Raw genomic sequence first — 72,089 nt, forward strand, 5'->3', positions numbered from 1 at the left:
TTGCACCTCCTCACTGGGGCGTCAGCACAGCTCCTCTGCACATATCCAAACCATCTCAGTCTTGCTTCCCTCATCTTGTCTACCACAAAAGCCACTCCCATCTACTCCCGGATAACCTCATTCCTGATATTTTCACTCTTAGTATGCCCACACATCCATCTCAACATTCTCATCTCGACAACATGCATCTTCTGAACATGTAAGTTTTTGATTAGCCAGCACGTCACCCCATACAATACGGATGGTCTAACCATCACTTTGTAGAACTTACCTTTAAGTTTAGATGGTACCTAATACTCCAGAGTCAAGCCTCTATTTCATTCATGCCGCCCCAATGTGATATATGACATCATCACCATGTCCTCACTACCCTGAATGACAGGCCCAAGATATTTAAATTTTATCTCATGATGAATAGACTGTGCGGAAAACCTTACTTCCACTTTCATTTGATTCGACGCAACACTGAATTTGCACTCTAAATATTCTATTTTGGTCCTGTTCAACCTAAGCCTTTTGGATTCTAGAGTGTATCTTCAAACCCCCAACCTATTATAAACTTTTTTCCTGTGTCTTAGCAATCGATATTATATCATCCGCAAATAACATACATCATGAAACCTCTTTCTGAATACACCGCGTCAGTTTATCCATTGCCAAGACAAATAGAAAAGGACTAAGAATTGATCATTGATGTAGCCTCATCTCAACTTGGAAATGCTCTGAGTCACCTCTCATCGTTCTAACCCGATCTTAGCTCCATCAAATATGTCTTTTATTGCCTTAATCTAAACCATCGGACACCTTTAGCCTCCAAAAATCTCCAAAGGACATTCATCGGTCGCTGATACAGAATTCTATTATGCATAGAGAAAGGAAGAGGAACCTATTTCAGTCCTTAATAAGGAATTTTGTTGAATCCATGAGATGAGTTGCGTCTCTTATCCTGGCAAGGTATTGAACGGTTGTGGCAACAACAACAATTTATTGTATTATGACGATGCTCATAGTGATAGTTGTTGGTTAGAGAAACTCCCCAAAGAGTAAAATGTTATTTTATATTGAGTTACATTATTTATCTATATTTTATAAAGCACTGTCTTATTCATATATTGCATGCTTTATTGAGTTGAGTTATTTGAGTATTCATCCCATTGAATTATTTGAGTATTCTAGAGTAAGTTTCTTCTCAGTTATTTTACATACCGTTCATTTTATATAGTAACTTCATTCAACTTTGCATCATTTTATAATGCAGATATAGGTGATAAAGATCTTCAACAGGCGCATCGTTGAAGATCAATTTACCTTTCAACTTTTGATGAGACCTCCTTGACTTCGAAGGGGTTCCTTCAATTTCATTCATTTCATTTCTATATTTATTTATTAGTCTTTTGAGGTAGCCGTGGTCCTGTTTCAATACCTATTCAGAGTCATATTAGAAGCTTCATAGACTAGACACAGACAGAGTTTAGAGTTCATTGAGTTTTATCTTTCAGTGTTATGTTTCAAAGAATATTTTAAATATACATTCAGAGATTTATTTTGAGATGCATGAGTTTACTTTGAAAGAATTTTAATGCCTGCTATTATAACACTATTTTTGTTGAATCGAGTCTATCGCTGAGTAGTTAGCCTGGTCAAAGGCTCGCTTGTGAACTAGTAATGATTTCTGAGTGTCAGCCATGCCTAGGATGTAGACTCGGGGGGTGACACTTGTAATTGAATTTTTAAATCTAAAATGAAGGCTAAAATTACATAATTTAATAACAAACATACTGTTTGTAATAAATTTTAAAGTGATGATAAATAAATTACAATCACAAATTAAATACGAAGAAGCATAATTTTAGTGAAAAATAGTGCGGGTACAAATCTGTTTGTTTCCTTGATTCTTCTCTTTGGATTTCTCCTTGATTCGAGCTCCGTTAGTAGTGTATTTCTCGAATGTAGGATGATTTGAATTTGATCTCCATCGTAATTCGAAAGTCGAAAATGACATATTTCTCGAATGTAGGATGATTTGAATTTGATCTTCATCGTGATTCGAGGACTGTTAGTGGCGTATTTCTCGAACTAATTAAGATGATTTGAATTTGTTCTCTATGAAATGATTTATGGATCTTCTTGAAATATTTGATTATCAAGAAGATTTAGACATATTTTGATCTCTTTATGAATATTCCATGAGTTTGTGAAATTTTTGAGATGAAGGTCGTTAGTGGTGTATTATGGCTTATTTTGATCTTTTTATCAATATTTCATTAATTTGTGAAATTTTTGAGATGTCTTTTTAAAGGAATATAATACCCTATATATAAGACTGAATTAGAGTTTTGGTAGAGTAACTTACAAAAAACTCTAACTAAAATAAGACTCGTTTTGTAGAATCTTACAAAATTTAAATGTCTACACATATATTTCATAAAATATTAAATTAAAAGTTTGGTATAATAAAAATAAAATATTTGAAAAGTAATTTGGTGTTGATGAACAGTGTCAAACTAAATTTGGTGTGACATTATTCACACATTATAATAGTGTAAAAATAGCGTATGGTTAGTGCTCCTAAGAATCAATTTGATGTAATTTTAGTGTTGGGTTGAATGGTCTAAATTGGAGATGCCCTTATAGGTTTTTTGTTTAGCGTGATGAAATTTTGGTGTGAGAACATCTCCAACCCAACACAAAATTCTACACCATTTTGATATGGTGTAACACTACACTACTAAAAAACTGCCAAAAAGCGATGGACTGCGTCGCTTTTTTTGTCAAAATCGATAGAAAAGCGACGCAGTCACTGTCGTCGCTTTTTTGCTCGACACTTTTGAAGGAGCGACGGATAGGGTCGTAAAAAGCGACGGACTGCATCGCTCCTAATTTTTTTAATTAAAAAAATATATAAAAAAATACGACGAACTCCGTCTTTTTATTTTTTTTTAAAAAGAAACTATTTAATCTAAAGCGACGGACATTTAGTCTCCGTCCGCCGCTTTGTTTATCTGAAATTTTTCCAGAAAAGCGACGGACAGGGTCCTTTTGTCCGTCGGTTTTCTGAAAAAAAAATTTTAAAAAAAATAAAAAAGCGACGGGCTAAAGGATCCTGTCCGTCGCTTTTTCTGCAACAATTTTTACAGTAGAAACCTGCAGTTTCTGCTGCCCACCTGCAATCAAAATTCAATTCAATTGTATTCAATTCAGTCCATTCAAATACAAATAACAATAAACAAAATTCGCAAAATACATAATAACAAACATAATTAAACATTTAAAATGAATAAAATCATAATTTAGAACGATTTAAAGTGTTTCAAAGTTAATAAAATATATTCAAAATGTTCATAAACAAACATAGGGAATCCTAAGGACTATTTGCTATATATTCATCACTATCGTCGGAATCATCCGGAGTGGACGCTCTTGAATAACGGGGCGGAGGCTGACAGACGAGGTTGAGCACTTGTTCTTTAATTTGCTCAACTTGTTCATTCATACTTTTTTGATCCTCGATCCTTTTTTTCTGTGATTCTGCCAATGCGCGTGTAAGTTCTGCAATTTGCTAAGACATTACAGCTATCTGAAACCCGTCAATGGCCTCGGCTTGACGCGATGATCCAATACCTTTTAAACCTGATTGGAGTCGTCGTACATTATTCCTAGAGCCCATTCCATATATTCGGCCCTTGTGGCTGCCTCCAACCACTTTTTCTGTCCAAATTTGAGTGGATTGTTCAGGTGTTACCTGAACCGAATCTCCCATCTCACGTACGTGCCGCTCATAATCTTGCTGCATATTAGAAAATAAAAGTTATAATCAAACTATATATATATATATTAAAAATAAAACTTAGAAACAAAAAATATTATAATATATCTTGAATAACTTACATAGGCTCGTTCGGCCCTTTCCTCCACCTACTCATCCGGATCCGACTCATTAGTCTTTTTCTTCACATGAGTCTTTTTAAAGACTTCATAGCGATAAGGAGTGCGTCCCAATTCTTTTTCCTATAAATAAAAATACAATTAATGAAATAATATTTTGTGAAATAATTTATTTCAGAAAATGAATTTAAACTTAAAATTTAGAAATCTTACCATCTCCCTCTAAATCATACCAACACTCTTTGCACCTTCAGTGTGCAACGAGCCACCTTTTAGGCTAGCTCTTGCTTTTTTACCTTGATCGTACAAGGCCTTGAATTCTTCGGTATCCCAATACCTACATAATTCTTCAAATATATGAGGTAGCATCCAACTCGAAGGTGTCCGATCATCCCTAGCTTTCTTTAGCCAGCTAGACAGTCTAGCGCTCGTTTTTCTTTCAAAAGTGGTCGCAATGACCATATTGTACCTTGGCTCCCAGGTACATAAAGTCTGAAAAAAATGAATAACGTGAAATAATTAGTTAAGTAAAGTATAGTAAAAATATTAAACGTAACTTAAAAAACTAGAATTAAACATATATATACCTTGAATTCATTAAACATTGCCTGGCGAATATTGTTTGGAATCTCCCGCCAAGAGTGATAGGGCTTAGTATATAGCCTCCTAACACTCTCCTGAAGAGCCCTAGCAGCATCCTTCGAAGGATGCCACCTGCAAGACACATAATAAACATGTAATTATATCATCACTAAGTTATTAATCTAGTAATAATAAATAAATAAATAAAACATTAAACTTACGAGGATCCATCAGGCTCAATCATGACTCTCCCAAGTCTGTCCCTTTTCCTAGGAGCTAACCCAGACATATCATGTAATGCCTCTGTTCTAGCAGTAGAAGAAGGTGTAGGTGATGCTGTGGGAGTGTCAGTCTCAACAGTACAATCTCTAAGTCTCAGATTAGATATGTGAGGAGACTGAGATCCGGGAGATGGAGTAGAAGAAGATGATACTCTCGGGGTCGAGCAATAACCTCTGTGGGTAGTTGGTAGGTCTGATCATATGAAGTATATCTGACCTGTGAAGAAGAAGAAGCGCCGCGTGGTCGGCGGAACTGACTATGGTAAACTAAAGGATCCATAGTCCCAAAAGGCACAACATGAATATGTGTACTAGGACTAGCTCAGCGGTGCTGCATCTCCGGCGCTGAAGAAATATGTCCTGGGATATCTTCAGGATCAACAGGTCTCCTAGACTTCTTTTTACTTCTACCAGAATGGCTAATACCAAGATGATCCCAGGATCTATCACCCTCACCAGATGACATCTGCATATAAAGTAACAATACAATATATAAAAACCACATAGTTGATTAAAATTAGGGTTAGAGAAATAAATAACTTACATACTAGTGATAATCTACCACTCTATTCCTCCTCACTTGTTTCATTTTCGTCATCTTTCCATTCGTCCTTCTCAGATGTTTCATATTCATTGTCAATCCATTCCTCCCCCTCAAATGATTCATATTGCTCGTTTACTTCTTCCTCAACATTTGGCATTATAAGTTCATCATCGAAAACCTCTTCTATTATGTGTTGAGGATGTTCTAGTGTGGTTTCCAACTCAACATCAACTTGTCATTGAACAAGTGCAACATCATTTTGGTACGCCACATCTAATACATTCTCAATTTTAATTCTTTCCACAGGCTTTGTCTTAATAACAACCCACCAATCAGCCTTATCTCTATGCAATGGATATGGAGCGTAATAGACTTGCTTAGCATTTTGGGCAATGATGAAAGGATCATAACTTCCGTATTGTCTGGTGTGCTTAACTTTAATTATATAGAATCAATGTTTCCATGAATACATGACAATCATGGCTTTTCATACCTATTAACTTTTCTTCATTCAAATCTGCCCGCTTACCCAAATTCGAAGCATATCCCTCTGACATTCTCAAATTTTTAATCCACTCACATATATCACGTTTCTCATTCAATGTGAATGAATAACTAGCTTTAGGCTTGACAGTTTTACCATTTTGTAATTCTTGCAACCACAATTCTTTTCTCCTACAGTATTCCTGTAAGTCCATTCTATCTCTTGTGTTGTCTTTTGTCTTGCCCTTAACATCCATCACTATGTTAAATAAATTGTAAAAATAAATTTTCTCAATATGTATCACATCAAGATTATGTCGTAGGAGATTATCCTTCCAATACGGCAACTCCCAGAATATGCTCTGTTTGATCCAATTATGTTCAACACTATATCCAGGAAGTCTAGATGGTGGAGTTTCTGTAACTTTAGGCAATTGAGAAACTCTCTCCCAAATTTGATGTCCTGTTAGTGATGGAGGTGGAGGGTCATTTCCAACCCTGTTTTTTTTAATGTATGTTTCATCTTTCTAAACTCATGGTTCATTGGCAAGAACTGACGATGACAATCAAACCATGATTTTTTTCTTCCATGCTTTAAGGTGAATGCCTTACTATGTTCCATGCAATGAGGACAAGCAAGCTTTCCAGCAGTCATCCAACCAGACAACATTCCGTATGCAGGAAAATCATTAATAGTCCACATTAAAACAGCACGCATAACAAAATTTTGCTTAGTTGATATATCGTAAGTCACTACTCCTTCAAACCACAATTGTTTAAGTTCATCTATCAATGGTTGTAGATAGACATCAATCAAACTTTTAGGATTGCGAGGACCTGGAATAACACAACTTAGAAAGATGTACGGACTTGTCATGCACATTTCAGGAGGAAGGTTGTACGGGGTAAGAAATACAGGCCAACAAGAATAAGGTGAGGAAACATTAGAGAATGGTGTGAAGCCATCTGCACACAACCCCAATCGTACATTTCTTGGTTCACTAGCAAAATCAGGATATATGTTATCAAAATGTTTCCATGCTTCTCCGTCAGATGGATGTGACAAGACACCCGGCGGCCTTCTATATTCACGGTGCCATCTCATATGTGGGGCAAACCTCATCGATGCATACAACCTCTTTAATCTGGGAATAAGAGGTAAATAATGCATCGCCTTAATTGGGACCATCTTTCCAGCAGGAGTCCTCTTATAACGAGTTTGTCCACAAAACTTACAATTTTCTAATTCACTATCAGTCTTGTAGAACAACATGCAGTCATTAACACAATAATGAATTCTATCATACGACAATCCTAACTTGGAAACCAATCTTTTTGCCTGATAGAAGTTCTTAGGTATGTTAAACTCAGGATTAACCAGTTTGCCCAAAAGATCAACCATTGAGTCCATAGCCGCATGAGGAACACTCCAATCTAATTTAATATTCATTAACCTGACTGCAACTGACAAAGCAGAATGCAGACTCCCTTCACATAGTGGATGACTAGCCTCTTCTAAATGTTGATAGAAATGTCTTGCTTCTTCATTAGGAGTTAAATCAAAATATTGTTCGGGTTCCATCCCACCTTGAACCCTGAACGCATCATTAACCATTTCATGAACTCTATCATGTTGAAATGTATAATGTTGAACTCTATCATGTAGAACCCTATCACGTTCAACACTAATTTGACCATGTGGTGCAAGCATATTATATTCATCCATGGACAGCAGATTATAAAATATATTATTCAATAATCCATCTATTTCTCCATGATCAACCCATACAAAATACCTAGGCTTAAATCCATTACCATACAAATGAATCATAACTATATCTGGATTAAAAAATTTCAAGCACCTACATTCACGACAAGGACATCTAACCAATCCATTTCGCTTAAAAACATCAGGTGTCATGACATGATCGATAAAACTTCTTACACCGTTAATAAATTCAGGTTTCAAACCACCACCAACTTCATAATGCATGTTATACATCCACAAACGATGATCCATCTACAAGATTACATATATTCAAGCGTAATTAGTTCATAAGGACTACAATTCATCGAGACTACAACTGACATTAATTCAAGTTATAATTAATTAATTCATATAATAATTCAGTTCAAGTTATAATTAATTAATTCATGTAATAATTAAGTTCAAGCTCTACTTAATTCAAGTTATAATTAATTCAAGTTATAATTAATTAATTCATATAATAATTAATTCAATTTATAATTAAGTTCAAGTTCTAATTAATTCAAGTTATAATTAAGTTCAAGTCCGAATTAATTCAAGTTATAATTAAGTTCAAGTTATAAATAAGTTCAAAATCAATAATTCAAGCAAGCAAATCCCAGATATAGATTACCATTTAGCAGAATTCCAGTCAAAAATACCTTCAATCCAACAAACCCCATATAAAAAAAACAAGACGCTAAAACATAAAGGGAAATCAAGAATTCCAAAAATTCACAACTAAAGATTCCAATTTTGAGGGATTTCTACCATGAATAACTTCAATCGAGCAAAGCCCGTATCAAAAACTACAAGCTAAAACATCAAGGTAAATCAAGAATCTCAAAAAAACACAGCTAAAGATTTCAAATTTGAGGAATTCCAACCAATAATCAAGCAAAACCCATATCCAAAACTACAAGCCAAACCATAAAAGGAAATCAAAAAACTCAAAAACTTAAAGCTAAAGATTCCAACTTTAAGGAATTCCAACCAATAATATCTTCAATCCAACAAAACCCATATCATTAACAGAAAGCTAAACCATAAAAGTAAATCAAAAATTTCAAAAAATCACAGCAAAAGATTTCAACTTTAAGGAATGCAACTAATTATAACTTCAATCCAACAAAACCAATATAAAAAAACTACAAGCTAAACCATAAAAGAAAATGAACTACAACAAACTAAATGTAATCACCTAATTAACAAATGACAAATAAAAAAAATTAAAATTTAGTTTTAGGTTTAAGCCCTAACCTCTTGAAAATGAATAATAGTCCAAAAATTTCACAAGACGGTGGCGGCGGCGGTTGACTGACGGAGGACTGAGAGACGGTGGTGGGACGATAGTGGGACGGCGGTGGGATGGACGAATTTAGAGAGAAGGCAGAGAGAAATAGAGAGTTTAGAGAGAGAGAGAGAAAACTGAAAAAAATTCGTTCTGTGTTGAACATATTTAACAAAAAGCGACGGACAAAGTCTCTAAGTCCGTCGCTTTTTTAAAAATATTTGACCACTATTTTGACCAAAAAGCGACGGACAAAGCGACACCGTCCGTCGCTATTTTAAATATGTTGACCAAATATTTTGACCAGTAGCGACGGACTTAGCGACCCAGTCCGTCGCTACGTTAAAAAAAAACAAGCGACGGACGGCGTCTTAATATTTAATTTATAAATAATTATTTTTTAATAAAATATATAAAATATTTATATAAAAATAATATTTAATTTTAGCGGAAAAATCTGCCAAAATAAGCGACGGACTAGGCGTCACTGTCCGTCGCTCCTATTAAAAAAAATTAAAAATAAAAAAAAACGACGGACAGCGTCGTTTTATCCATCGCATTTTATTTGCGACGTAGTCCGTCGCTTTGTGTTCTATCATTTTTTGACAGTTTTTTAGTAGTGCTAGTCATCACACCAATTCACTTTATTGGATATTTTAATATTATTTCATTATATAAAATTTTAATTAAACATTATTTAAATTGTATGTTTTAATTAAATCTCTTGAATATTTAATTATTTTTTATGTAATATTCTTATAGTATTAACTTTAGATATAAAAGTTAGTTTTTTAATAATTTTTTTTATATATGACTTTTTTAAAAAAATAAATTTATATTGAAATTTGAATATTTATGTAGAATTTAAAATAATTTTTTCAATTATGTGATGTTTATTTTATTGTATTTCATTAATGATTTTGCTTTTATTTGTATTATCCATTATTATGTATAATATTTACTAGTAATTTATATTATATAAAAAGTTATGATATAAAGTAATTTTATATTAAACGACTATAAAAAAAATAGGTGGAACCCATCGGTGGCCCCTCAAAGTTGGAACCAACTTTCACTTAGATACTTCAACTAAGATTTGTTCATTTTAGACACCTTAAGTAAGATTTCGATGTGTCATTTTGATACTTTTTTTACAATCACTCAAATATCTAAAGTGTGTGTAATACACTTGCAGCTGATGTGTCAAAGTGACCTATTAAATGAAGTTAATGACCACTTTTTTCTAATCAAAAGTCATTATTTTAAAATTATTTTTGATATATCTGTCACGTTTCTTCATTTAATTGGTCACTTTGACACATCAGCGTCAAGTGTATTACACACACTTTAGATATTTGGGTGATTGTAAAAAAAAGTGTCAAAATGACACATCAGAACCTTACTTAAGGTGTCTAAAATGAACAAAGCTTAGTTGAGGTGTCTAAGTGAAAGTTGGTGCCAACTTTGAGGGGCCACCGATGGGTTAGGCCAAAAAAATATGAATTATGTATGATGAATGATTTAGAAAGAATTTATTTTATGAAATAAAAAATATAAATAAAATAAGAAATAATAATATAATAATAAAGAAAGAGAAAAATAATTTTTTTGAATACAAAATTTTGATATAATAAATTTGAGTTGATTTATATTAAAATAATTTTGATATTAAATTTAATATAAAATTTGATGTTTGGATTGAAGATGGATCGAGAAGGGATCTACTTTTTGCATCAAAACGACACGTAACCCGTTGGCAGTAATTATTTGGTGCATCGCTGGTGAATGATGAGGATACACGTGTGTGTGTAGCCAGTTTTTATTTTTAAACCCAAACACTAGAATATTGCTGACCGACGGGCAGGGGCAGGGTAGGGGAAACAATGACCTCGAAAATAGAGCCTAACAGGTCCCAATGATATTGGCTAGTTTCATTATCATGTAATGAGTGGGTCCCAAAATAAATTGTTGTTTAATGCTATGTAGGGACCACATCGACGCAGCTCCGATGTGGGAGGAGAGAGGAAAATAAAATTTACTATCATGGAATGGATGAGAGTGGCAGTGGGCCCCCAAAAATGTTGCTTTTTCGAAAATTGGTCTAATCTTTTCTTAATATTGTGCTTGAGCTATCAAGATTTATCACTATTTCTGTTACAACTACTAGTATTTCATATGTAGTTGTCTATATCAAAGTAACATATGTTTGAATCACAATTTATGGACTCTTTGATTTAGCTAAATCAATGTAAATAAATGCTACCCCCTCCGTTCATATTAATTGTTCATACGTCTGTTGAGAAATTATAAATAAGAAGGATAAATTTACTAATCAATCTATTAAAAATTTTCAAAAAACTTTATAAATTGATTTATGTTTTTTTTAAAAAATAATTATAAGAGTAATATAAAAAAAGCATTAATTCTCTCTTGATTTTGAAGTAATTTGAAATAAATATTTTTAAAAATATAGACATCAAACAGAGGGAGTACGAATTAATAGATGCTTGAGACATGAAAACAGTTTTAGCAGGATTAGTTAGTTTTTTTTTCCTTTAGAAATAAAAAGTTTAACTCTCTAAAAAAAAAAAGAAGGGCAAAAGCCCTTAATTGTAGTAGAACTTAATTGAAGATTCTCTGAAACATAAGGGAGCAAAATGGTAAAGAAGTTTGTGCCCTAAAAATTACTTATGATAGTCAAGTTGGCAATAGATTCACTGTACTGTATATTGCCATTAGATTCCACCCTTGAAACCTGGAGAAACAGCCAGTGGTTTTATTACATAATGCCACCTAATATGCAAATTTATATATAAAAAAATTATTTCTATTATAATAATAAATAATAAATATGAATTATTAATTTTAAAAATATAATAAGTTTAGTATTTTAAAATTTCAAATGTAAAATCCATATAATATAATTCATGGATTCCGATGCCCTTGGTCCCTTAAATCACAATTATTGGTTTTTATCTAATATAGTTTTTTCTAGTGGTCTAAATTAACATTAAACATAGCGTAGTCTCCACTCTCAACCAATCAAATAAAAAAATTATACTTATGATGGACACTCGTAAATTTCTTATTTGTGATCAGTCACTTTACTACTGCACTATAATGAATGATATAAACTTTAATATTACGCTCAACGTACAATATTATCACTTGTAATTATAAGCTATTATCGTTTGTGAAAACTGATTTCCTCTATTTATCAAACTCTTTTTTCTTAGTTATATTTAATAAAAAAAAGTTAAAAATTTATTTTATCATTAATGAGATGTGTTACAATAAAATACCTAGTGTAATCTCATAATTGAAATTTATAGAGGATAAAATATACACAAAACTTATACTACCTATGCGGTGTAAACAGAGTATTTTTGAGAGATCTTCATAGAAGAAATTCAAAGCAAGATACAATTTTTCTTAAAAAAAAATAGAAAGCAAATAAAATAACAAATATTATAATACTTTGAAGAATAAAAACAAATATGGAATTACTAAAATTATTACTAATTATAAGGCTACAAGGAGATGGGACTAGCCCCTTAAATTCTCTCAACTAAAAGGTGACAACATTTAGACCTTTTACTCTAATTATCGATCTCCATATTATTTTATTTGAAATTACATTCTCAATAAACTGAAGTTGTGCCACTTTATGAGATGAGTTATGTCTGAAGTACAATGAAACAAATAAATATATATGATTTATTTTAAATTTATTGAGCATGCTTTGACAGCTCGTGTTGGAGTACTCCTTAACATATCACAAATCATTTACAGGCCGCAAACTTCAATTATTATTTTTTCTTAAATTCTGTATCCATCCAAATACGATCGCTTAAATATAGAGAAAATGAGTATTATTAACTAGCCCTAAAAATAAATAAATGAAATAAGATATCAACTCAACTATATATCATGGGAAATCCATCAATATATAAGAAGCTCCACCACTTCCTTGCAATCCTCCCACACTCTCTATTTCTTTTTCTTCATAAAAATTAAAGAATGAAGTCAGGTGCAGCATATTACAGTGGATGTGAAGAACAGTATCAACCCCATTTTCTTGATGCTTGTTTTCTTTGCCAAAGACCCTTGGCTCACAACACTGACATCTTTATGTACAGGTTAGCTACATAAATACTCATCTTACATAATCTTTTTCTAAGTATTTTTGAAAACCTTTTACTTTAAATTTCTAATATTTACCTTAATGGCATATTCTAATTATATAGTCAATAAATTTCATTGTATGCTTAAGATGACAAGTTAGAAAGATATTGTTTTTGGAAATTTTTATTTAAAACAAGTCATAGTATTTAGGAAAATGTTAGTAGCCCAACTGGTTAGGATTCGATTTTCCGCCTTATAATATCATCTTCCATTTTTCCTGTCATAAATATTATTTGTGATAATAAACAATTTCATGAGGGGTAAAACAAAAAAATTAAAATTAAGTAATTTTTAAATATATCATCTTAAGGAAATAGAGAAAAAGCAAGTATTTAATTAAAAGTGAAAAAAGTAGCTAATAATAGTTAATTTCTTGGGATATGAATGTAATAGTTTATTGTGATTGCAGAGGGAACACTCCATTCTGTAGCCAAGAATGCAGGGATGAGCAAATAGAGATGGATGAAGCTAATGAGAGAAAATGGAAAAAGCTTTCTTCTTCTAAGACAAAAACAGAAACTGACACAAACAAAGCTGTACGGACAGGCACAGTTGCTGTTTCTTGAAATTATCACCAATCAAACATAAGTTGTTACTACATTATGTATCACGAGGTAGTAAAGGTCTGTATGTACCCGATCCTTTTCCGACCTTACCATCGCGTGGAATTATAAGAAAAACTTTCTACCAAAAGAAAACAACTAAGCAACTCCTGCAAGTCATTTGAAAAATAATTTTGACTACAAACAATTTTGATGGTGGAATCAAGAAGAGAAGTGAAAACCCCATCAAACAATTTTGAATTATATTTCTTTAAATTAAATCTTGTGGAATGTCTGTAAAAAGGGACATCCATATTTGGGAGGGTTTAAAATCTCTAATCTCCTATCTGAACTATCTTTGCTTTCGATCAGCTTATGAAGCGGTTTCTGTTTTGTGTAAAGAAAACAAAACACAGTTTATATATATAAGGCATAATAAAAAGTAGTTGGAGTATAGTGTATGTCCATGTCCCTGTCCACAATTGTTGCATCTTCATCTCTACCACCCACTAATAGTTCAGATATTTAAACGTAAAACGGAATAATTTACGTGTGTTTTTAATATTCACTCTTTCCGAAGCTACTAATTCCTATGAGAGGATTCAACCAGGATACAAACTTGATTCTTGATGAATCTCATGAAAGAGTACATTCAACAAAGGTCCGTCTAAGCCCATCTAAGAATGCATCAATCACGTACGTCTAGACATTTCATTGTAATAGTTGTGCTCAGTTATTCGTAAAAATTTCTTTTGAACAATGTTCTATATATATATAGGTCACAAGTTTGAGTTGTGAAAATAATCACATAGACTTTCTATATCGCACTTCTTAGAGTACGGACTTTCCCCGGATCCTGCTAATGCGGGATGTATTGTACACTCAACTGCCCTTTAATGTTCTCAATATATGTGGATGTTTCTATTTGTACCTTTCCAACCCGTCTTCCAGCTGATTAATCTTTGCAAGAATTTATTAGTTATTAGGATAATGCATAAGTACCTTGAACTATAACTTAAATTTCAGCGATACACCTTAATTTAATTAGGGTCCTATTATCTCCTAAACTCATTTTTTTGCATTTTTGTACATCTTTTGTGTTGACGTGGAATCTTCAACCATGTAAGTTGGTTGTTTTTGTACACACGCGCCTGCAACGTCGGCAAAATATATTTTTAACATTTTTTAAAAAAATATTTTTTTATTTTTTTAAAAATATTTTTATTTTCTATATCTTGTATTTAAATTAAATTAATTCACATATTTTTTTATAAAAAAATTCCCTTGTATTTAGATTTTTTAATTTTTTTTTACCTTCAATCATTGTCTTTTCACTTTTATTTTTTTATTAATTTTATTTACTCTTTTTATTTTCTTTGTCTTTCTTTTCGATTTGATTTCAAATTTAATTCCAAATATCTCGTATTTAAAATAAGTTAATTTCGAATGAATATCAAAATAAGTGAAAAAAATCAAATAAAACTTTTAAAAAATAAAATGTTAAAATTAAAAGACACATTTTAATTATTTTTTTTAAAAATCCACATAAGTTTTTAAAAATAATTAAAAGTAAAAAGATAAGAAATTAATGAAAGAAAAAAATTTTAAAGTGAAGAATAAATTTAAATAAATATTTTACATAGAAAGAAATAAAAATAATTAAATATATATACGTTTTAATATTGTACTGACTAATTATAAAGTTACCAATTAAAAAAGGACATGTGTCCAATTTTTCCACTCATAACTTGTCTTCAAGAGAGTGTGCATACTATCTGTGCCACGCCAGTTTTTAGGGTATATTTATTTCATTTTAAAATAATAAGAATAATAAGACCCTAATTGAGTTAAGATGTGTCGTTGAAATTTCGATAAAAAAAAAAATATGTTGAATTGGGACAGGAAACCATCATAAGCCAGCCAACAGTTCAGGATATGTATGCACTATCCCTTAGTTATTACATGGTAGTCCGGTTTGTTGCTAGAAGTATTACATTTTTAAAAAATCCACATAATCCCATCTACATGCTAGACCTCCCAATAATGTCACTAAGTGGATTGGTAGGTGAAATAACAACATTGACTAACTTTGATAATGAATTGACAATAATTGAGTGACTTATGATGTACACATGAGTCAAATTCTTTTTTCACAGTTGGCGTAGACTTTTGATTTCTGTGGTGTGTGCATCTTTTACTTATTTCTTAGCCCTATACTATGAATCAAGCAACACATCGTTTTTCATAGAATAAATGCAGAGAGCTTTGGTTTTTTAGTCTTCTATCATGAGGATCAGTGGTTCAATTTTCATCTGCTAGAATATGTACTGCTTTTGCAGTCATACAATTTTATTTTGTAATGATAGTTGATACTTGATCGATTTGCAATACGTAAGAAAATATAATAAAGAAAAGTTATTGCTGGTTTCTTGTTAATTTACCAATCGAGTCGTCCTTATGTGGTCGATGATAAACTAACAAAGTGCTTACTCGACGATTTAGGAGATTTATCAAAGAGGAGAACAAATACGTGGCTGAAGTAACCAAGGGAAACATTTGAGCAACTAGATGTTAGTATGTCATTTATGACAGTAAATTTCATCCTTTACAAAAGTAGGCGACGCCAACAAAATTTGTGACGATCCGCACATTTAAATCATGATGACATCTACCATAACCCACCAGTAGGTAAGTCAATCCATATACCCAGAACGACAAGTAACAAGCATATTAGGCAGAATCAACAACCAACAAAAATTTATAATGAGTAAATGAAAACACAACGGAAAAGAGAACAATATAAACATATACATACATAAACAAAGTATAAGATCCAATCCCACAACCTGGTGGATGATAGGACAAAGAACCTAAAAGAGTATTAAGTCCCAAAAGTGAACTAAAAAGTACAGACTTGTCTCGAACACAAAAGACAAAACTATATACATGTGGAGATAAGTCGAACTAGGATGCCATCAGCTCGCCCTCTATCTCTGAAGATCTCCGTAACTGAACCGAATCAATGCTGTCTACTAGCACTCGGATCTTCATCAAGAAAACACATACAGAGCATAGTATGAGTACAAAAACAATAAATACCCAGTAGACATTATAGGCTTACTGAGCTTGGAAAGTAAGACAATATGAAAAGTGAGAAAGTAACAACAACTAGAGCTCATAAGAACGAAGCGATAACAGAAGTTTAACTATATAGGTCATGATTCTAGAAAGAACGGAGTACTAAAGTAAAGCACCTATCTACAACCTAACTAGGCCCTTATAAGCCCAAAAGGTACACTCGTGCACAATTGAAAAGTAAATAACCCAAATAGACACCCATAAATCTGATGGGTACACTAAAGAGCTAAAGACAATACTAGCTAAGATTAAAGTATTCCAAAACAGAACCGACTGGCCGCATACTTGAATCGCGTCGAAGGCACCCCAAAGAACCCAATAGAATCACCTTGTTAGGACTCAAACTCGGCTAATAGGAGCATGCCTGGACTCAAACCGTGGCTAATGAAAGTATGCCAGGGCATCAAATTATGGCTAAAAGAGGTACTCCAAGTCCTCAAACCGTAGCTTAAAGATCTAAGTGTCACCAATCACAGGCTCTTCTTCAAGAGGAAATGTACCGCATAGCAAAGCACCTTTAGAGTCACCAGGTACTCGCTCTATCTCGAAAACCCAAAACCCGATCCAAATCACCAACCAAGCCCAAACTAACAAAAGAAACACACCATGGCCAAGTCATAAGAGAAGTTATAGATGAGCAGTCATAACAACTGATTTGTCACCTAGCTAAGGATTCATACTACTATATCCAAGTCTGCTATATTATTCTACAGGGAGCTAAACCATCCATAGCGATGTCGGAGAATTCTAAAGCCTAACAATTCCAAATCGCAAGTCTAAGGCAATCACTAGACTATGACTAGGATAAATCCATGAACAATCTACCAATATAAATCCAAACAACAATAAAGATACACTAGGTTGGATACAATCAACGGAACTAGGGAGGGCATTCTCAATTTCTTAAAAACTACCCAAAAATAGGCTAAGGCATGCGTTTTATCAACTGAACAAGATACAAACTAGAAACCCCTCCCAAAACATGCTTATCAACCTGAATTCACTAACAGAAGCTCAATCTAAAGAGCGGTACACTATAGCTTACCTCAAAGCTGACCACGAGCACTCCAAAACTACTATACCAAAGCTTTCCCCTTTTGAACTACCTTCGATCGCTGCTACACTATCAAATAAATGGTCATAATATTAATACAGATGTTTTGACACCCAAATCGCAATAATTAAAGATGGGCTAAAATTGAGTAAAAATGGCATTAGGGGACCTGCACCAGAAATCCCAAAATTGACTCCGTTAATTGGTCCCATTTAGCTCGAACTTATGTCCTGAAAACTGGCATAGTTCAAGCCTTATAATGAGCTAAAATAGGTCATATAATAAACTCTTCAAGAAATCACTATTAAAGGGGAAAAAGAGGTCTTGAGAACAAAAACATTACCTCCAAAATAAGCCCACCATGCTTTCCTGAAGGTCCCAACACAAAGCCTCAATAATTTCCTGTAATTAGAGCCAAATCAGCTGAATTGGAGTTCCCAAGCTCAAGATATCAAGTTTTGAAAATGGAGGAATGAGTTGATTTTCAGAACTAGCCTTTAATTAAAAGACCAGTTAAATGACCATCGCAAATGTGGGACCCAATCCACAAATGTGAAGAGTGGGTCCACATTACTCTGAACATATGGTGCTGAGCTCACGAACACAATGGGTCATCTACCTTGACCTCCACAAACGCGGCTTAGGGCCTATAAATTCGATGGCCAAAATCTTTGATCTCCATGAACGCGACACCGGGCTCACAAATGCGGAGAGCAAAGTCACTTGCCTCGGCGCATGCGGCACTAGGTGCACTAATGCAAAGCACAGATGGGGCTACACCAGCCCATATTTGGAATTTTATAAAATTCCTCCACGGGGGCTCAAGATATTTTCAAAACCCTGTGCATGCAAACAAACTAAGCTATCCCACCAAATTTGATATTCCAAACTCAATGGAGATGTTAGGAGGGACATCGCAGACTTTTGTCTACTTTTAAGTGTGTCGCACGTCTATTGCAAGTATGTTCTATCTCTGAATCTAGTTCTTTGACATATGCGGTGCAGAGGCCACTACAAGGTGTGTGCCCCACACAACAAACTACCTTCTTCAGTATGACATTATTGCATTCAGTCTGGGACGCCTCTCTTTGAGTCCTAAGCTATTTTTAAAATCAACCTAATCATATATATTAGCTCATCACAATAATTATACATAAAATACATAGATATTCGTATACTAGAAACTTAGCTAAATTATGGATAAAATATGATGCTTGAATGTGTGTACACCATATATTAGCTTTCTACGAAAGGTTGTGGCGCAAAGGAACAACTGAGAATCAAATTACAAGTTTGTCTTGCACCACCGTCTCCATAAAAAATGTTGTGGTCTTGCACCATATTGTTTTGTGCAAGGGTGGCACAAAGTATAATAAATTTTGGTCATTTTCGCGATGCTTATGATATTGATCCTCTTATGATCCTTTTTTTGCTTCTTTCTGATTTTTCCATTATTTAAGCTCCAAATTCCTCCATACACTTCTACATATAATATTATAAAAATTCATAGAATTAACGCTAAAAATATGATAAAAGTACTAAATGTGAGGTAAGAAATAGCTAGTTTATACGCATTTTTGTCTAAATATCAACAACCTTTAGGCAACGGTAGGCTCATTACGAGTGAATTCACTTACGATTACAAGAATTTAGAACTAAACGTGATTATTACTCTGATGTATACAAAGTTACTTTCCAATTAAAATTATGTGAGGAAGATACAAAAGACGAGGATATGGTGAAAAAGACTTTTACTACTTTTTATGCCTCAAATATAATATTACATCAACAATACCGTAAAAAGGAAGTTAAAAATATTGTAATTTGATCTCATGTATTTTTAGGGTTAAGTAACATAATATCCTTTTATTGAAAAGTTATGAAGAGTGTACCATTGAAACTGCAGAAGAAAATGCGGTTGAAGCACATGGTTAGTTGAAAAAAGATAAATAACCATCGAAGCTACAATAATGTGCATTGGCGTGACAATAGTAAGAGACAATATAATAATTGTAATGACCCGTTTGGTCATTTTTAGAATGAGTCATCTCTCTTCTATAAAATACTCTCTCTGCAAATTTAAATTAGAAATTTAGACCTTTCGGTAACTTCGGTTAATTAGTAAAGGGATAATTTTAGAGAATTAGTTTAATTAGTGGGCTAAAGTATCAACTTATTTAATACCCTATACCATTTTTCTTATATTTATTAAAATAGGTTAGTAGAATTTGTCATTGTTAGTAGATAATTATTTTATTCAGAAAGGGAAAGAGATGGGAAAGGAGGATAGACAGAAATATTTTTTTTGTGGCGTCGAACGACACGAGCAGGTACCAAATTATTCTATGTTGTACAATGCATTAAATATTGAAAGGTTGGATGAAGAATTTGGAATTCCTTGTTTACAATTTGAGTTCCATTCTTAATGGTTGCCGCCACTGATTTTGACCGGTGGCTTTAATTTTTGTTATTTTTATTTTATTAAAAAAAAAATAATAATAAATTAATTTTTTATATATTGAGATAGATAATTAAATATTAGGTGTGTTGTATTATATAAACATCATTAGATTTATGTTATTTTGAGGAATTGAGACCTAATCCTAGACTTGATATTTAGGATTTAATTATAGATTTGGGTAAGTGTTTGGGTCTAGGCTAGACATATAGTAATATGAATATTGTTAATTTCAAATCTCATGATGATTATTCATTTGATTAGATTACATTAATTTGGAAACCTAGCGAAAAGGGAAGGCTAAGGTCTCAGAGTAATTGCATGATTATTTGAGACAAGTGAATTTCTAAACCTCAGTTTAAGCTTGTAGATGCTTGTATTTCTGTGTTATGTGTACTGGGGAGTAATGAGAATTGGACTGGATTATTGACTGTATGATTGACCTTAAAAAAATGGAGATGAGGGGTATAAAATGGTAATTTAATGACATGTATTGGTGGAATTGATATGTTGTGATTATGGGTTTATTTTGGACATATAAAATAACTATGTTGATGTGAGATAGGAAAAATTATTGTTGTCATATCATTATCGTGAATTATATGAACATGAATTGATTGCATTGATTCTGACATATTGTGTTGAGATTGAAAACGATGTGAAACAAAAGGGGTCGGACCACACGCTCCGTAGCAGGTATTATGAAATAAAGGGGTCGGGCCACACGCTCCATGGCAGGTATTATAAAATAAAGAAGTTGGGCCACACGCTCCATGGCAGGATATTTATATTGAGGGGACAGGCCACACGCTCCGTGGTAGGTTACATGGACAGAAATGTCTCCCATGGGTTTCGGACTGTAATTTAGCGGATGTGTACCAATAGGATAGACATGCATCATCTCATTGCATTGCATCACTTTTTGTTGATATTTGTGGATTTGTGTTTACCCATTTATTGCTCCGTATATGCTGAACTTGACTTGATATGATTCATTGATGATACTATTGCTGAGTATTTGTGGACTGTATTACTGTTATTATTGTACAAGTGTAGAGTTGGGATGGTTTTATACAGATTTTACTTGTATCTATTGAGCTTTGCTTAGTTTTAGTTATCCACTTACTGAGTACCGTATTGTTTGGTACTCTCTCCTTGCTTCTACACTGGTGTAGGTTGTGAGCACAGACCTGCTTGATCTCCTACGGTTTACTACCACTTCTCTGAGCTTGTGTTGGAGGACATATGATTCATTGCTCTGTATATACTGAACTTGACTTGATATGATTCATTGATGACATTATTGTTGAGTATTCGTGGACTGTATTACTGTTATTATTGTACAAGTATAGAGTTTGGATGGTTTTATGCAGATTTTAGTTAAGGAGGTTCGGTTGAGAGGACATGAGTACTTGTATCTATTGAGCTTTGCTTAGTTTTAGTTATCCACTTGCTGAGTACCGTGTTGTTTGGTACTCACCCCTTGCTTCTACATTTGTGTAGGTTGTGAACACAGACCTGCTTGATCTCCTACGGTTTACTACCACTTCTGAGGCTATTATCTCGAGTGTTGAGGTAGGTGTTACATCCATCTAGAAGACACCTCTTACTTTTTTAATATCTTTTATTCCTATCCTAGAGATAAAAATATTGTGACTGTATTTTCTTTCATATTTCGTTATTGTGTTAGTGGCTTGTACACATTATAACCAATTTTGGGGGAGTTTGAGTTTGTTTTACTTATTTTTGGTTAAGTTAAATTTGGATTTATTTCTTTTTCTTTCGCATCTATTTTTTATTAGATAATAGGCTGACTTGTCTCGGTAGATTGAGATGAGTGCCATCACACCCATATTTGGGTCATGACAATAATCATCGTGGTGATGGTCATCATAGAAGGGACAATAGTATGGGTTCTTAAGGCAATTATTAAAAAGGCAGTTGTCGTCGTTGTTACATAAAATGTCATTGAAAGAGCGCAGATACCTAAATATTTTACTAAATTTTAAAATTCCTTCAAAAGAAAGGCATATAAAGGTGGTTCCGCTTTTACTAATGTCAGGGTAGATTCATTCTTGAATTTTAAAAATGTTGTTGAGGTAGAACCTTTCAGAAATATAATGATAATATTAAGGCAAATTTGTCTTTGAAAAATGATTATTTAATGGCCTCAGTGATATTACTCTTTTGTCAGATGAAGACTTATTTGGAGATTAAAATTGAAGTTTGATCCTTTTAATGGGAAAATCAATTATGTTGTTATTTTATTTATGTGTTTTTGGTAATTTTGTTTTTTCTTATGATACTTCTATATTCAGAAAAAAGGTACTCAAGTTTTCTTGCAATGTTGTTAATTTTCCTATTTTTTATAATATAAAATGTACTTTTATTCTTATGAAGATAAATCAAAATTTCCAATCTCCAATTGGATCCAATTGCAATGATGTGCTCTAAATATTAAGTGCATTGTTTACGTGTGTCACGACCCAAGTTACACCCTAGATATGACACTACGATTAGAATCCTATGGGACTCCAACCAAGACTGTTAGCCAACATAACATGACATACATAACATGAATTTAAAGATAAATCTTAAATACGCAAGGTAGGATTAAAAACAATCTTATCATAGCTACTAAACACGAGAAGAGTCTAAGAATAATATCTGAAATACGAAAGACATCATACTAGTTTGACATTGCCTCTACTACCTAGATGAGGGCATAGGACAAGTCCTAACTCACCCAAATCATAGAAAGTGAAATAGTTGAACATAAAGAAATGACATAGCGGTTATGATCCAAACTAGCCACGAGGATGGGCAGGAGTGTCGTAACCTATATTATGAAATAATATAGGCAAGCATATGCGTTAGTACATGGTATGGAGAATATGCAATGCATGTCGCAAATTATGGTAATGCAATGACCAAGCTAAACATAGTTAAAAATCTTAAAGACATCATGTAAAACAGAATACATGAACAATGCAAACTTATAAAAAATCATAAATCAAATGTAACATAGTGAAAGAATCATAAGTCGTAGTGAGATCCATAAGTCTTTGTGAGAGATACCATTAACCGACATAGACTATGTGAGCTATAACATAGAGTTTAGTATTTTCCTCGCACACCAAAAAGAGAGGGTCCATACTTGCTAAGGTAAGAACCGTAACATCGCCTAAGTGGATCCACTAAGCTACTCAGGAATCAAGACTCAACTAATGAGTGACCCTTTCTAAGGAATCAAGGCTCTACTAACGGGTGATCCTTTCTCCTACGATGGCACATAGTTACGGAATAATATGATTGATTTTAAAGAACTTCACCTCTACTAATAGGTGAACCTTTATCCCAAGGGCCACTCAGTGCTAGGTCAACTCTCAATAGATTATCATACGTAATATATCATAATCTTTAAAGATGGTAAGAATCTAGTAATACCAAATTCATCATAAATACTTAAAAATCATAAGAATAGCTCCTTTAACATACCATGACATCATAATACATTCATAAGGATATTTATCTAAAGCATCAAATTCATGATAAGCTTTTCATAAAATTCATATTGATACTTCATCTAGAAGCACACTTAAGTCATAGTTCATAAAAATCATGGTGCATGCATACTCTCAATATAGACGAAAAGGGCTCCTATGATGGCACATAGTTAATGCAATGTGAGACTTTACTTAAGAACCCATTCGGTCGAGTCCTCATCTACATGCTATATTCGGTTCTAGGTCATATCCTATGGAATAATGTTTGAACATCAATATAGCATAAGCGTTATATAACTTTAACATTAACACACCAATCGATGGAATAACTCATTAAAACCTTTGGTTTGTAATATCATCATGATTTCCATACCCCATTTACCATTCTACTAATGAACCTTGATTTATAAGAAAATTAGGTCTATAATCAATGATGGTATTCCGGGTACCATGCTAATCAGACCTACCTTTTGAAAAAATATTCAAATTCATTGACGACATATAGGGATGTCATATCATAATCTTAAACATTTCATTTGATTCAATGCGAGGATTGTCTTTTCACATTGAAACCTTACTTTTTCTAAGAAGCCCTTTCATCAATCAATCATTTCATAAAGACTCCCCTTCATAAGCATTACTTCATAACATTCTTTTGGAATCAAACTTCAGTTCAACTTTGCTTTATCACAAGAAACTAGGTGGGATAGAACATAAAGAGAGTATAAATATGTGGGACAGAACCATAACCGATAATAAGACCATGCGAGCTATAACATAGAATCCTGATGTCTCCCCATACAATGAAAGAAAGGAGAATCTACTTGCCAAGATAGACTCTTCCCCGCTAGGCGGGTGTCATGAACATGTGCTATATATAGATCCACTAGCTAAGCCATATTGGAAAACCTAAGGTGGCATGTAATTACGAGACTAGATACTTTACATAAGGACCCTATATATCGATCCACATCTCAAGCCTCATTTGGTGCTAAGTCAAATCCCACGAAATGCATAACATTGTAATCATACTTTAACATATATCATGAAACTTGTGTATAGGTTAACATTCATAGAGTAGCTCATTTAGATATCAGAATTGCAATGTGAGTAAAAGACTTTCAATATTACAAATTATACTTGCATAATTCATGCCATTAAGTTTCTAGGTGACCAATTAAGGATCCTAAGTCACTTTTCTTCATAACTTGCATAAAATTCCTATCTTGAACATAATTATAATCCATGATCATAATTCATACTTAAATTTAGAGTAAAACTCATATACATAGTCAATTTCAGTAAAAACCACAGGAATATTTGGAAATCATTGAAATTCATAATCATAATTCATGTAAATTATCATTGAGAATAGATTCATGCACGGCCATTTATAATTTAACTTAAAATCATCCAATTAAAGTAGAATCATGCTTATAAGGATTATTAATAATGATTAAAAAATATAATTGAAATAGTTCAACGCAATTCATCAAAACTAGGGTTTACAAGTAATATAATTTCAAGATATTTAAAGGAAAACTTTGGGATTGCATAAGTGAAAGGAACTCATGGATCAATCCCCACATACCTTGATAAAATTATCTCAGAAATTAAAGAGGAACCTCGTTGAACTTGAAACCCTAGCTTGAATTTATGGAAGAACCTTGAGAGAGATTTTAAAGTCTTACCTTAGAGAAATTTTGGAGAATGGATAGAATAGGAGGGGAATTTGAAGAATTGGATAAATATAGACTTTGAACTTGGCCGTAAAGGTATTGAAGTTTATTGAACTAAATTTAGGAAAAGACGGAAATACCCTTCATTAAATTCTAAATTTTTATCCTATGATTTGACTCTACGAGTAGTGGAAGTGCTGATGAGTCATAGGAATGACTCATCCTACAGGTCTGAGAAAAGACCTAAAAGTTGGGTCTCTAAAGTCGCGTCTATGAGTCTTCTTCAAGACTCGTCAAAAGGATTACAGGTCTAGACCCTTATCGTCCTGCAGGTTTGAAAACCTCCAAATTTTGAGCCTCTGAAGTTTCATTATAAGTCAATGTTATGACTCGTCCTTAGGCCTACATCTCGTCCTATTGAGCCATAGGTCCTCCCTAAAATTTGGTCCTGAACAAGCATACGGGTTCCCTCTACGACTCGTCCCTATGAGTCATAGGAAGTGCTACGAGTTGTAGAGTGATTCATCAACTTGAAGTTAGTTTATAATTTGGGAAATTTCTCCATGGTTCCAATTTTTTGACTTTTGGGGTCTTACAATATCGCTCCCTTTAAAAACATTCATCCTTGAATGATATTCAACTAGCATGGAAATAACACAAAAAGAGGACTAGCAACCCAACAAGAATGCAATAGTACATGGAAAAAACAAACCATGAAAATTTTGAGCTTAACATAAATCATGACCTTTAAAATCAACTTCATGAACATGCATGCATTTGAAAGACATAAGAAACTGAAACGTAGGAGTTTAAGAGATCTAAACATGAACAACTTAGTACCTTAGGCTAGAGTGAAAGGAAAGAGATATGGATAACACTTTATCTTGTCCGCTTCTGCCTCCCATGTTGCACTCTCTACCTGTTGATTTCTCCACAACACTTTAACAGACACAACCTCTTTGTTCCTTAATCTCTTCACTTGCTGGTCTAAGATTTCTATTAGAATCTCCTCATAAGTTAAATTCTCTTCAACATTCTAATTCTCCAATGGTACAATAGCGTTTGGATCACCCACAAACTTTCTCAATATCGACACGTGAAATACCGGATGAACCATAGCCAACTCTAATGGCAAATCTAAATCATATGCCACTTTATCGATGCCTTTCAATATCTTATGGTCCTACATACCTAGGACTCAATTTACCATTCTTACCAAAATGCATTACACCCTTCATGGGTGAAACTTTCTAATACACCCAATCGTCCATATCAAACTCAAGCTCTCTTCTTCTAATGTCCGAATATGACTTTTGATGACTTTGAGACATATTTAATCTCTCTTATGAGCCTTAGATTATCCATTGCATGTACTACCAAATTGGAACCAATCAATGTCATCTCACTTACTTCAAACCATCCCACCGGGGATCTACATCTTCTTCCATACAAGGCTTCAAAAGGAGCCATTTGGATGCTAGAATTATAACTATTATTATAGGCAAACTCATCAATGGTAAATGCTCATCTGAACTTCCTTTAAAATCAATCACACATGCCCTCAACATATCCTCCAAAGTTTGGATCGTTCTTTCAACTTGTCTATTGATTTGAGGATGGAATGCGGTACTTAGCTTAACTTTTGTACCAAGACCTTTTTGAAATGACTTTCAAAAGTGTGAAGTAAATTGAGTACCTCGATCCAATATAATAGACATGGGGACACTATGAAGCTTTACCAATTTATGAATATACAACTTAGCATAGTCTTCGTCACCACAGGAAGCCTTAACTGATAGAAAATATGCCAACTTAGTCATTCGGTCCACAATGGCCCAAATAGAATTATTTTGCCATCTAGTACGGGGTAAACCCATCACAAAGTCCATATTCACATCTTCCCACTTCCAATTAGGAATTTTAGTGTCTTGAGCCAAACCTCCTAATTTTTTATGCTCAATTTTCACTTGTTGACAATTTGGACACTTAGCCACAAACTCCGCTATGTCCTTCTTCATGCCATTCCACTAATACACTTCCCTCAAATCACAATACATCTTGGTGGATCCCGGATGAATTAAATATTGAGAACTATGTGCCTCATTCAATATTAATTCCCTTAGTCCATCCATATTAGGCACACATAAACGACATTGGTACGAGGTACTCCATCTCCCTCTTAGGAAAAAGCCTCAATGGCTTTTTTTGGAAACCGACTTCTTCAATTTAACCAAATTCGGATAATCATCTTATTTGGCCTTAACATTCGCCACAAGAGACGACTTCGAACCATTATGCATAAGAACACCTCCATTGTTATATAAAATCAATCAAACGCACATATAAACATGCCAATATATGAACATCCTTAACCAACTCCTTCTTACGTTCCTCAACATGAGCAACACTATCCATGGACAACTGACTAAGAGCATCGGCTATAATATTTGCTTTACCCGAATGGTACAACACACTCATATCATAGTCCTTTAGAAGTTCAAGCCATCTTTTTTACCTAAGGATTAAGTATCTTTGTCTAAACACATATTGCAAACTTGTGCGGTCGGTAAACACATCAACATGCATCCCATAAAGGTAATGACGCCAAATTTTCAAAGCAAACACAACCGCCACAAGGACAAGATCATGGGTTGGATAGTTCCATTCGTACAACTTGAGTTTGCTAGAGGCATATGTCACAACCTTACCATGTTGCATCAAAACACAACCCAAATTAACACATGAGGCATCACAATAAACCACAAACCCACCGAACCTTCAGGCAATGTCAAAATAGGAGTTGACGTAAGATGATCCTTCAATATTTGGAAACCTTTCTCACATTCATACGAACATTAAAATTTTACCTTCTTTTGGGTCAACTTAGTCAAAGGCAAAGCAATAGATAAAAACCCTTCAACAAACTTTTTATAGTATCCATCCAAGCCAAAAAAACTTCTAATATCTGAAGTAGATAATGGTCTATGCCAATTCTTCACTGCCTTCATTTTCTTTGTATCAATCATAATTCCATCAACGGATACCACATGACCAAGAAATACAACTTCTCTTAGACAAAATTTGCACTTACTAAACTTGGCAAATAGTTTCTTGTCCCGCAATGTTTGCAATACAATCCTTAAGTGACCCATATGATCTTCCTTATTTCGAGAGTAAATCAAGATGTCATCAATAAATACTACCAAAAATATATCCAAGTTTGTCTTGAAAATATGATTCATCAAATCCATGAAGATAGCGGGGGCATTAGTCAATCCAAATGATATGACTAGAAATTCAAAATACCCATACCTTGTTCAAAATATTATCTTGGGAATATCACACTCCCTTACCCTTAGTTTATGATAATCAAAATGGAGATTAATCTTTGAAAAGTAACTTCCCCCTTGTAATTGGTCAAACAAATCATCTATCCTTAGAATTGGATACTTGTTCTTTATGGTGACCTTAATCAATTGCCGGTAATCTATACGCATCCAGAGTGACCCATCTTTTTTCTTAACAAAAAGCACGGAAGAACCCCATGGTGAAATACTAGGCCTTATAAAACTCTTATCCAACAAGTCCTTCAATTGCTCTTTGAACTCCTTAAGTTCCGCCGAGGCCATACGGTAAGGAGGAATAGAAATAGGTTGAATATCAGAAAAGAGATTTATGCCAAAGTCAATTTCCCTTTTGGATGAACCTCGGGAAAGTCATCAGAAAATACATTATGAAACTCATTAACTATAGGGACCGACTCAAGAGCAGGATTTTTAGAATCAACATCCCTAACTCGCACTATATGATAAATGCACCCTTTGGAAATTATTTTTTTGGGCTTTAAAACATGAGATGAATCGACCCTTAACTACTGAATCCCTTTCATTCAATAATAGGCTTATTAGGAAATTGAAACTTGACCCTACGGGTTATACAATCAATAGATGCATAAGAGGCATGTAACCAATCCATACCAAGAATAATGTAAAAATCGATCATGTCTAGTTCAACAAGATCACAAGGAATAACTTTATGCACCATCGATATGAGATAATTTCTATAAACTCTCTTGGCTAACACTAAATCACCAATGAGAGTATAAACCGAAAAGGATTCTAACACGATTTCAGGGCACACATCAAATCTCATAGCAAGGTATGGAGTAATAAAAAACAAGTTAGCACCCGAATCAAGCAATGCATAAATATCAAAGTTAAAGACCTGTAACATACCCATGACCATATTGGGAGACTCCTTAACATCTTTCCTTGCATGAAGAGCATAGAAATGGTTATTGCGTTATCCACCCTTTGGTTGAGCTTGGGTACCTTGTTGCACTTGGACACCTTGAGCAACTTGGCCTTGAGAACAACCTTCCCTTCCTTTGTTAGCAATACTAGGGTACTCAGATTTCTTATGGCCCATATTTCCATATCCATAACAAGCACCCATTCCATCAAGCATCTTTCTCCAGGATTCTTTTCACACTTAGCACACTTGGAAAAAGTGGGACTACTAGCACTCACCCCACCATCTTGAACCTTAGGGTATAGCACTATATCCTTAATAAACTTCTTTCTTGAACCTTAACCTTGTTAAAACGGCCACTACTACCACTGGTCCTAGCATTTGAGAAGCCACCTTCATACCGAGCCCTTTTACAGTCTCTTATCCTCATCTGCTTGAGCTTTTCTCCTTTAATTTGTTCGGCAAAAGTCATGAATCAAGATATATCCATTTTCTTGACAAGCACAATAGTATGGCATTCCTTTTCAATCAAGTTAGAAACCTCCGATATGAATTGGCTCATTCAGGCATGAGGATCGAGAACCAATAAAGGAGCATACTTGAATAACTTGGTAAACTTGAGGGCATAGTCCCTCATACCCATGTTGCCTTGTCTAAGATTGATGAAATACAACACCTTTGCCTCTCTTATCTTAGAGGGAAGAAGCAATCAAGGAAAGCAAGTTTTGCAATATCCTTCAAAGAGCTCAAAAGTGCCTTAAGAATGCCTTGGGAATAGGCCACTCATATAATGCATTATCCTTAATCTTTTTGGAAAATTCAAGTTTAGATTATTGATCAGGGGGTCAAAATCTATAGGAAAATAGTCTCGGTGGATTTTTAGGACCCGTATATCAAAAGATAGATTTTTCAAAGAAACTGCATAAAACAGTAAAGTGCACGTCAAGTCCGCGTCGCGAACCTGGCAATGGTTTTCTGGCTGAATTTAGTTTTTAGCAAGGACACTTTAGACTTTTTCATAATTGTTAGTTAATGAACCTAGACGTTTTTAGGACCTAATTCAGCTCTATAAATTGACCCAAACCTCTAATTCTATTCATTCTTCTACAATTCACCTACTCAAATATTTCTCTCTTTACAAAAGACTCTCAAGGGCTCCATTGAAGACTTCAAGTAAATTCACTCAAGCTCTCCATCAAAACTCTCATGTTCTTCTAAATTATTTGGTTTTCTCACTTAAGGTATGTGGGTATTGATTCATGGATTCTTTCATCCATGAAGCCTAATCAATTTCTCAAGGTTTTCTATCAAATTAAAGTATGGTATTTTATGAGTTTTATGATCTCTATTCCTATTGCATGAATTATGATTCAAAATATGATCATGAGTCTATTTTGATATAAATTGATGGTTATTGCATTAAATTGAAGAGTTTTCTCATGAATTCTCATATTTTGATCTCTAGGATTCATGATGTAAATTACAACCATTTTGAATTATACTTCCAACAGATATTATCTATATGAATTAGGTATGGGTTGATATAAAATTTATGATCATGCATGTTTTTAAGTCAATTATATGATTTTCAATGTCAATTGATTATGCAATTGAGTTCTACTCTAAGTTCAAGGTATGAATTTCATGCAAGTTTTGAAGTAAAGTGACTTAGGGCCTTATGTGGTGACCTAAGGCCTAAAAGGTGACTTAGGGCCCTATGTGGTGCCTAAGGCCTAACAATATGAATTATGCAAATATGATTATAATGATAAAATGACAATTCTCACATTACAAGTATGTTATGAAAATGAGCTACTCTATGATTTCAAACCTATGATCATGACTATAATATATGTAATTATGATTTTTATGCTATGCATATATTCCGTGGGATTTGACTTAGCACCGAGTGGACTTGAGGTGGGGGCCCTAACAAAAGCCTTAGTAGAAGCCTTATGTCCCATAAACTATGTGCCACCGTAGGTTTCCTTCATGACCTAACTATTGGATCCACATATAGCGTATGTATGACCCGCCTAGCAGGGTAGAGTCTACCTTGGTAAATAGATTTTCCTTTTTATTCATTGTATGGGGAGACAACGAGATTCCATGGAATAGCTCGCATGGTCTTATTATCGGTTATGGTTCCTATCCCATATATATATGATCTCTTATGTATGCTATGATTTTAAATTATTCTTTTTAAATGCTTTTTTTGATATGATTTTCTCACGACTTTACTTACCTCATCTTATCATGTGATTTACTTGACCATTGCATTCCATTATTTATGTTTTATGTCACGCCCTAATACTTAGTACATTCCAATGTACTAATGCATAGTTTTTTCCTATATTGTCTCATAATGAAGGGCTTGAGGTTGAAGATCATACTCATCTACGTGGTTAGTTAAACTTTCCTATCCAGTAGCGTTTATGGTGAGTCCTCATTTATCGGAGACTAGTTATCTAGTTAGTTATTATTTTTAAAGACTTTTTCTATATTTCATATTGAGGGTGAGCTAGGGACATGTCTTAGCCTCCGCCCATATTCATGAGTAGAGGCATCTAGTTGGACAAATGTTTCAAGTTTATGTTGTCATGTGACGTTCTTAAATTTCTATTCATAGTTTAAACTCTCTTATGATGTTTCAGCTTTTGGTTTACCTTATGTATGCTTATGATATGTACACCAGGCTTGGTTGGAGCCCTTCGGGGTTTCAATCACCGTGTTACGACTAGGCTCTAGGTCGGGTCATGACAAGTTTGAAGGCTTCCCAATCAATAGGAACTTCATCCACTCTCTCTAACTTCACCCCTATAATGCTCACTGTCTTATAAACCTCATCAATGAACTCTTGGAGATCCTCATCAACTTTCAAACCATGAAACTTAGGAGGGTTCATCCTTGTAAATTCCCTCACTCTAGAGGACGGAGTGGGAACATTAGGAGGAAAACCATCTCCTTGGTTGGCCACTTCTTGGGATAACATGGTAATAGTTGTTCAGAACTCCACTAGTCACTTGGTCGGGTAGGGGACCATTGTCTTGAGGGACCGGAGGAGCTTGGTCCTCATTAGATTTGATCCCTCTTTACATATGTGCTCTTCTTGGAGGCATTTCTGAAAATCTCAATGGAAAATCATTAGGAAAAAAAGTCTTAGATTGTACTTTATCGCACGACATAGATCATGAAAGAAGTGAGGATTTCCTAAAATTTCTTATAGCCTTATATTCATATATGTGGCATACGTCATATCCATGAATAAGACTCTACTTGATGTGGTATGTTAGACTCTCTAGGACATCTTAAACCTTGTGCTTTGATATCAAGTTTGTCAAGACCTGGCCTAGGCCCTAGTCTTAACAAAGTGATCAAAACTCTGAAGGACTCCAACTAAGACTCTTGACATATCGTAAGCATACATAAGGTAAAGTAAAGTGGAAATAACATAAAAAGGAGTCTAAAATATGAAGCATAAAAGAGAGTTCAAACTCGACTATATAAACTCTACATTATTTTGTCCAACAATGCCTTTACTACTTAAGACGGATGGGGGCTAAGAAATATTTCTAGCTCACCCTCAACAAGAATTTAACAAAAGTCTTTAAAATAAAATAACTCATAACGCACTCTCGATAGATAAGGACTCACCAAAAACATCATAAGATGGGAACTCTACTAGCCACGTGTGGAAGGAATGCGATCCTTAACCCCTACATTATGAGATAATGTAGGCAAAAATATGTGTTAGTACATTTGAACGCACTAAGTATGTGGGCATGTCATGCAATAGAAATCATAGGATGTAATGATCAATTAACATACATGATAAAAAGGTCAAGTAAAACCATGAGAAAACCATAATGATCAAAGCATTTAGGAGACATAATTGAAATCGTAAAAGAACATAAAGAGAGTATACACATGTAAGATAGAACTATAACCGACAATAAGACCATGCGAGCTATAACATGGAATCCTGATGTCTCCCCATACAATGGAAGAAAGGGGAATCTACTTATCAAGGTAGACTATACCCATCTAGGCGGGAGTCATGAGCATGTGCTATATGTGGATCCATTAGCTAAGCCATATTGGAAAACCTATGGTGGCACGTAGTTATGAGACTAGATACTTTATATAAGGACCCTATATGTCGATCCCCATCTCAAGCCTCATTCGGTGCTAAGTCAAATTCCATGAAATACATAACATTGTAATCATACTTTAACATATATCATGAAACTTGTGCATAAGTTTAACATTCATAGAGTAGCCTATTTAGATATCAGAATTGCAATGTGAGTAAAAGCCTTTCAATATTACAAATTATACTTACATAATTCATGACATTAAGATCCTAGATCACCAATTAAGGATCCTAAGTCACCTTTCTTCATAACTTGCATGAAATTCCTATTTTGAACATAATTGTAATCTATGATCATAATTCATACTTAAATTTAGAGTAAAACTCGTATACATAGTCAATTTGAGTGAAAACCACGAGAATACTTGGAAATCATTGAAATTCATAATCATAATTCATGTAAATCATCATTGAAAATAGCTTCATGCAAAAGAATTCCTAATTCAACTTAAAATCATGCAATAAATATAGAATCATTCTTATAATGATCATTAATAATGATTAAAAAAATATAATTGAAACAATCCAATGCAATTCATCAAAACTAGGATTTACAAGTAATGGAATTTCAAGAGATTGTTAAGAAAAACCTTAAGTCTCCATGAGTGAAAGGAACCCATGGATCAATCTCCACATACCTAGATGAAGTTATCTCAGAAATTGAAGAGGAACCTTGATGAACTGGAAATCCTAGATAAAATTTGTGGAAGACGCTTGAGAGAGATTTTAAAGTTTTACCTTAGAGAAATTTTGAAGAATGAATAGAATAGGAGGAGAATTTGAAGAATTGTATAAATATAGACTTTGAATTTGGTTATAAAAGTTTCTAGGTTCATTGAACTGAACTTGAAAAAAGACAGAAAAATCCTTCATTAAATTCTTAATTTTTATCCTACTATTTGACTCTACGAGTCGTAGAAGTGCTAACAAGTGATAGAAATGACTAGTCCTATAAGTCTTAGAAAAGCCCAGAAAGTTGGATCTCTGAAGTCGCGTCTACAAGTCGTCTTCACAACTCGTCAAAAGGATTATGGTCATAGACCCTTATCATCCTGCAGGTCTGAAAACCTGCAAATTCTGAGACTTTGAAGTGTCATTACGAGACAATGCTATGACTCCTCCTTAGGCCTACGACTCGCCTGTTTAGTCGTAGGGCCTCCCTAAAATTTGGTCCTAAACAAGCGTAAGGGTTCCCTTTCCCTCTACGACTCATCCCTGTGCGTCGTAGGAAGTGCTACAAGTCATAGAGTGATTCATCAACTTGAAGTCAGTCCACATTTTAAAACATTTCTCATTGGTTTCAGCTTTCTGATTTCTAGGGTCTTACAATACTCATATAATTATTAAAAAAATATTATAATATGAGATAAATAATGACAAAATATATACATATTAGGCTGAATATCATAAATCTTTCGTCCTTCTTTGAAATAATATTGTGAAAATTGTAAAAGATACAAGTTCCCCAAGTAAATTATGGTACATGTATAATCATTTAAAATTTATTAGGTGTAAATTTATAAGATGATTTGTCTTATATTAAATTCATAATATATTATTCTAAATAAATATTATGGATTAATATAATTAGATTAATTATTTAAGTTCAATAAATATAGATTTAATTAAAATTCAATTTTATTGGACTAGGCCATAAATTTGGGCTACAAATGATGAACCCACTTTGTTAAGTCCAATATCGTCTCATCCTAGAGGCCCACTTTGGTGCCACGTGTCAAAATAATGTGGCATGCCAAGTCAAAGAGGAACCAATAGGGTCATGCTATTTCACTTAAATCTGATTGGCCGGAGGCAATCTATTCATCTTACAACTCCTCTGCCATGTCACTTAAATATGATTTGTCGAAAGAAAGAATGTTCTTTTCACAACTCCTCTATTCTAGAATTATAAATAGGGGTCCTCATAATTCAGAAAATACACATGAATTCTAACAAGAAGCCAGAGCGAGCTTGTGGATCAACCACCGCATATTTCTCTACAAGCTACAAGTTCATGAATTCAAGCACTCAAGTTCAAGAAATGGCTCAAGATCAAGACCACAAGATTCAAGAACAAGCTCAAAAGCCCTTAAATTAAAGTACAAGTCAAGATCAAGTCCGTCAAGATTCAAGAATGAGATTGAAAGCCTTTAAATTTAAGTATAAGTAAAGATTAAGTTTATCAATTCAACAACAATTTCATCAAGTTTCAAGATCAAGCTCGAAGGCCCTTGAATCCAAATTCACAAGTCAAGATCATATCCACAAGATTCAACATCAAGCTCACAAGCTCTTGAATTTATATTTGACAGAGTGAATCAGAGAATTCATCGAGATTGCAATACTTATATTTGAAATAAAATACTGCAATAATTGTGATATTTTCTAATCTTGATTATTATTTTTTCGACATGAATTTTATTATCTATAAATTCTGACACATCCAGCAGTACAATCTCTACCTCTCATCTCAAATTTTCAAGCATCAAAGGATATTGAAATGTCTTCCAAGAATATCAACTCTCAATCAATTGTCTCTAAGGGGACTAACTCCAAGTTCTTTACTGAAGTAGAATGGATGCTTGTGTTATCTTTAAAAGTTTCAGAGTTGTTACAAGGACCAAGGACAATATATTGGGACAACAAACACTTTAAGTGTCGTCCACATCAAACTCCCAATTTTGGGTCTTCAATCCCAAAGGAGCAAGGTCCTCTACAAATTATTCAGACAAAGAAAGCAGTATTGCTAAAAACATCAAGAAGACCTTAGCTCTACTTGAGCATTTTGGTTTCAAAAACTCTCCCACAAAGAAGAACGATGATTTAACCAGTGATTCCTCTCTACATGCATTGTGTAATGTGAGCCATCGAAGTTCAACTTGTGTGACACTCCATGCTACTCTCTTATATCCCTAATGTTCATGCATACAATGGTAATTTATGCTTCATCCATGGAGGAACAACTTGCAAACTTGTAAAACATGGTTAACTAAACATATGCAAAATTAAAAGTCTCAGATCGATAAGTTAATGGATAGGATGGATGGCTTAATAGATGAAGAATCTAGCCATGTGTCTGGAAAGGATATAGAAGTTCAAGAGATTGAAAATCGTATGAAGAAAGCACCACTTGTCAACAAGATGCCAATTTCTTCTGAAGGAATAATTCCACTCGATCGATAGAAGGAGTTCATCGAAGGGATAATCAAAGATAAGTATAAAGTCTCTACCAAGTCTTCTCATATGTATGTCAAGCCAAACACTACAAGGATTGATAGCTTTCAAAATGCATATTGGTTATCAACCTCCTAAATTTCAATAGTTTGAGAGAAAAGAAAATCTAAAGCAACATGTTGCACACTTTGTGGAGACATGTAATAAATGAAAGATGAAAAATAAATCATGGATCAACTAGGCCCTCTTGGGGACTTTCTTAAAGAGGAACCTCATGTAAATACGATGGAAATAATATTGGGACCTATGGAGACTATCTTTTCAAGTCATTCGTCTGCTCTCTAAAAGGAAAAGCCTTTGACTGGTACATAGGTCTTGAGCCTAATTATATTGAGAGTTGGGAGAAAATAAAGCACGTGTTTCTTAATCATTTATATATCACAAGGCACATAGTGAGCATGGTAGAACTCATGAATACTTGCCAAAGTAAGGATGAACCAATTATAGAATTCAAAAATTGATGGGAAATATGAGCCTAAATTGCAACGATAGACTTAGTAAAGCCTCTACAATAGAAATATGTATCCAAGAAATATACTGAGAGCTTCTCTACATCTTACAAAGAATAAAGCGAAAGTCCTTCGAAGATATAGCTACTTGCACTCATGATATGGAGTTGAGCATATCTTATGCTAGAAATAATGTGATGTTTGTCTATGATCCTCGCAAAGGAAAAAACAAGCAAGAACCCAAGAGAGGGAGAAAGGTTTTGGCTAGGAATGACAACAAAAAATCCATAAATATCAATATGTCACTTATAAAGTTTATTATGAAGGAAAGAAAGAAGCAAAGGGTGAAGACGACTTTTCAAAAGCGTTCAAACCAAAAGTTGACCTTACGGGAGATGCAAGAAAGGGAATACCCCTTCGTAGATTCAGACATTTCCAAAAATTTTGATGAATTGCTTGAGCTAAAGCTCATTGAGTTTCAAGAGATGAAGTGACCTCATGAAGCTAGAAAAACTATTGACCGAAACTATTGCAAGTATCCTATACTTGTGGGTCACCCTCTTGAGAAGTATTTTATCTTCAAGAATAGAGCTATGTAATTGACTAACCAAACAAAATTGTCTTTGATGATAAGAAACCAAGTTCTAACCAAATATCTATAATATTTGGCTTCCTTGATCTAGTCCAAATATGTATCTATGAAGAGTATGAACAAGAGCCGTTGGATCAAGACTAATCCCAAGTTAATGGAGATAGTGATGAAGGTTGAATTCTTATGACTAGGCGGAGATGCAATAAGACTAGCTTACGAAGAAAATCATCTGAGCAACCAATTAGAAGGAGGATAGTGAGCAGACTGAAGAAGTAGAAATTAGTCAAGCATCCAAAAAGGGAAAATATAGAAGTACATCACCACCAGAAACCATGAAGTCCTGTGACTTTAAGAGAATTTCTACCAAGTTGCATCTGTACAAAGACTACTCAATACAACAGAAAGGCTTCATGTTTCAATGCTAACAAGGAAGAAATAATGAATTAAATCTCACCGAAGGTGTCTCCTACTAACAAAGAAGAAGCAATGGGTGAAATTACATCAATGGTGTCTCCTTCATCTTCTGAAAAGCCAGTGGAACCTTCTTTTCAAGAAGTACATGCATGTGATTCAAAAATAACATTTATAGATGATAATCTTGTGTTTGGTGAAACACTACACAATTGTCCTTTGTATATGGTGGATCATGTACTAGAGAAGAAGATACACAAAATCTTGATAAATGAAGGATCTGGAGTTAACATTCTACCTATCCACACATTGAAGGAACTTGGCATCACCAGTGAAGAACTTAGTGAAAGTTGTTTATTAATACATTAATTTAATCGGGGGGACAAAGGTCCATAGGCTCTATCAAATTAAAAATTCATATGTACTTGCGATCAAGCATGTGGATGTATGGGATTGATGCAAAGACTTTATATAACATATTGATTTGCAGGCCTTAGGTACATGAGAATAGAATGGTATCATCTTCTTACTATCAATGTTTGAAGTATCTTGAAGATAAAATTGAAAGGAAATAGTTGTTGATGATAATATTTTCATTGAAGTTGAGTCACACTTCTTTAATGCAAATTCTAACTGAAAAGTAATGTTGTGAAGAAGGCAAAACTTGATGATGTCAAATTAACCAATCCTGATAAGCTTGCAAGCAAAAGAGCTGACGTGGCTGTTGGAAAAGTCAAAGTTGACATTAAGAAACCTTGTTCCATTCTAAATGAAGGGATGATCATGTCCTTAAAAAAGAAGTTAGCTTCTATACTCTGCTACATTCCAAAAGTAAATAAAGTACAAGGTCAATTATCTGACATCCAAGGAAATATACTAAGAGGATTAACTCTTTCTATCAAATAGATTGATGCAATAAACATGTCTTCAAAGCTACCGAGAAAGTTGATTGCTCAAAATCCATTGCTAGATATGGCATTCCATACAAAACACACAAGAAAAGGATTTTATCCAAATTCTTACAAGTTATTTGTAAAGGCTGGATACAACTCTAATGAGCCATCAAAGTTAGGGAAAATCCCATCAGAAGATAGAACAAAGCAAGCACACGATGTCTTAGGTCATAACTGATCGCCACCAGCCGCATCTCCATAAGAAGGGCGAGTAACAACTATATCACCATAGAAGATGAGTATGTTACTTCTGATAAAAGGCCTTCTATCTTTGGTCAACTTGGAAAATCGACTGCAAGAACTTCTCTATTCGAAAGGTTAGGCTCATTGAATAAGAAGGATAACAAGCATCAGAAAAGTTATCAATGAGTGACAACGATTGCTTCACCGATGATCCAGAAGGATTTCAAAAGTTTGATTCCTTTTAAAATAAGGCGATGGGAGTGGAATTTATGGTTTCGTGTAAAGAGGTACTGAAGGTTAGACTCATAATATTGTTGTCAACTCCGTAGGCCGTGAAAGGTGCCCAAACTAGGCACTCGCATATATCCCTGCTATTAGTAAGTAAATTTGTCCCTTGTTTAAGTTATAGCACAGCAACAGGCAGGATAACATATAAGCCGACGAGGCTTATCATAGGCACCACTATACATACATACATATACAACACATATACAACCCATATACATGTCCACAGACCTCTAAGAATAAGAACAGTAACATAAGGTGGGATAGGGCCCCCAGTGTACCCGTGAAAAAATAAATATATACATCGAGGGTTAATACCAAAACTAGGCTCCAGCACTATGGAGCGATTCTGAACTGCTGAGTGGAACTCTTACGCTGACGGATCCCCAAAATATGCATCTATACCTACAGGCATGAACGCAGCCCCCCTGAGAAAAGAGGGGTCAGTATGATATATGTACTGAGTATGTAGAGCATAGAATACCGTAAAGGGAGTATAGTTGATATAGGAATGCAGGGAATAATATAACAACTCATAAAACACTGTACCTGCGTATTATAAAATGAAGTCATGCATCTCAGAGTCGTATTTCATACCCAGCCAGTTGTGGGACTCGGTAAATAATCATACTATCATAATAATCATACCATCATATATTGTACCTGACCCTTTATGGGACTCAGTCATACCCGACCCTTTATTGGACTCGGTGAATAATCATGTCATCATATATTGTACTCGGACCTTTATGGAACTCAGTGAATAATCATATCATCATATATATATACATATCTACCCGGCCTCTAGTGAGGGACTCGATGAGTCATTCATGTCATTGCATTATCATTTCCTCATATAGCGTACCCAGCCCTTTAGTGAGGAAATCGGTGGATAATGTAGTAAACTACGCATAATTACATACCCAGCCCGGGACTCGGTGGTAGAAGGGTTACGGTAGACACGAGTAGAGTAGTGAGTAACCATATACAATTTAAACCATCATTGGAGACTTGTTGAAATAATCAAAATAAACTATCATTCAAAAATTAGGACAATAGCCACAACAAGTACCTTTAGAGTGTCCTTATGGTTTGCATAAAAGTAGCACTTTTGAAATCATCTGCTCGTATCAAGGTGTAATAAAATATCTTTTGGAAGTCAAGAAAATGGCCATCTTAGTGGCTTTGAGAATGGGGACTTTCTTGGGATCACATATACTTCGTCTATTCATTTCATAAAGATCATGCCAAAAAAAAGAAGGGATAGGCTTTACATACTCTCTACTTTCCCTTATGTAGTTGTCATATACATATGTGCCGTGGAATGTATGGCCCGATCCTTAAATAGTAACATATGCCGAGGAATGTTCGACCCGATCCTTAAATAGTACATATATCATATTTGGTCCATCAAGGGGCTCGGTACCATAAACATTTCATCATAACATAATAACTTATGTCAAAGACATATCAAGAGTGAAGAAGGGTTTCACATACTTATACCAAAACATTCTAAGAGAAAGAAGGTAGCTTAACATACCTCTTAGGGACTACTCTTAACCACATTCGCCTCGTCGTCTTTTGAACCTATTTACATGAAAGTAGTACTAAGTCTAATTACCTTTCACTTTCCAATTTCCAACTCTACACCCAAGTACTCATAGGAGTTATTTCCTTATCCATTACCCTCGACTAGTTTGTTACTAGTTCCGAATCTACCAAAAATCGGACAACATCTCCCCTATAACTTCAACATCCCCAAGATTTCAACTCGGCCATAATGTCAAAAACCATAACAACAACAACAACTAGAAGAATATGTACAAGTAAATCACTTCAACCTTACACAATACAAGCTCCAAACAACTAGCTCCAAACTACGATACAAAAATAGAGTTTTTAATCTTTGTTTGGCAAAATCTTTAACCATACCAAACGGAGGGTCGTGTGGCTGCAACCATAAGAACCCAAACTATTTTTAAAACACTTTGAAGCCCTGCAACACTCAACCCAACCAGCTGCACCCGCAGCACCCCAATGACAACCCATTACTCAACTTTGATTTAGCTATAACCACTTCAATTTAGTTTGTTTCCAACGTCAAGCATCCTTATAAACTTTTTCCACTTCCAACCTTATTTAATAAATGTAATATACTTCATACCAACCTCATAAAATCCAGTTTGAAAGAGAAAACTTTAACCCAAAACTCGCCAAAATATGCCGGAACTCGCCTCGAAATTTCATTTAGCGCAGCTGAAACTTCGGGGATGTTTGTTAATGTTTTGGGGATGTTCCAAACCATAAATTTACATTAATAACACCATCATACCCTTGTGGTATACCCTAGATAATTAATTCATGGAACAGAATCGGAGAACTTACCTTTTTCTCCCCAAAACCATAGCGCTCTCTCTCTAGCTTAAGGTTTCTTTTTCTTCTCCTCTTTTCTAGAACTCTCTTGAAGAAGATGACTTATGGGATAAGGATGACGGAAATAAGTCATAAAACATATATATATAGCCCCTCATTGGTGACACGTGTCAAGCCCTCATAGGGCCAATGCACCATCTCTTCCACTTTGGGGCTGCCATATGGCATGTGGGGCCCACCCCCTTGCTGCAGCTACTGCCACATGGAACTCTCTCATGGTCTTCCACATGAAACTCTCTCATGGGCTGCCATGTGGTACTCTCTCCTTCTCCTCGTGGGTTCGTAATCTCGTCTTCTTTTATGAATCTATATAATTCTTGCTACATAAGCTTGGTACGCACTTAAGTAGCTTAAGTATGTCAGATTTCCAAGGTGGTAGCTTACATAAGTAAGTCGAGTCCTACAACTCATTACTTGGCCTCCAACTCCTCTTTTGTTTTCCTTTTTTCTTCTCCTTTCTCAATTTCTCTTGAAGGTTCTAGAGGTTTATGACTAAGTGCCCCCTTTTTATTCATTCATCACATGGATGAATGACTTGGGCTTGGGTCTTTTTTTTGGGCCTCTTTTTTTTTATTCTTCCAAGCCCAATCACTTAGTCCATATGTTTTCATGAAACTAAGTTTTTTTTTGAAATTCCAATTTTGCCCTTGGCCTTTTATAATATTTCCACATCCAAATTTTTCATAACCAACTTATGTATCAAACAAGATTAAAACATAGCATTATCCGTAACTTGTTACAATTATCCCAAAATGTCCAAATGTGCAAAATATGGGTTATAACAATTGTTTACACTAAGAAACATGAGGAATATGAAGAAAGTGTAGGATCCTCATATTGTGTTACAACCTAGAGTGAAAATGAAGAAAGTGTAGGATCCTCATATCATGTTATGACCCAGAGTGAGCATGATATCTCATCTCAAATGAAGATTGATAGAGAGTTGGGAGATATTGCCTGATGCCATTATATATCTATCAATGACAATGATCCACAAGAAAAGGAAGATGCTAGAGATGCTCTGCTAGAACTTGAAGAAGGGATGAAGAACATAATAGACCCCTTAAAGGAAGTTAACCTTGGAACTAATGAAGACCTAAGGACGAATTACATGAGTGCCTTCCTAGAAATTGATGAAAAAATCACTTATATAGATATACTTAGAGAATATAGGGATGTCTTCACTTGGAGTTATAAAGAAATATCTGGCTTGAATCCTAAAGTAGTTGTCTATCAATTGGCAATCATGAATGATCCTCATCCTACTAAGCAAGCCCAAATATATTTTAGGTCATACTTGATTCAATTGATCGAGAATGAAGTTAACAATGGAAACAAGCTTTATTTGTGAAGTCAAATACCCTACATGGATTTCAAGTATTATTTTTATGAGGAAGAAGAATCGCTAATTTATATTTTGTGTTGAGTTTAGAGATCTCAACAACTTATGCCCTAAGGATAAATTTTAGCTCTCCATTCTAGAGCTGATGATTGATGCAACCATTGGTTACGAGGCAACATCTTTAATGGATGGTTAATCGACTACAACTAAATCCATATGGCACCAAAATATAAAAACTTACTTCGTTTCCTATGACTAAAGGTATTTATTACTACAAAGTGATGCCTTTCGATTTGAAGAATGTTGGTGCTACATATTAAAGGGCTATGCAAAATATATTTGGTGAAGTCAGAAAGTGGAGCAACTATTTGAAAGATTTACAAATGGTATTTGAGTTGCTCCGAAGATATCAACTGAGGACGAATCTATCAAAATGTGGTTTTGGAGTTACATATGGCAAATTTCTTGGCTTCATTGTGCAAAATAGAGGAATTAAAGTTGATCAAGCTAAAGTTGATGAAATTTTGAATATGCCCGAGTTCATGAGTTAAAAATTCTTCAAGGAAATCTAGTCTACTTGAGGAGTTCATCTCGAATCTAGTTGGAAGATGCCAATCATTTAGCCATCTCCTGAGAAAAGGTGCTCCTTTCAAGTGGGACCAAACGTGTAGTAATGCCTTTGAAAGAATCAAAGCATATATGGTGAAACCACCAATTCTAGCAGCCATATACTTGGAAAGCCATTAATGCTCTACATTACGGCACAAGAAAGGCATGTAGGAGCCCTATTAGCTCAGGAAAATATTGAAGGCAAAACAAACTCTCTTTGTTACTTGAGCAGAATTCTGACACCAAATAAGTTGAATTATTCATCAATCAAAAAGATGTGCTTGGCGCTAGTCTTCTTAATCCAAGAGATGAAGCATTATTTTCAATCTCGTGTTGTTTTCCTTTTGTCTAGAGCAAATTCCATCATGTTTGTTATATCAAAACTAGTCTTTAATGGCCGATTAGTAAGGTGGTACCTTTAGTTTCAATAGTTTGAGATTGTATACATCCCTCAAAAAGCTATGCAGGGGCTAGCATTAGCAGACTGTTTGGTAGACTACCCGATACCAAATTATTGGGAATTAATTGATGAGCTTACTCCTGAAGATGTGATAGTTATTAATATTCAACCTCCTTGGATGATGTACTTTAATGGAGCTATACATCATGGCGGAGCTGGTGCTGGCGTGGTCTTTGTCACTTCACAAGGAGAAGTTCTACCATTCTCCTTTACTTTGAAACAATGTTGCTCCAATAATGCCGCTAAATACCAAGTGTTAATACTTGGACTCAAAATGGCTGTCGACATGAAACAATTATAATTAAAAGTCTTTGGTGACTCTAAGTTGGTGATGAATCAACTCTTGGGAAGCTATGAGGTCAACAAGCATGAACTACGGCCTTATCATGGTTATGATCAAATGTTGATAGGATGGCTTGGAGATGTAACCCTCCAACACTTACCGAGGAAGGAAAACAAGAGAGTTGATGCCCTAACTGCTCTAACTTTAACTCTAAACCTCCCTGATCAAACACAAGTCACTATATTTCAAAGATGGGTAGTACCACCACCAAATGTGGATGAATATACATAAAATAATCTTGTGCATCTCATCACTATTTCTAAAGTCATGAAGAAAGATTGGCGATAACCCATTATTGACTATTTGTGTTATGGGATACTTGTAGAAAATCCAAAGAGAAGGACTGATCACTCTGTACCTCATTTCCTTTACTACAAGGACACATTATATAGAAGATCATTTGAGGGAGTACTCTTATGATGTTTGGGAGAGGAAAAAATAGTCCAAACTCTACACAAATCTTATTCAGGAGTGTGTGGATTACATCGACCAAAGTTCCACTTCCACATGAAGAGAATATGGTATTATTAGTCAACCATGGTAAAATATTGCTTAGATTCTGGTTGAAGGTGCAAGGATTTCTAATTTTATGTAAATTTCATACATCAGCGCCCAAGGTGTTACACCCAACTATCGCATCTTGGCCATTCAACGTTTGGGGATTGGATGTTGTTGGAAAAACTGCCAAAATCTTTTGGTGGACACTTACATATGTTGGATGCAACATATTTCTTTTCAAAATAGGCCAAAGTTGTCGCTTTTAAAGAAGTAAAGAAGGATAACTTTGCAAACTTCATTCGAGTGAACCTCATCTATCGATTTGGCATTCTTCACTACATAATAAAAGACAATGAAAAGTCATTTGATAACAAGTTGATGAACAAGATTTGTGATCTCTTCGGCTTTAAGCAGCGTAAATATTCTATGTATCATGCTACCGCCAATGGTCTAGCTCAAGAATTTAATAAGACTCTATGGAACCTGCTGAAGAAAGTCATTTACAAGTCTAAATAAGACTGGATGAAAGAACGGAAGAAGCTTTGTGGGCATATAGGATAAAATATCATATACTAACTCAAGAAACCTCATATCACTCAATTTTGGAGTTGAAGAAGTGCTGCCACTTGAGCATCAAGTACCTTTCTTAAGACTTGTTATTCAAGAAGGAATTACTGAAAAAGAAAATGCCCAACTGTATCTTGCCGAATTAGAAGCACTTAATGATAAGAGGCAAGAAGATCTACAAAATCTTGAATGTTATCAATTCCATTTGTCTCGTGCTTTCAATAAGAAGGTTTTTTTGAGTTGTTTCCAAGTTGGACATCAACTCCTTTTAGTAAGAAGGACCATTATCACATTATATAAGTCTGGAGGCAAATTCACCTCGAAGTGAGATGGACCATATGTCATACAAGAAACATATTCAAATGGATCTTACAAGCTTGTCAATGTAGATGACATGAGGATCGGTCTTATTAATTCAAAATTCCTGAAGATGTACTACCCTTGAAGCAAGATGACACTCCTTAAGGTACGAGTATAAACTACATGTCACTCCTAGACCGTAAGAGTATAAACTATGTACAACATCCTAAATAAATGTTCGCTAGGTTGAAATCCTCGAAGAGGTGGCTTACGTAAAAGCTATGACAAAAAAAATTACTCTTCCAAAACTACATTGTCACTTGATTCTCTTAACTGAGGTACATAGGCACTTAGAGTAACATTCTAAGTTTAGTTGCATGAGTGTAAAAAAACACATGTTCCTACTTGATTTTTCACATGAAAGTTAAAGCTACAAGTACTTTTTTTCATCAAACTTCAAACTTCCACCAAGTATTGATGGCTCATTGGGGGAAAACCCATATAAAATATGAGTTTCTTTAATAGTATGCTTGAAGTCTTTAAATTCGGGAAAGTATGCAAATTGAAGTCTTCAAATTCTTCAAGTATACAAATCGAAGTCTTCAAATCCTCAAAGTATGCAAGTTAAAGTCTTCAAATTCTTCAAGTTTAGAAGTTGAAGTCTTCAAATTCTTCAAGTATGCAAGTTAAAGTCTTCAAATCCTCCAAGTATGCAAGTTGAAGTCTTCAAATCCTTCAAACATGCAAGTTGAAGTCTTTAAATTCTTCAATTATGCAAGTTGAAGTCTTTAAATTCTTCCATCAATGAAAGTTGAAGTCTTCAAATCCTCCGAGGATGCAAGTTGAAGTCTTCAAATACTCCAACTATGTAGGTTGAAGTATTCAAATTCTTCAAGTTTGCAAGTTGAAGTTTAAGTTTGCAAGTTGAAGTCTTCAAATCCTCCAAGTATGCAAGTTGAATTCATCAAATTCTCCTTGTCTGCAAGTTAGGGTCTTGAATCAGCCAAGTTTTTAAATTGAAGTCTTTAAATCCTCCAAATTGTGAGTTGAAAGTTTCAAATTTTCGTAGTCTTAAAGTTGAAGTTTCAGATCTACCATGTCTGCAAGTAAACCTCTTTATAGTCGTTGAGTCTGAAAGTTAAAGTCTTCAAGCCTTGACCTCTAAATTTACCTTTCTCGGGGCAAGGATAAATATCCATCTTTTTGTGCTGTAAGAATACCTTCAAATTACCTTTCGTAGGGTGGGGACGAGTATCCATCCCTTTGTGCCATAAGACTATTATCTCTAGATTTCATGACTTAAGTGGACAAAATTATCCTTTGAACCTTAAGTTGGCCTTTTCATGGATTCATCCTTAAAAGAATCTTTAAATTTTGATGCCTTAAGGTGGATAAAATTATTCCTTGCACCCGAAGCTTGTCTTTACACGAATTTATCCTTAAAAGGATTTTTAAATTTTTATGCCTTAAGGTGGACAAAATTTTTCCTTTCACACTTTATGTCAAAGTATTCGGGATCTCATAAAGTTTCAAATTTGTGATCTCAAGGCGGAGACGTTAAAAATATCCCTTTACACTTTATGCTCAAATATTCAGGATCTCATTAAGTCTCAAATTTGTGATCTCAAAGTAGGGACAATAAACACATCCCTTCACACCTCATGCTGAAATAATTAGGATCTCATAAAGCCTAATTTTTGATCTCAAGACGGGGATATTAAACACATCCCTTCATACCTTATGCTTAAGTATTCTGGATCTCATAAAACCACAAATTTGTGATCTCAAGGCGGAGATTTTAAACACATCCTTTCACACCTTATGCTCAAATACTTGAAATCTCATAAAGCCTCAAATTTGTGATCTCAAGGCGAGGATGTTAAACATATCACTTCACACCTAATGCTTAAGTGTAACACCCTAAAAATTTCTAAGCTAATACTTGAATCATTCAACATATGTGTATAGATTCGTACCAGGTGATTCTAAATTTCGCATAGGTGTTAAGGTCAATTATGTAGTATGAAAATAGATTTGAAGATGATTAAGGTCACAAGAATCCTCTATCACAAAGTTGAGTTGAAATTTTAGTTACCGATCGAGTTTCGTTATAAAATTTTACTTGGGTCAATTTTAAACAATTATATCTCCCAGAATATGAAAATTTAGGTGACCTGTAACCTATAAAGTTAAAGGTTTATGAATTCTCTTTCCAATGCCACCAAATTTGCAATAATCTGAATTCATAGGAAAAATTTATCCCCGTTTTAGTGAAGCCCTATCATGTAGCCACAATTTTATGGACGACATTATGGCCTTTCGTGTGTTTCATGGACTGTGGAGCCATCCGTGAGGGGCCTGCAGCAAAAAATTTTAGATACCTCATGTGCATGTTTCAAGGGTTATTTTGGTCCTTTTTAAAGTTGTTTTACCCTATTCTAAGTCATTTTGGGTATTTTAAAGGAGTATATCATACAACTAACTAGTTTTCCTGTTATAATCATCAATCTAAATATCCTAGTCTCAAACAATTTTCTCTAAACTCATCTAAGGTTCCTCTCCATTAATAATCCTAAAGCTTTCAAGTCAAAAATTCAAAAATTCAAAAGGGAAGCCTTCCATCCAAGGTTTTCCCAAATTCTTCCACTCTAAGAACTCCATAAAAGAGTTTCTTTTCTCAAGATCAAGTATCAAGAGTCCAAGATCAACGAAAGCTAGTGTTCTTCCTCAAGCTCAAGAAAAATAAAGTCCCCACCAAAGTTTTCAATTCAATAGCTTCATTATCAGCTATGTAAGGTTATTCATAGTGATGAACTAAGTTCATCCTTATTCCCTACATCTAAATTCATTCAGTAAGAGTTAAAACTAGGATTTCTACCCCAAGTTTCATGAATTTTGAATTGGCCTTTATTCCTTATCATTAAATTTTGATTCCTATCATTGAAATTATAGTTTTGTATTTCTGATTCCCTAATAATAGTTCATATTTATTCTGTCATATGAACCCTATTTATTAAAGAAGTATTGATAGTTTTTGCATAAATATTATCATGCATTGATTTTCAGTTAAGTAAAATTCAAGTATTTCAAGTTATCAATTGAAGAGAAGTTCTGACGGAACTTGAGTTGTTCCAAATGAATTACTTATTTTGAAAAGAGCATGACTACTTTTAGAAAAACATTATCAGTATAAGAAAGCAGTTTCAGTCAATTAAAGTTTTGTTTAGTTCAGTTTTAAAAAAGTATTTTGAGCATAGACTCCAAGTATCAGATTTTTAGTTTTTCCCTAAAGTGAGTCATCTTTAAAGTTATTGAGAATAGTCCATGTTTTGGAAGAAGTATTGAGCACCAATTTGAATACGAGTTCAAATAACTCCAATCTCATAAACTGCGTCGCCAGCGTAGATAGGATAGTGTTGTTGGTTTGGAAGACTCCTTACCCAGCCTTGATAAGGGCTTTCAATTTGATCCATAAGTTCAATTATTGTTGTTCTTTACTCTGGCAAGGTATTGGATGACTCTGGCAATGTGGGCTAAGCGTTATGTGGTATCATCACGAGGCTCATAGTGATGGTTGTTGGTTAGAGAAACTTTCCAAAAAAAGTAAAAGTATATTATTTTAGTATTTGATATTATTGCATAGCTCAGTTGTAAGGATTTACTTGTTTTCATTGCATTTACATGCTTTACTTTCAGTTGAATTACTTCTAGTTCTATTCATCATATGTCTTTCAATTAGTGTATTGCTTCATTCAATCATATTACATACAATACATTCCATATATTGACTTCATTCGATGCTGCATCTTTAAATGATGCAGATACAGGTGTTTAGAATTAGCAAAAGGCGCTCCATCGAGATCTTCTTCTATCAGTATAGTTGGTGAGACCTCCTTGCCTTCAGAGGGCTCCATTTATTTACGGCTTTCAGTACTAATAGACAATTAGTTCTTTGTTTAGGTAGACATGTGTCTTGTCCCAACAACTATCCCGGTTTACTATTACTATTACTATTACTAGCATGAGATATCTTTAAATGATTTTAAATGTTCATTTTATAAAGCTTCCACATGTATGTTTAGTCTTCTGCTCATTAGTCAGCCAGGCCAAGGATTCGCTTAGGATCAACAATGATTTTCGAGTGTCGACTACATCTAGTGTGTAGGTTCGGGCCGTGACATTAAGTATTCAGGATTTCATAAAGCCTCAAAGTTATGATCTCAAGGCGGAAACGTTAAACAAATTCCTTCACACCTTAAGATTAAATTCTTGTGTTATGATAAAACTCTCCATTGTGTAGCCTTTACAAGATACAAATATTCCTTCCATTGACCTACGAAAAAATTACACCAAAGAAGTATAGACAAAAAAGAAATTGTACCTTTGTCAGTGATGCTTGTAAATTGGGTCCCAATTTTGTGTGAAGATGAACTCACAAGCTGATATTGAAAAGAGGGGAAGCGTATCCCTATTTATAGGGGTGGAGAGGCAGCAGTTTAGCCCTTCCTTGTTCAAGAAGGAGTGAATTAAGATCCTAATCAATACGTACAAAGTCACAACAAAAAGGAAATAAAGGAGGTGGTGGAGTCTGGAGACTCCTGTCCAAGTTCGGAAAGAAAGAAAGAATGGGTGCGAAGCAAAATCAAGGAAAAAGAGAGCCAGGTTGTTCATGTGAATTCGAATATCAAAGTGATATTTAATTCAAATTCAGTACTTAATGATGGTCATTTCTACACATAAATATTGTTATAATATTATGATAATAATATTAAGTCAACGTTTCTTTGAACTATTATAATGATAATTATCATAATATTAAGTCAATTCTTCAAGCCTAGTTTTCAAAAGATAAAATACATCGACGAGACTTGAAGCAGGAGACATTTGTAATCATTTAAAATGCATTAGATATAAATTTATAAAATAATTCGGCTTATATTAAATTCAAAATATATTAAACCAAATAAATATTGCGGATTAATATAATTGGATCAATTATTTAAGTCAAATAAATACGAATTTAATTAAAGTCTAATTTTATTAGGTTAGTCCATTGATCAGGGCTACAAATGATAAGCTCACTTTGCTAAGCCCAATGTCATCTAATCCTAGAGGCCTACTTTAGTGCTATGTGTCAAAATGACGTGTCATGACAAGTCAAACGAAGAAGCCAATAGGATCATGCCATATACTTAAATCGGATTGGCCGAATGAAATTTATTCTTATCACTACTCTTCTACCATATCACTTAAACATGATTTGCTGAAAGAAAGCATGTTCTTATAACAACTGCTCTATTCTACAAGTCCTCATAATTGAGAAAACACACCAAAATTCTAACAAGAAACCAGAGAGAGTTCGTGGATCAAACGCCGCAGATTTCTCTACAAGCTAAAGAATTCAAGCACTCAAGCGCTCAAGTTCAAAAAAGACTCAAGATCAAGACCACCAGATTCAAGAACAACATCAAAAGCCCTTGAATTGAAGTATAAGTGAAGATCAAGTTCGTCAAGATTCAAGAACAAGTTCAAAAGCTCTTGAATTCAAGTATAAGTCAAGATCAAGTTTATCAAGTCAACAACAAGTTCATCAAGATTCAAGATCAAGTTTGAAGGCCCCTGAATCCAAATTCACAAGTCAAAATCAAATTCACAAGATTCAAGATCAAGCTCACAATCTCTTGAATTTATATTTGAAAAGGCGAATCAGAGAACTCATAGAGATTGTAACGCTCATAGTTGAAATAAAATACTAGGATTGTTGCGATATTTTCTGATCTTGATTATTATTTTCTCAACGTGAATTTTATTGTCTACGACATGATTCCAAATTTGATAGATATTGGGTTCTCTTGTTTACCATTATTCAATTTTTTAATCCTCAGCATAAGTACCATACTTCTTGTTTCAAAAACAAGGATAGAGCTCGTGATGTGCGCCTAATTCACATATTACTCATTGTACACTAACCTAAATTGGGACAAATAATTCCCATCTCCTCTTACTTGTTTTACTTCTATTTGGCAGGCTAGAGGGAACTAAATAAAATAACAACCTTGAATCAAAGCAAGATATTCTTAACTAGTATGAAAGTAACAAGTAAATTATATCACTAGCTCAAACTAACTTGAGATGGGCTTGTCATTATCTGTTCAAATCCATTGTAAACATTTATAACATGAAGGGAAAATAAGTTGTTGATATAATGAATGAAGCAAACTATAAAATCATTCTTCAATTAACTCATCCCAACATGGATATCAATTTTATTAAGACTACATCATCCATTAACAAAGATTAAAATTGTTGTTAACGTTGTAGCTAAAACTACAATCTCATCTTTAATATCCAAAAGAGAACATAACAAGTCAATTATTGTGTATTATTAATAATGCGCCTGATATTGTCAATTACAATGTCTGCAACAATCTCAAGAGAGAACTTACTCATTTTAGAATCTCTTTCTTGCCTACATCTAGCCTTAGCTTTCTCATAGTAGCATTTGCAGATTTTTAACATAATGCTAAACTCACAAATGTCCATCAATGACTTTCTCATAGTAGCATGCGCAGCTTATTAACATAATGCTCAGCTCATAAATGACTTCACTCATTCTATCCACATGCAATGGATAATTATTCTCTTCACTCAGTTTTCTCTGATCAATTTGTGTCAATCATGAGCAATGTCATTTTCATTGCCTCCACAACAAGCCTACCCTAACCTTCTCCAATGGCAGAACAAGTGAATTAACAGCCTTGTATAACCTAGGCGTATCAATCTGAGCTGTATTCACCAATTACATATATTGAAGTCCAACCATCTTTCGATTCTTTCAAATCCGAATTCTCCACATGATTAACAATCTTATTTTCAAAATCTCTCTTAGAAAGATACAGGTTCATTATCAGACACAAAGCAATATCATCAGCTCCAGAAAAATCCTTCAAGTAAAACCTCAATTAAACATTCTATCATTTCTTATAATCCACTTGAAAATACTCGAGAAAATAAACTTTTCCCCCAAAGTTGACTTCATTACTAAATTCCTGATTGAGCCAAGTTCTAGCAACTCATACTTAAGTGGATCAAGAAACTCAACATCAATAGGCTGGACAATCTTTAACGGATGAATTCTCTTTCAGTTAAAGTTATCACATGAAAATCAGTAGGCATTCCAAATAAAATTCAAAAGATATTATTAGTATGATATTTTAATATTAATATAAATATATCATATGTGACATTATGCATCATGTTATGTTCATCGGTGGGCATTACATTTGTGCCTTATCAATTATTGTAGAATGTGGTCATTAGTTGTTAATAACTTTTGTAACCACCAACTCTTCATTTCACAATTATTCTACCTTTTTATTCTTGCAACTTATGTAACATTTGGATCATTCATTTACCCAATTTACTACTCATAATCTTCCAATTCATTTCAAGGAAGAATTCCTCACCTATAAATAGTGATGGATTTGTGTACAAGAAATGAACAAGAGAAAGAGTGGAAGAAAGATGAGAAGTGTGGATAATATTGTAGTGTGTAGTAGTGAAAGAGAGAGTTGAGACAAGAAAATATTTTAAGTCTTCAACTATATTCACTTTACAAAAGAGAGTAATTATATGTTGAAGGAATGTGTTCTTTATGTGGAGCTTTGGAGTGTTCAATTAATCTGGAGTTGTTTGAGTTGAATAACTTTGTTGGGCTATTGTATCCTAGAGGGGACTAGTCAAGAAATATACTACTGGATCGGTGGAGATTAAACTGCAGTGGACTTGAATCTTCTTAATGAGAGCGAGATATCTGTGCCTCAACCTAAATATTTTTTATTCATTGTTGTTTATTTTATTTTCAACTATAATATATTGTAATTGTGGTATATTACACTAACTAATAGATATATTTCACATTTTCGCATGTTCTTCATTAACCTTGTGAATTTCATGTCCTTCCAATTACACCTTTAAAATGATCATAACTTATTAGTGAACATCAAAGTGTCTCAAAAAGGTGGAGAGTATCAAGCAACAGATTCACTATGGCACTTCATTAATCTCATTCAATCTACATTGTGTTATGTGTAGCTCAATAGCTAAATATCTCACTTCTTTAAGACTTTCAAGATCCCGTGATTTTTATTTTTAAATCTAAAGATTGAAACCTTTTTCATCGAGTATTCATGTAAATCTAAAATGTATGACCAAACTTTTTAACTGTATTGTTTTTACAGATATATATCACAATAAAATGACATTTAGAAAATAACAAATCAGTGGTATAGGCAAATCAAACTGCAATTGCACCTTTTTAACAGGCATGCACCATGTATCACAAATGAAATGGCATTCATGAATTGTATACATACTTGAAACCTCGTATACACCGTTTGATCTATGAGTACACCAAGCACTATTACTTGCAAAAAAAATGTATACACTATATAATTATTTATATATCATATATACATGTTCATACACTATTTATATAATATTCATACATGTTTATACACTATCTACACAACATTGATACATTACATATATTCTATTTAACTGTTAGTTATTAAAGAAAATAAAAGTTGGTTGTTTAGCCACAGTCAAATCGTAGCTAATAAAAAGTAAAAAGAAACGTTATTTACCATGGCTAAATAGAGATAAATCGTGGCTAAATAGTGAATTTGGCTATATTTCATCTTATTATTTCTTGGCTATATTTTTTGCAAACTATTAACTTTTGGTACATATTTGTAACACCCGGCCCGTACTATTCTATTCTAGACCAAGTCCGAGGACCAAAAGAAAACCTGAGCAATAGCAAGAAGAATAGAGTGCCCAATACCCACGAGTGGCACCTACAGTCTGTAGGAGGGTCTACGAGTCGCAGGTGGCCATTTGTAGGTTACCCCAACACTTAGAAATGTTTGAGTTTCTTCAACCTTCCCTAAGAGTGGTATCTACGGTCCGTAGGAGTTCCTATGATCAATAGGAGAGGTTCGTAGGTGATGCTGAGAGACTCAACACCTCTTGGGTTCGAATACCCTACCTACAAGTTAGTAGGGCGGTCCGTAAATACTCCTATGACCCGTAGAAGGGGGTTTGTAGGTCCATCTTCAGAAATTCAGGCGAAGTGCCTGATCTCCTACGACCTGGTCTCTACGACCCGTCAACAGGTCTACGACCCGTAGGAACTCAGTCATAGACCCCCCATGCACTTTTCAGTAAGTCCAAAGTTGGACCCCAGTTCCTACGATCCATAGGAAGGGGCCCATAAATAGTCCATTTTAATGAGGAGTATTTGGTCTTTTATCCATCTTTTTCAAACTTAATTCGAGCCGTTTTGGAATTAAATTTAGTCCCTTATCAGTACCCAATATATATTTTCTCTCATTAACACTTAGAAATTTTGATAGCACGCATTGGAGAGAAGGAGAAGCTAGGGTTCAAGAGTTCAAGCCAAGTCTTTGATTTTCGTTTAGATAATCTTCGTTCCAAGTATGTAAGGCTAATCATAGTGATGTATTGAGTTCATCCTCATGCCCTACATCTATCTACATTTAGTAAAAGAGTAATCTAGGGTCTTGTCCTTAGTTTTGAGAATTCTTGGGATGAGTAGTGTCATTGACTCCCAAATTTCTATCTCTAATTATAGAGTTGCTATATATTGTGCATTTTAGCTTCTTGTGTTGACTGGTCATGTCTATTTTTCAATATGAACTCTGTTATTCGAGTATTCAATGAGTTATTATCGAGAAGTCTTTTTTTAAAGCAAATGTTATCTTTGAATTGATTTATGTGGAGAGAAAAAAATGAGTTTTTAGAAAGAGTTTTTAGATATGAATTGAGAAAGAGTATAAGGGGAAGTAAGTATTCCCAAATGTGTCACTTTTTACATTTATAAATGAGAAACTTCGATATCTAAATAGTTTATGAGTTTAGAGATACTTCAGAGCTATACCTCTTTTAAGAGGATCTTTTGAAGTAATTACCTCATTTGAGGAAGAGAATGTTTTTATACATTGAGCATGAGTATATAATTATTGGGAGTAGTATTGAGAAATGATATAGGAACGAGTTTAGATAACTCATAGTCCTCATAAACCATGTAGCCAACATAGGTAAATGATTCATACATTTTAGATGACTTCCTTACAGTACTTAGTGATCCACTTAGTAGAGAAGTCTTATACCCTAGCAAGGTATAGGACGGCTCTGGCAACGTGGGTGAGACAATGTATCATCACATAGCTCATAGTGATGGTTGTCGGTTAGAGAATCTCCCAAATAGAGTTAAAGAATATTTTTAACATATTATTTTATATTGATGAATAAGTAATTTGTAAAGGTAAATGATTTTATTTCTTTATCTCTTTACATCCAGCTGAGTACATCTTATCCATTGCAGTCTTCCCTTTCAGTTATTTTTGCTTCGACTCTGTTACATACTCATACATTTAATGTACTTACGTCATTCGACCTGCATCATTTTACAATGCATACACAGGTGTTAGAGATCATCAATAGGCGTACCGTTGAGATAATTCCCGTCCAACTTGTGGTGAGATCTCTTTTCATTCAAAGGTGCCCTAGAGTCATTATTTTTGTGCTTTATTTCAGTTTTAACATTATATTTTGAGGTTGTGGGACTGTCCCAATACCTATTTCAGAGTCAGAGTTAGAGGCTTCATGAACTAGTTAGACAGACATTGAGTTATCCGATTTCATCATTGAGTTGTGATTAGACTTTGAATTATATTTCATTAAATATATGATTAAAGTATTGAGACACTATTTTGAGAAGCTGAGTTATTTATACTTGTTGTGTCCATCTGAGATGTATTATTCTGAGTAAGTCTTTTGCTTAGTGAGTCAGCCAGGCGAAGGGTTTGCTAGGGAACCAATAATGGTTTTTGAGTGTCGGTCACGTCAAAGGTGTAGACTCGGGACGTGACAATATTTGAAAGGTGGAATGACCTGGGAGATTCCAGCACTAAGATCTATTTATCAGTTGAACCCTCCTATTCATTACTTTGCCAACCAAACCCTTAAATTCACCAGAACACAATATTTTAAACCCCTCTGACAATTAATCGAGTTTATGTGGCGTAATATTATTGAGTTGGAAATATGTGTGATTACACGTGTTTGAAAGTGAGTTCTAACAATATTTTACTTTTAAAAAATTAATTTAACAAAATTTGAAAAAACAAATAAAGGAAACTTACATAAAAATGCTCTATTAAGAAAATATTTATTATTTATAGCAATAACATTTTTTTTTCGCAGAACACTTGTAATACATTTATAATAAAATTTTAATATATATTATAGAGAATAATGTATAAAACACATATAATAAAGTTTTATTGTTGGATAATATATTTATCACATGCTTTAATTCACTTATAATACATTGTGTCAATTTCTTACCAAACAATCATAGTATATTTAGAACACTTATAATACATTTATATTACATGCATAATTAACTTTTAATACACGTACAAATTTATCATAGTGTTGCTATAAATGATAATAAATAAAAAGTATCGTTAAAATAAGTAATTATTTATTAAAAAGTACTCACCCAAGTAATTTTTCCAAAAAAAAAACATCTTCTTCAACCCTCCCCCACTAACCCACAACTTTCTTCTTCTCCACCAGCCCCCTCTCCTCCGCCCCTCACCTCAGCCCAACTTTCTTCTTTCTCCTGCCCTTTATTTTCTTAATCTGAAGTTACCCATCTCATTTACTCTTCTACTCCTCTTCTTCTTCTTCTCCAATTCATTTTTATTTTTTGATAAAAATCAATCACCCCTAATTCCTTTGTTTTGCGCCCGCCCCCACCCCCAACCCCTCTGAAATATCAAATTTTTAAGTTTAAAAGACAGAGATCATTATTTTGTTAGTTGGTTTTAAAGAGCAGATGTGGATAATGTGAAGGGTGATCGTGAGTAATAACAAGTGGGTCTTGTAAATTTGTAAAATTAATTAAATTTTTTTATTGGGGTTCATTGTGTTTGTGTTGGTGAACTTGTGGTTGAATTTACAAGTTAAATCGGAAAGAATTTTATCTATTGAGTATGAATTTGGTGCTCAATTTGTGATCAAATATGAAGAAGATTGCTATTTGAAAATTTTTCAGAAATTACAAGATTGATCTATTTTATTTTTTATTTTTTTAATACTTAATTTCTTATCTGGTATTAAAAAAATGACGTGGAATTCCACGTGTAATCGCGCTATTACACGCACACTAACCGAAGGTTAAAAAGGGTTTAAAATATTGTGTTATGATTAGGGATGAACATGGTATGATATGGTACGGTATTTAAAAATATGGTATGGTAATTTCGATATTCGATTTGTAAAATTATTATACCATTACCATATCAATTTAATTTGGTATGGTTTAGTATTTTGAAGTTCGCTTTTGATATTTTGCGGTATGGTAAATCGGTAATCATGGTTTGTTAACTTCTACTAATATATACTCATAAAATAGAGTATTATTACTTAGGCGATTCAAAAAATGGTGTCGATTGTACCATAGTAAAACATTACACATGTAGAAACATATATTCAAAAGAAAATACAAACAACTCCTTTAGTTAATCAATCACATTTAGAATACATTTCAATCGAAATAGAGTAGTTAAAGTTTTAACTTCTAAACATTTAGTTTATACTAATACTAGGTTGCATATTTGTTAGTACTTTAATAATATATATATGTTATTTATGTAACTATATAATTCGGTATGATATTCGATATTTCAGTATGTTATTTCTAAATACCAAATATCATATCGAATATCAAAAAATTTAAAATGTAAACCATATACCATACCAAATACCATAATACCAAAACTACGGTATCAAAATTTTTGTTATGGTATGGTAATTCGGTATATACCATACCATGTCCACTCCTAGTTCTAATGGGTTTAAGGATTTAGTTGGCAAAGTGATGAGTAGGGGGATTCAACTGACAAATGAAGTCAAGTATAGGGTTCTCCTAGAAACATCCGGACCAATTAGGCATAATTGATCAATGGGCTTGACTATATAGTGGACTTTAGGTCAGAAACTACGTTATGATCCACTTGAATTTGGGCTGATTTAACTGATCTGTTCGTATCGAATTGTAGGGTTTGTTGCCGTTGCAACCGTGGTCTTCTTCAACTGTCGTCCTTCCCTCCAGTGGCGGAGTCAAGATTTTGACTAAGGGGTTTAAAATATGAAGAAGTAGACAGATGAACTAATCGAAGGTTATTCAACATCTACTATATATACATAAAAAAATATTTTAACCATGTATAAATAGTATAATTTTATGTCGAAGAGGATTTGGATGAACACCTAACCATAAGGTGGCTCCGCCACTGCTTCCATAACTCTTCAAAATAGTAATATCTCTTTCACTCTACAAACAAATTCAGGTTATAAAATTTATAGTTGAAAAAATAATTATCAATTGCGATACACCCAAAGTCGATTGCGTTACTATTATGGTTTTGTTATCAACTTTAGAAGTTTGAGCTGCAGTTATTTTTTCTTTCTAAATGATAATTCAGTGTTGTGATTAGTATCAAAATGTAGTAATCCCGACATAATTCGTCAGTTGCTGACCTACTGCTTGTTCAGTAAATCTCATGTCTTGGTTTGGATTCATTGCGCTCTCATTTCTGCAGTTATTTATTCCCTTGTCATTTTAGCTTGTTAAACAACATTTTCCTCATGTGTAGACCAAGAAGGTCCATATCTACATGTAGATTAGTTATTCTACATTTAATCTATGTCTTTGAATAACGTTGCAGGTACCCGTTATGGGGCTAGTTTGAGGAAACAGATTAAGAAGGTGAAGGTCAGTCAGCACAGCAAGTATTTTTGTGAGTTCAGTGGGAAGGTACAGCTCTACTTTCGTAGGCCATCATTGAATTGGTAATAATTTTTTAATTAGATGTTGGCATTGTAGTATGCCGTGAAGAGGAAGACTCTTGGTATTTTAGGGCAGCAAAGATTGTGGCAAAGTTAAAGCAGGGGGTGCCTATACACTCAAGTAAATTTTCATCTCAACCCTTTGTCTTCTCTATTTCTTGTGTTGAGCATAAGTAGTAATGACTTTGTTCCCTTCTTTGGCAGCACTGCAAGCGCTGTCACTGTTAGGAGCACCATTCGAAGGCTTAGGGAGCAGACAGAGAGCTAGAGACTTCTAATTCTTACTGGAATCTCAATGCTTGATTTTGCTAATAGAGATATCTGTCATGTTTTGACTCAAATTGTTACCTCTGGTTCCTTGTCTTTTGAGCAATTCTAAATCTGGCTATTATGCACAAAGCATTTCTTATTAGTGCAACTAATTCAGACAAAATTATAGAACCTCCAATATAATTTAATTGTTAAAAGCAATTATTACATATTATCTCCTACTGATTGCCAAATCATATGTTAGAAAACAAAAAAAGTACTATTTGAGTATGTTTAAATCCTCGACCCGCACCCAACAAAGAGTCATCCAAATATAAGCAAGTATGATTATTCAGCTCCATAACTTTAGCCAGAGACATAATAAAGATGAGCCTTTCTATTTCCTTTTTTACGACTCCCAGTGATTCTCAACAGTGTTAGTACACATGAGAAGGCTGGTAGGGTTGAGGTTCTCTCTGGACACCAAAACCTCATATTCTACTACTTAGCTGAATTTACAAAACATATGAATGAAAAAGGTAAGCCAGCAGGTAATGTCATCCACTTTCTTAGCAAGGGGGTTGAACCTTAAATAACCATAATGCAGCAGCTTGAGGATTGATCAACTTCGACAAGGCAAAAAACCAGTAGACAATACGACCAGCTTCCACATGGGGCATGATAGGTAAATCACAAGAGTCACCATTGACACAAGTGATTGAAAGGAGAATATTTTAAGGATTAATCTCCCTTTGCAGATGTCTGTGAAAAAGGATGAACACTTTATGGCTTAAATTGAAACAAGTCCATCAGTTGAACATTGGAAGGTCATCACTGTTCCTGCGATGATGATGCATCTGCTTTTGCACAGCTTTCACCGCGGCTACTCTAGCTGCATTGGCTGCTTTGTTGGCTGCTGAAACTGCCCTGTTCACTCTCTCATCAACCTTGGCCACATCATAGGCCCTTTCTGCTGCTCGACGTGCTTCCTGATAGAAATATGAAAAAGCAATAAGTGTTTTCCCCAAACTAAACCTGCATTTTGCTCTTTCCACCTAACTGTCAGATTAAAGAATTAAACTGACTCGGATAAGTAGTGTCATCGCATAGTACATGCCATTGAGAAGTTTGTATTCTGCAGGAAAATCTTGAAGGACTCATAGCCTGTTTGGTGAAGCTTCTAAAATAAGCTTAGTTCAAAAAGTCTTTTTTCCAAAGTGTCTTCAAAAGTACCTTCAGTGATAAGCAATTTGTGTTTGGCTAAGCAAATTAAAAAGTACTTCTGAACAGCAATTAGTGTTTGGCCAAGCTTTTAAAAAGTGCTTCTAAGTGTATTTTCTGAAAAATGTTTTTCAAAAAAATGCTTTTGGGAAAAGCTACTTTTTTTAGCTTTTGAAAAACATTTTCTACCACTCTCGGGACTTTCACCCAGGGAGTACGAGGTCATGGTGCGCAATTTCCTGCAAACAGAGTTTCCTGAAAACGTGGCCAAACCCTAACTTTTTAAAAATAAGCACTTTTGGCCTCCCAAAAGCTTGGCCAAACAAGCTATAATTATGTTAGTATATAATCCTTTATAAGCCAACTCAAGTACTACATAAGAGAACGAGCCTATGACACTGTGCATCATGGGCTGGAGAAGATCTATGTGAGTAACCTAGAAAATAAATATCCTTTTTCTATTTCTAACCAGTCCGCATGCATAACCACATGAAGGGCTATGAAAGTTGGAAAATATGACAAAACAGGCTATAATTATGTCAGTATATAATCCTTTATAAGCTAACTCAAGTACTACTCAAGGGAATGAGCCTATGACACCCTGCATTATGGGCTGGAAAAGAAGATCCATCTGAGGGGACTGGAAAATAAATATCCTTTTTCTATATCTCACCACTCCACATGCATAATTGACATGATGGGCTATGAAAGTTGGAAAATACGACACGTCAATAACTTCAGATGTAATAACTAGTTTTTAAAAGATAATCCAATAATTTACCTGCACAGCATTTAGCACTTTGGAGTGGTAAACAGCAACAGGTGATACAGGATAGGAGTTATTCTGTGTGCTTGGAATATCAAGGACCCCATTTTGCCAATGACCGGACTGGGTTTCCCCGTTTCTAAAAGTATACATCCCAAGCCCTTGTCTCCTTCCCTCGTGCCAGGCTCCTTCATACCGATGCCCATTTGCAAAAACATATACTCCGAAACCATGCATCTTATCAGCAAAATATTCCCCAGCATAATTATCTCCATTCCTATATTGAAAAGTGAAAACCAAGTCAATGGCAGGAAAGACGAATAAAACAGGTAGCTCTGCCAATAGCTTAATTGTCATTTCATCATCACATCGTTAACATACTTGTACTGCAAAATGAAGGACCGGTTAGGTAAAAACTATGCTCAAGTCTCAGTTATTCTTGTTTTTAACTTTTTGGTGATATATATATCTGAGTCACAGTCCTAAGTGTCATCGCCATTACAAACAATATCTTTCAGCAATGAAATGCTATTTTTAGAGCACCCTGCACCAACTCAGATTTTAAGAGCATACAGTCACCGTCCATGACAAAAAAATTTAAAGCACGCAATCACTAAAATGGGAAAGAAGATCATTGTAATAATTATGATGTTCAACTGACCACTTCATCCTTTCTATTTGATCTAAATAAGCTACCTGGTACATGGATCTCTTAACTCACAGAATGGAAATAATTGAAAAAAATGAGAATATGGATGTTTCTCTGGTATTAACTTTCAAATGATACATATCTATTTCTTTTTTCGGTGCTTTTCAGATTTCAGGTGCTATCAGTGATTATAAATTCGCTTAAATTATATGAAGTATGGCAATGTGCCTTCATAGAACACCCCCAACCCCTCAACACACACACACACCAAAAAAAAGAAGTGGGATTTAGCAATGTGTTTTTCATTTAAGGTCACACAATTTACCTCCTAGGCTGATAATTTATTTAGCGACCAATCTAACATATAAATGAAGTAACTGGGGTAGCAAACTCAGAAAGGAACTTCACGAATCTTTTATAATAAAGCTATGCCAACGAGCAACACTCTGAGATGATCCATCAGCAATTAGTTTCTCTAAAGTTTGTAAAATCTAATTATTAACCAATCATACAAAACCGTCAATATCAGTGATCTTATTGGTTGTTATGCAACAACAACAACATACCCCGAGAAATCCCACAAGTTAGGTCGGGGAGGGTAGAGTGTACTATGAGATGATCCATCAGCAATTAGTTTCTCTAAAGTCTGTAAAATCTACTTATTAACCAATCATACAAAACCGTCAATATCAGTGATCTTATTGGTTGTTATGCAACAACAACAACATAACCCGTGGAATCCCACAAGTTGGGTTGGGGGAGGGTAAAGTGTACGCAGACCTTACCACTACCTCGTGGAGATAGAGAGGCTGTTTCCGAGAAACCCTCGAATCTTATTGCTTGTTATGCCCATAGCATAAATCTCCACGGAATGTAATCAGTATATCTATCTTCCCATCAGTCTCCAGATTACACTCTTAACATAATCCGAAAGATTGCACTAGAGAGCAAAATCATTCAAACTATCTACACAGCCAATCAGCCCATGATTCGGGACCTATTTCTGCCACTTTAGCAAATTTTACGTGGAGAGTCTGCAGGTTCTGAAACATAGGCTTATATGTTCTCTTCGGAATGCCCATAAAACTTCAGTCTTCACTTGATTAGAAAATTGGCTCCTGACATCCCACAACCAAGGGAACTGGATTCCTTTGTCAAGATACTAGTGCCAATGAAGCTTTATAGTCACTTTACAATCAGTTAACCTCAGCCATTAAACTTATTTGACCACCAAAAGTTACCTTTTTACTGACGGAAGTCATCAAAGAAAATTTTCCAAGATATGTATCACGGTGAACAGGATTGCATACATTATTAGTCAGTTCTTCCAACTAACGTCCAAATTATGCAAGGTCACACTTAGGAAGAAGTGGAATGGCAAGAAATGCACTTCAATAGAAACAAAAGATGCTCCACAACTGACATAACTTAAGACACTATAGCTGGTGGGGATAATGCTTCCTGAAATTCACTACATCCGATTCTAATGTCATTCCTAGTCGCAACCCCTCAAAAAGAAAAAAAAATCAAGGGAATACTCCTGCTACAGAAAAAGGACCGTCTTTATGACAAAAATTGATTGGATGGAGATGAGATATAAAAAAAATGAGGAGAGAGGCACATATTGCTTCTTGTTGAATCATCCAGTAACCTGGAACTGGGGAAAGCTGGACAGAAAGTAAAGGGACCGGACTCAACTTGTTGCTCACAAGATAAGTTATTAACTAATTAGGTCCACCATAAGAAAATGGGAAAATAACTGTTCTTTTTGTCTACTAAGAAGTAAACACATAAGGTTGTTTTCTTTCAGTTGTACCACTATGATCACTTAACTATTCTCCTGCCTTTCATTTTTTTAACAAACTGCATCCTTCTACATACATACAAGAGTCTTCCAGTTCTTACGGAAGCTCTTTCTTACCAGTCAATAAAGTAGTACAAGAGCAACATGCTTAATGAATATTCTCACCATCCTCTAACCATGATAATAAGTATTTCAAGAAGGTCACATACTTTGCTTTATTATATAAGATATAATCAACAAAACAGCAACAACAAAAATCAATATATTGCTTAACATGATATAGGCCATATCTAAGGTGTTTGAACTGTTTGCACATTCCAAATATGCCATCATCTATAGACTATAATCGGTGGTAAAACCCATATGAACAAACATAGCATGCCCCTATAAGATTTCACAAGAAAACTTTAATTTGCTGATGAACAAATGTCAAAACTAACACAACGAAAATGAAAGCAAAATATCGATGACTACATATTACCTGAAGTGGTAGTGTCCGAGGCCATGCTTAACTCCCCACTTGAATTCACCTACATACCTGCTTCCATCCTCACAAGTATGAACTCCACACCCGTGACTTTGTCCATTAGACCATTCCCCAGCATATACATCACCCGTGAAGAACCTATAAACCCCAAATCCATGCCTAAGGCCTTGCCTGTATTGTCCCCTGTATCTACTCCCCCTTGCCCATGTTTCCACCCCATGTCCATCATACTTCCCATCAACCCAATCCCCTTCAAACCTCCCACTCATATAATAGTAATAAACTCCACTTCCACTACATTTCCCCTTGTGAAACTCCCCCTCATACACATCTCCATTACTATAAGCCTGTACATAGCAACCTGAATTTACCCTTTTATCAATTTTTGCGCGTGACCCAATTGACCAAAACACCGGCAAAGCATTCCTAGACACTTGTTTCGACGAAGAAAGCTTAATTGGCAAAGACCTAGCCAAGAATAACCGAATTGACGGAAGTCTGGGCAGTGCTAAATTCAGTGAAAACAAAAGTGCAGATGAAAACGCAAAAGCAGAAAGAAAATCCAAAAAGAAAGAATTGGTTGGATGTGAAACCAAGAAATAGAAAAAGGGTAGAGAAAGTAGTAGTATAAGTCGGATATGGAGACGCAAAATTCGACGAAGATGGCATAGGCAAGGGTATATATGGAAATTGGTATATGGGTTTTGAGCTTTTACAGATGAAAAAGGGTATTTGTGAAGAGAATTGGATAAAGATGGAGATTTGAAGGTAGATTTTGAAGGATTATTACCCAAATGAGGTCTCTTGTGTGGGGTGGTTTTGGTTGGGGTATGGGGTGATGGAACTGGGTCATTATCATTTTCTACAAAAATCTGAATAGCAGTATGGTGAGGAGGAGGAGGAGGATATTCAGGAGAAATCAAAGTATATTGAGGATGTTTCTGATGAAGAGATAAAGAAGAAGAAGAAACAAGGGGCGGTGTAGGATTGAAATCGGAAGAGATGCAACTGCTTTCTTTTCCGATCTGAACTTCAGATTTCTTCTGATGCATTTACCTATAAACACACTAACAAAAAAAAAAAAATTATCTACACAAAAATTGTTTTTCTGGGTTTGATAAATAAATTTCAAATTTGCAAAGGGATTTGTTGCCTAAATCTAATATCCTTTTACATACACAAAATCGAGAAATACTTATGTGTTTGTGTTGGTAGAAAAGGTATATGTTGGAAGTGAAAATATGTGTGTTACGGAAAAGAAAGCGGAGAGAGCAATGGGAGGATTTCAATTTATTTTCTGTGTGGGGAAAAAAAACAGTTTAAAACCAGAGGCGACGACTGCTTCGTCTGAAAACAACGTATTAGAGCCAAAAGCACACAAACTAATACTCTTCACACTCTACTTGCCTTTGATTTCTATATCGTGGCAAAATCCCACGTTGGGGCAGAAAGCTCTCTGACAAAACCTACTTTTTTGTTTATGAGATTTGAACTTTAAATTTTTTATTAAGGATAAAAGAATACTTTATCATTTTATTATAATTTTTGTTGGTAATTAATTAGAGTTATGCAGCTCTATACCGCTATTAGAGCCCGTTTTAGATTGATTTATAAGTTACTTATAAGCTATTTCAGCTTTTTTTGAGTGTTTGATTGACCAATTTAAAGTTATTTTGTGCTTAAAATAAGTCCTAATAAATAATTGAATTTCTTTGAATGAACATATTTTAAACAACTTATAAGTTGAAAAAATAAGTTGAACAACACCTACTTTTTTTAAAAAAACTTATAAGCATTTTTCAACTTATAAGTTCTTTAAAATAAGTCCATCAAAACAAGTTTTTAGTAATATATGTTGGAGATTACTTTCTTTTTCTGAATTACTTATCAAATTTTGACTTGGTACACTTATTAAAAATCAATGATTGGTACAATGAGTTTATCATTTTACCCTATTAATTGACAGGATTCCAAATATATTTACTCACTATAATTTTCAAAGACATTAACTCAATATTAATAAATTGAGGATATAATAGAAAAACAAAATTTACCTTTCCAAATTTGTTAAAAATGACAAGTAAAAGTAAAAATCCAATTAAAAAATATTTGACAAGTAAATTAGAACGGAAGAAGTAATTATAATGAAATTTATATATTATTTTTTATATAAATTAGTTATGTAAATTTTAATTTTTTTAAAATTTTTATTTTGCATAAAATAAATTGTCTATGTTGATTTCTAAATTACAAATTAAATATTAGGTATTTTAAATTTTATACATAGCAAAAGAATAATATCAAACATTGATGCATAATTTAATACATGACTAGTTTAGCTCCTAGTCAGCTATTAAATTACTGTTGTGTCTTTTTTATGTTTAAACCATCGGATATTGAAACTCACATTGAATGTCTATAAAGCAATAGTGCTTTTTATTTTAAATTTTTGATTTTTCAAGTTTCAAATATAAGACCTTGAGGCTATTAAAGTAGAAGTGCTTTAGAAGGACAAAATCAAAATTTTGAATTTATGATTTTTAAATTTTTATTGAGTTTTTAATAAATTATCTATATATCTTTTTACAGAAACATAATATTTTGATAAAAATTATTCAATTTTATTGAACTCGTAAATAAAACTCTGACTTCATCCCTATCTGAAATGAACTTATTGATTAATATGTGTTTATTCCCTATTTATAAATTATGAAAGATATGTTTTTATTAATAAAATATTATCATATAGAGAGAGAGATAGATGAAATTCCGCACAAGTGGGCTTACCAAACAAGTGGTAATATGTTCTTTTGTTTCTTCCTAATCATTAAATGGAAAAGGCATTTCCCTTATCTATTCTTTTCAAATTCCGAGCCAATGCGTATTTATATATCTCAAGATCCAATATTGCATCCACACATTCTTGACCAACATCTTTATTCGTTTTTATCCTAAACTTCACATTTTAAGGAAGTCTCAGAAATTAGTTTAATAATTTGATTTCACCCGCAGGTGGCCGGGTTGGTGTAGTAGGGATATTCAGTAAGAGAAATCATGGATCAAATTTTATCAAGTCCTTTTCCGGTTAAGTTGGTGCAGTGGGTATGGTATCTCAAAGGAATGCTAAGAGATTTTTTTCATCGGTCCCTTCTCAGTTAAATTTGTTGTATTGAGGTTGCATAGTGTGGTATATATTTTTACTATGATTTGTGTTGTATATGAGCAAATTTACTCAATACACACATGAAGAATAGCAACTACGATTTTTTCTATAATTTTCAAAAAAATAAAATTTATGTTCCCAAAATTTGACCAGCAGATTTATATAATCAACGTAAATTAAAACAAAACATACCCCAAAGAAACTCAATACCAAAGTGGTCCATTGATCCTAAATCTTAATCATAATTATAGAAGAGCAGTGTGTAGAAAGTTCAAATTCAAAATCATCATGAAGCATTTCTATTGTTGACTTAAATATCATAGTCACATTTGGGCGGATTTAGATTATTATCATTTATATATTACAAATGCTTTTTCTCTTTTATTCTTGGTAGTGTCATTTTCATTTTATTTTCTTTAGGGAGATTGATAGAAGGGTCAGAGTTGCATTCAAACCTTGGCAATTGCTATTAGAATGGTAGGTAAGGCAAGAATATGTCAAATGCTTTATTAATGAATTCTGTGTTGCTTGGGGCGCAAAATGTGCAACTATTAAAGTGAACGATTTTTTTCTCAAAACAATAAAGAGTATTATGTTACGACCTAATTTGAAGACAGTTTTTTGAGTTCTTCCTGCAAATATTTTTCATTCAACTAAACAATTTTGGAATATCTTCTCAACTACTGGATTTTATTAAAAAAAAGAAGAAGAAGATCTAGTACTAAGTAGACTTTATTGGATATCACTTTAATTAAAGAAAAATCATTATTGGATATCAAAGACCAAGTATTCTAGAATTGTGTTACGATCAAATTTGTCTAAGCCACGATAATTTCTAATTCCAAACCTATTAGGCGAACCCAATATCATATGTTCTCATTTAAGTGTCAAAAAGACATGAATAAATTTGAAAACAAGTAAATAGCATACAAATAAGTTTAAGTCAATACAATTAATACAGAGTAAGATATCATTGTCTCAGAAAACAATACTATCTTAATTGTTTCACAAAATAAAAGATAGAGGAGATTCTATGATGTTGCGAACTAGTCCAAGCATTCATCACTAGTCTCTGAGCAGCTATGAAACCCGCTCAAGAGCTCTACTAGTACAAGGATTAGAATATGCACAAAAAATACAGTAACTATAGCATTAGAAGAATACCAACAGTACATACTCAATAAATAGGCCAAATCCATCGGTGCCCCCTAAAGTTTGATTCAACTTTCACTTAGACACCTCAACAAAGCTTTGTTCATTCTAGACACCTCATGTCGGATCCCGCTCTGTCATTTTGACACTTTTTTTACAATCAGCAAAAATATATGATTTGTCGCCAACTTTAAGGGGCCACTAATGAGTTTGGCCCAATAAATATCATCAACCGCCAATACAAAGAAAATAGCGTTTAGAGACGAATTATAATGACAAATCATATTTTGTAGCAAAATAACGACGGATTACAACGACAAATCATACTATGCAAAGTTTAAAGTATAAAAAATAAAGTTTTGATTCTAATATGATAATTGACTAACAACTGAAAGATAAACCAAATAACGAATTGAATATAATAAGTAAATAAAATATTAAGATATTATGTGTTGGCCTGATTTCAGTGATATTGAGGATTTGGAGATACCTTTGAGCAAGCTAGGATGGGGCAATAAGCTTATGAGACATATAATGAAAATAACGTGAAAAGTTAAATGATAGTATTTAATAAAATATGATATGATTCCCTTTCAATATATCGATATGAAAATAACGTGAAAAGTTAGATGATATTATTCAATAAAATATGATATGATTCCCTTTCAATATATCGATTTTCTTACAAAGTGATAATCCTACAGTTTATATAGAGGATCATTTTCTAGGGGTTGATTGCTCATGATTAATTCTCATAGATCATAATACATAATGTAATTAATGACATTTAAGAGTAGGGAGTAACGTTTAGCTCTGGTGGTGGGATGGTTTCATAATGACTAACATTAGCCATTAGTTTTCCTTTGGGTGCTTTGGTCCTTAGCCCGATGTGGTTCCTATGGGGCGGGTATCATAGGTTTTCAATGCAACGACCTTTTTTGATCTATTTCAGCATGTCTCTGTATGATTTGGCCTTATGTCTCATATTTTTTTCCTGTTCAATTTCTATTATCATCCACGTGTCATGACTAGGCCATGTGTTCTAGCTATTTTTATCATATACAAATAGTCCTCACGTTTCTCCAATTCTAAGCTTTCTTTTGTCATGTGAATGTACATGATTCACATTCCTTTATCAGTTAATCTCGAATTCTGACTACTCTTTTGTATCGTATCTTCAATTAGAACGAAGCATCACCTCTATTTAATACTTCAAATTTGGATTATCCAATCAAGTCTTTTCCAGGACACGTTTCAGCGTGCGATTGGCTTCTTGTGGGGCAGCTTCTTGAAGCTAAACCCTTCGCCTTTCTTTTGAACCATCATGATTTCTAGCCGACAAGATCTTTAAAGGGATTCTTTTTTTCATCCTTCCACTTTTTGAGGAATCTCTTCATATAATATTTAAAAAATGGCTTGCTAGGTTATTTTTTCTTTCCCCTATAAACACTCTCTTTATCTTAGAATTTCCATCAGTATACTTCTTATTTCCTTTTCTTTCTGTCCTAGACATTATGATGGGTTTAAGCAACTTAGCAGAGATTTCTCTTTATCGTTCCCTTTCTGAAGTAAAGAGATTTGTTGACCCATCAATATCTTTATAGCTGTCAAAATATTAAAAATAAGCTTTTTTCTATGGGCATATCCTATGTTTGGGAGTAGCAAATTATTGAAATTTGTACCAAATGATAAATTTATCATTTTATTGCAATTAAAGACTAAATTTCCATAAACATAGTCATTGTCAAAAACATTTTCCGAAATAACTCCATAGAACCTGAAAGTCATAGTACCAAAACTCTAACTAAGTCAAAAAATAAAGGGATGCAACCCAAATAAGAAATAAATAAACTTACTATAAATGTCTGAGTCTGAAATATTAATTAGAAAAGAAGGACAAATCCATGGTAGCCTGGACAAGTGTCCTGACCCTTGAATTCAAATAATGTTAGGATCACATTTAAGATCGCGAAACAGCTGCCTAAATATTCTCTATACTCAACAAAAAAAGAGTAAGTGTAGTATCAGTACACAATCATAGAGTACTGGTAGGATCATCGTCTAGTTCTGTAACACCCTTCAAAATTTTCCGCTAGAATTCAAACCCTTCTTATATACGGATAGGGTCGAACTCGAGTATTAAGGAGCGTATGCATGAGTCGAAATGAGTCTTTGAGAATTTGAGCAGCGTTAGAGGTGAGGCAGGGTCATGAAGG

At 34.1% G+C, this 72,089-nt stretch overlaps 2 protein-coding genes, 2 long non-coding RNA genes and 1 pseudogene across 4 annotated transcripts; 3 read left to right on the forward strand and 2 right to left on the reverse strand.

Annotated features, from left to right (window-relative positions):
- Positions 1-12,660: 12,660 nt before the first annotated feature.
- Positions 12,661-14,479, forward strand: LOC129876394 (FCS-Like Zinc finger 3-like). Its single transcript, XM_055951826.1, has 2 exons — positions 12,661-12,952; positions 13,408-14,479. Exons 1-2 carry the CDS (start codon positions 12,834-12,836, stop codon positions 13,562-13,564), a joined length of 276 nt encoding a protein of 91 aa, XP_055807801.1. The 5' UTR covers positions 12,661-12,833; the 3' UTR covers positions 13,565-14,479.
- Positions 14,480-21,703: 7,224 nt separating this feature from the next.
- Positions 21,704-32,267, forward strand: LOC129877622 (uncharacterized). The gene is made up of 2 exons (XR_008763579.1): positions 21,704-21,765; positions 31,998-32,267. It is a non-coding gene; the product is annotated as an uncharacterized LOC129877622 (long non-coding RNA).
- A 20,543-nt stretch (positions 32,268-52,810) lies between these two features.
- LOC129875766 (uncharacterized) lies at positions 52,811-55,641 on the reverse strand (annotated as a pseudogene).
- A 3,940-nt stretch (positions 55,642-59,581) lies between these two features.
- Positions 59,582-60,823, forward strand: LOC129876661 (uncharacterized). Its single transcript, XR_008763395.1, has 4 exons — positions 59,582-59,712; positions 60,262-60,350; positions 60,420-60,503; positions 60,587-60,823. It is a non-coding gene; the product is annotated as an uncharacterized LOC129876661 (long non-coding RNA).
- A 187-nt stretch (positions 60,824-61,010) lies between these two features.
- Positions 61,011-66,979, reverse strand: LOC129876660 (uncharacterized). Its single transcript, XM_055952150.1, has 3 exons — positions 65,553-66,979; positions 62,634-62,895; positions 61,011-61,620 (listed from the first exon to the last, which is right to left on the reverse strand). The coding sequence occupies exons 1-3, from the start codon at positions 66,608-66,610 to the stop codon at positions 61,441-61,443; spliced, it is 1,500 nt and encodes a 499-aa protein (XP_055808125.1). The 5' UTR covers positions 66,611-66,979; the 3' UTR covers positions 61,011-61,440.
- Positions 66,980-72,089: the final 5,110 nt, after the last annotated feature.

Source organism: Solanum dulcamara, chromosome 12 (assembly GCF_947179165.1).
Source record: "Solanum dulcamara chromosome 12, daSolDulc1.2, whole genome shotgun sequence".
Classification (NCBI taxonomy): domain Eukaryota; kingdom Viridiplantae; phylum Streptophyta; class Magnoliopsida; order Solanales; family Solanaceae; genus Solanum; species Solanum dulcamara.

Excerpts from the sequence above, each read along its gene's own strand:
- LOC129876394 (XM_055951826.1), top strand. The coding sequence starts at position 12,834 with ATGAAGTCAGGTGCAGCATATTACAGTGGATGTGAAGAACAGTATCAA. Across the intron at positions 12,953-13,407 it reads ACTGACATCTTTATGTACAG|AGGGAACACTCCATTCTGTA; the intron begins GTTAGCTACATA and ends TTGTGATTGCAG.
- LOC129876660 (XM_055952150.1), bottom strand. The coding sequence starts at position 66,610 with ATGCATCAGAAGAAATCTGAAGTTCAGATCGGAAAAGAAAGCAGTTGC. Across the intron at positions 62,896-65,552 it reads CTCGGACACTACCACTTCAG|GAATGGAGATAATTATGCTG; the intron begins GTAATATGTAGT and ends TTTTCAATATAG. Across the intron at positions 61,621-62,633 it reads AAGTGCTAAATGCTGTGCAG|GAAGCACGTCGAGCAGCAGA; the intron begins GTAAATTATTGG and ends TATTTCTATCAG.